Source organism: Ambystoma mexicanum, chromosome 1q (assembly GCF_040938575.1).
Source record: "Ambystoma mexicanum isolate Mex_15411 chromosome 1q, UKY_AmexF1_1, whole genome shotgun sequence".
NCBI classification, from domain to species: Eukaryota; Metazoa; Chordata; class Amphibia; order Caudata; family Ambystomatidae; genus Ambystoma; species Ambystoma mexicanum.
This window is the reverse complement of record NC_090922.1, coordinates 461134138-461206226: the sequence shown is the minus strand read 5'-3', so window position 1 is coordinate 461206226 and position 72089 is coordinate 461134138. Positions and strand designations below refer to the sequence as shown.

General features: G+C 47.5%; 1 pseudogene; it reads left to right on the top strand.

Moving 5' to 3' along the window:
- Positions 1 to 34300: 34300 nt before the first annotated feature.
- LOC138521479 (chemerin-like receptor 1) lies at positions 34301 to 61271 on the top strand (annotated as a pseudogene).
- Positions 61272 to 72089: the final 10818 nt, after the last annotated feature.

Genomic DNA, 72089 nt, shown 5'->3' with positions numbered 1-72089 from the left:
GAATACTGAACCATGCAAGAAAATCTTGCAAATGACAGCTAAAGCAAAGGTCCCCAGCAGCGTCCCAGTTGACTAAACTTTCATGGAACCTAGATTATTCTCCATCTTCAATCAAAAAGAAAAAGTTAAAGCGCAAAATGTATTATTTAAAGTAGTTTCCGAGAAAAAAACGAAAAATGTTTCAAAGATCCAACGTATGGTAATTTTTGCGAAACATCAAAGCATTCAATGACATAGCTCTGACAATCAACAAATGTGCAAAAAAAATGATGACCTGCACAAACACAAATTTAACAGAGGCACCAAAAGAATCCTCATCTCCTGATTTGTTGGACTTATCCACATACGAGATAGGTGAAGAGGAAGAAGATGACGAAAGTGAGATCTGTGATCTTGAAACATATGACGAGAAGGAGCCATCAAATTCTCCTAGAAACAAGAATCAGAGTCCATCATCGCTTGAAAAGCCTGAAGAAAGAGGCAGTAGAGTTGTCCTATTAGAAATTCAAGACCAAAACATTACACCAGCAAAGCTTGCGGATGAGATCTCAACTAAGTTCCTTACCTTAGATTAAAGAAGAGCACAGATCGAAGCAGCTAAGTATTGCTAAAACGCAAAACTCGAATGCAAACATAAGGCAGAAAGTTTTTAAAAAACAAAAGGACCAGGATTGACAAACAATAATTAAAAGTGTAGCCCCATCTGGTAAGATAACATTTGACTTACCTATCCGAAAGAGCAAAAAGATGGTCTATTGAACAGCCAACAAAGGAGAACGGCAACAGAATTCAAATCTGAAAACAGCCACTAATTATTTGCTATGACTAGAGAGAATTGCAAAAGAGAAAGATGGATTAATACTAAACAGAAAGAATCTCCTCATGCTCCATACCTCAGCTGAGAACAGTGACATCAAACAACATTAAAACCATAGAATTTGGGGATGAACAGATAAATGATTGTATAATTCTCCACATTCCTTTCAAATTTGTTCGAGACTCGATACTAAATACTGGTCCCTTTCTAAACTTGCTGGGATTTGATATAATTGAATTCAGCGAGAAAAAACAGCAGGAAACACCTATGCGAAGTGAATCCCTCATTACACACAAACTGCCGAAAGCCAAAGATGAGGGTACATCATCAGTAAAAAATACATTAGATCCAAAGCCAGAAAGATCAAATGGCAGCCAAGACAACATGAGACGGACCATCGATAATGAAAAGATAAGTATTACAATCTTAAAAACAGCTCGGTCCAATCATATCAGCAAGGATGACACGAACAATTACCAAAATTGGAGCTGGATAGCAAAAACACTAAATGGCATGAATGAAAGTTAATGCCAAAAGTGTCAAAAAGCAAAATAATTCTACATCGCCTCATGGAACACAAGAGGCCACAAACATTTATTTGGAGACTCAATAACTGACTTAGAAGGAATAGACATACTATGCCTTCAGGAAACATGGCTGATGTATAATCCAATTGCCACAGAATTTGAGATTGCCATTAACCCGCAATTAAGGGAACGAAAGGACGGCCAATGGCAGGTCTCTTAATACTTGTAAAATGGGAGAGTGGAGCTCGCATTCTCCATGAAATAAATGTGTCACCATACTTACAAATGGCTTTGATCTCACTGCCAAGCGAACTAAAAAAAAATAGGAAAAATCCTTGTGTTGTTAAATATATATTGGCAGCATGAGGCTATGGGACAAGAAAAATTCATCAAGCAAATATCGCAAACAATTGCTGACATCCATAGCTATATGGAAGATGTGAAGATATTGATTTGCGGTGATTTAAACATAAACTGCCAACAGATAAAAAAGACCACCATCGGGCAAGGAAATCAGACGAGAAGCGGATTTAGCGTCGCAGAAATTTGGCTCAATGAAATGGAAGTGTGGAATCGAAAAATGCTGAATGGAAACATCCTGGGAGACATTCCAGCACACTCTACCTGGCAGAGAAATCAACAAAAGTCAACTATTGACTATCAGGGTAATTCATAGAATTTTCGCAGAAAAGTGTCGCAAGCGGCTGGCGCAGAGTGTCCGCGTGCGATTGACTGCGCCAGGCACGTGCGCTAAAACCGATTTCCAAGCACAGCGTATTCATGGATTTTAGGCTTCCAAACCAGCCGTGGTGCAGAGAATCGCAGCGACCCTGCAGCAGCGCCAGTAACGCCCCCAAGAACGCCCTCGCGCAAGGAAAAGCCATCAAAATCGCTAAATCATCGCAAAGGGCTGCGCTAACCCTGGACCAGTTCACCGGGCTGGCAAAGAGCAAACGCCAAGCGGGGAACGTGTATTGCAGGGGTGCGCGGGAAGTTCCACACGCGACTGGCCCCGTGCAAGCAGGGTACGTGTATTTCAGGGGTGCGCGGGAAGTTCCACACGCGATTTCAGCAGGGTACGTGTATTTCAGGGGTGCGCGGGATGTTCCACACGCGATTACTGCAGGGTACGTGCATTTCAGGGGTGCGCGGGAAGTTCCACACGCGAATGGGCCAGTGCGAGCAGGGTACGTGTATTACATGGGTGCGCGGGAAGTTCCACACGCGATTCCATCAGGGTACGTGTATTTCAGGGGTGCGCGGGAAGTTACACACGCGAATGGGCCAGTGCGAGCAGGGTACGTGTATTTCAGGGGTGCGCGGGAAGTTCCACACGCGATTACAGCAGGGTACGTGTATTTCAGGGGTGCGCGGGAAGTTCCACACGTGATTTCTGCAGGGTACGTGCATTTCAGGGGTGCGCGGGAAGTTCCACACGCGAATGGGCCAGTGCGAGCAGGGTACGTGTATTACATGGGTGCGCGGGAAGTTCCACACGCGATTCCATCAGGGTACGTGTATTTCAGGGGTGCGCGGGAAGTTACACACGCGAATGGGCCAGTGCGAGCAGGGTACGTGTATTTCAGGGGTGCGTGGGAAGTTGCACACGCGATTTCAGCAGGGAATGTGTATTTCAGGGGTTCTGGGGAGTACTACACGTGAATTGGCCGTGTGGGTCCTCCCAGGTGTACGCTCCACAACCTCCACGGCCCCTGCAGGCAGCCCACACCACGGGGGACTACCCTGCACCCCTGCTCATGTCCCGCAGGCAGCCCATCCACCATGGGCATGCCCCCCAGCCAACCCACATGTCACCTTGCACTACTGATCAACAATGCATGTCTCCCACCACCCCCACCCCCCCAGCACTGTGGGGCACCTGCCAGCAGGCCCCCACCCATGTCTCTCACCACCCCCACCCCCCAGCCACCAGGGGCAGCCTCCACCAGGCCCCCACTCATGTCTCCCACCACCCCCACCCCCCAGCAGTGCAGGGGCATCCTCCACCAGGCCCCCACTCATGTCTCCCACCACCCCCACCCCCCTGCCACCAGGGGCAGCCTCCACCAGGCCCCCACTCATGTCTCCCACCACCCCCACCCCCCTGCCACCATGGGCAGCCTCCACCAGGCCCCCACTCATGTCTCCCTGCACCCCCACCCCCGAGGAGTGCAGGGGCAGCCTCCACCAGGCCCCCACCCATGTCTTACACCACCCCCACCCCCCAGCCACCATGGCCACCCTCCACCAGGCCCCCACTCATGTCTCCCACCACCCCCACCCCCCAGCAGTGCAGGGGCATCCTCCACCAGGCCCCCACCCATGTCTCCCACCACCCCCACCCCCCAGCCACCAGGGGCAGCCTCCACCAGGCCCCCACTCATGTCTCCCACCACCCCCACCCCCCTGCCACCATGGGCAGCCCCCACCAGGCCCCCACTCATGTCTCCCTGCACCCCCACCCCCGAGGAGTGCAGGGGCAGCCTCCACCAGGCCCCCACCCATGTCTTCCACCACCCCCACCCCCCAGCCACCATGGCCACCCTCCACCAGGCCCCCACTCATGTCTTCCACCACCCCCACCCCCCAGCAGTGCAGGGGCAGCCTCCACCAGGCCCCCACCATGTCTCCCACCACCCCCACCCCCAGCCACCAGGGGCAGCCTCCAGCAGGCCCCCACTCATGTCTCCCACCACCCCCACCCCCCTGCCACCATGGCCACCCTCCACCAGGCCCCCACTCATGTCTCCCACCACCCCCACCCCCCAGCAGTGCAGGGGCAGCCTCCACCAGGCCCCCACTCATGTCTCCCTGCACCCCCACCCCCGAGGAGTGCAGGGGCAGCCTCCACCAGGCCCCCACCCATGTCTTCCACCACCCCCACCCCCCAGCCACCAGGGGCAGCCTCCAGCAGGCCCCCACTCATGTCTCACACCACCCCCACCCCCCTGCCACCATGGCCACCCTCCACCAGGCCCCCACTCATGTCTCCCACCACCCCCACTCTCCAGCAGTGCAGGGGCAGCCTCCACCAGGCCCCCACTCATGTCTCCCTGCACCCCCACCCCCGAGGAGTGCAGGGGCAGCCTCCACCAGGCCCCCACCCATGTCTTCCACCACCCCCACCCCCCAGCCACCATGGCCACCCTCCACCAGGCCCCCACTCATGTCTCCCACCACCCCCACCCCCCAGCAGTGCAGGGGCAGCCTCCACCAGGCCCCCACTCATGTCTCCCACCACCCCCACCCCCCAGCAGTGCAGGGGCAGCCTCCACCAGGCCCCCACTCATGTCTCCCACCACCCCCACCCCCCAGCAGTGCAGGGGCATCCTCCACCAGGCCCCCACCCATGTCTCCCACCACCCCCACCCCCCAGCCACCAGGGGAAGCCTCCACCAGGCCCCCACTCATGTCTCCCACCACCCCCACCCCCCTGCCACCATGGGCAGCCCCCACCAGGCCCCCACTCATGTCTCCCTGCACCCCCACCCCTGAGGAGTGCAGGGGCAGCCTCCACCAGGCCCCCACCCATGTCTTCCACCACCCCCACCCACCAGCCACCATGGCAACCCTCCACCAGGCCCCCACTCAAGTCTCCCACCACCCCCACCCCCCAGCAGTGCAGGGGCAGCCTCCACCAGGCCCCCACTCATGTCTCCCACCACCCAAACCCCCCAGCCACCAGGGGCAGCCTCCAGCAGGCCCCCACTCATGTCTCCCACCACCCCCACCCCCCTGCCACCATGGCCACCCTCCACCAGGCCCCCACTCATGTCTCCCACCACCCCCACCCCCCAGCAGTGCAGGGGCAGCCTCCACCAGGCCCCCACTCATGTCTCCCCGCACCCCCACCCCCGAGGAGTGCAGGGGCAGCCTCCACCAGGCCCCCACCCATGTCTTCCACCACCCCCACCCCCCAGCCACCATGGCCACCCTCCACCAGGCCCCCACTCACGTCTCCCACCACCCCCACCCCCCAGCAGTGCAGGGGCAGCCTCCACCAGGCCCCCACTCATGTCTCCCACCACCCCCACCCCCCAGCAGTGCAGGGGCATCCTCCACCAGGCCCCCACCCATGTCTCCCACCACCCCCACCCCCCAGCAGTGCAGGGGCAGCCTCCACCAGGCCCCCACTCATGTCTCCCACCACCCCCACCTCCCAGCAGTGCAGGGGCAGCCTCCACCAGGCCCCCACTCATGTCTCCCACCACCCCCACCCCCCAGCAGTGCAGGGGCATCCTCCACCAGGCCCCCACCCATGTCTCCCACCACCCCCACCCCCCAGCAGTGCAGGGGCAGCCTCCACCAGGCCCCCACTCATGTCTCCCACCACCCCCAGCCCCCTGCCACCATGGGCAGCCTCCACCAGGCCCCCACTCATGTCTCCCACCACCCCCACCCCCCAGCAGTGCAGGGGCAGCCTCCACCAGGCCCCCACTCATGTCTCCCACCACCCCCACCCCCCAGCAGTGCAGGGGCAGCCTCCACCAGGCCCCCACTCATGTCTCCCACCCCCCAGCAGTGCAGGGGCAGCCTCCACCAGGCCCCCACTCATGTCTCCCACCACCCCCACCCCCCTGCCACCATGGGCAGCCCCCACCAGGCCCCCACTCATGTCTCCCACCACCCCCACCCCCGAGGAGTGCAGGGGCAGCCTCCACCAGGCCCCCACCCATGTCTTCCACCACCCCCACCCCCCAGCCACCATGGCCACCCTCCACCAGGCCCCCACTCATGTCTCCCACCACCCCCACCCCCCAGCAGTGCAGGGGCAGCCTCCACCAGGCCCCCACTCATGTCTCCCACCACCCCCACCCCCCTGCCACCATGGGCAGCCCCCACCAGGCCCCCACTCATGTCTCCCACCACCCCCACCCCCCAGCAGTGCAGGGGCATCCTCCACCAGGCCCGCACCCATGTCTCCCACCACCCCCACCCCCCAGCAGTGCAGGGGCAGCCTCCACCAGGCCCCCACCATGTCTCCCACCACCCCACCCCCCAGCAGTGCAGGGGCACCCTCCACCAGGCCCCCACTCATGTCTCCCACCACCCCCACCCCCCAGCAGTGCAGGGGCAGCCTCCACCAGGCCCCCACTCATGTCTCCCACCACCCCCACCCCCCAGCAGTGCAGGGGCATCCTCCACCAGGCCCCCACCCATGTCTCCCTCCACCCCCACCCCCCAGCAGTGCAGGGGCATCCTCCACCAGGCCCCCACCCATGTCTCCCACCACCCCCACCCCCCAGCAGTGCAGGGGCACCCTCCACCAGGTCCTCACAATCCCCAATCATGTGCGTAATGGTCAGCCTCCACAGCCAAAAAGCCCTACCAAGTAACCCATTCACCCACATGGAAATGGAAATTACATGTTACACCCCCAATGTTCATGAAGCTAATGAACCCATGTCCGTCACACACAATGGTTGCAATTGAATGGGAAAACACCCAACATGACATGCATGAAACCAATGAGATGATACCACACAGTGAAGTATGGAAACAAAATTGTATTGAAAAAAATAAAGAATGCTAAAGAAAGGAAACAAGCTACAATGTGAATGAGAAAAAATAAGCTTGCTGTCCGTATAAAAACCAAAAAATGCTAATCAGAATCCAAAAAAATGTTGTCCAAAGTCAAATGTAAAAAAATCTCCATGCAACAAAGAACTACGTAAAAAACTACCAAGGGTCCATGAGCCCAACTGAACAAAGGAAACCTACTAAAAAACCTACCTAAAAATCAACTATATACAAAAAGTGGAGCAGTGTCCGTCGACTCCAAATCATAATAAGAAACAAAGGAAACCTAAAACTAAAGAACTATATACAAAGGCGGCGGGCAAGTCCAGCGGCTCACTCCGTGGTGTCCCGGGCCAGGGCATCATCGAACTGCTGTTCGATGTCCCGGAGGCGGTCCAGTTCCATGGCCCCGAGGGTCCGCAGGGACGACGCCGTGTCCTCCTCCAACCCCCTGCGGATTGCCTCGAGGCACTCGGCCCGCCTCAGGGCCCTCCGCGTGGAGTTCTCCGCCCTGACCATTGTGAGCGGCGCCTCTTCCGCCCGCCGCCGCTCCGCACCTATGGCGTGGCCCAACCGCTGCCACACAGAAGACACTCTCTGTCCTGGGTCCCCCTGCCCTCCGGCCGATGCCTGCCCCTCCGATGTCGAAAGCCCCGAGCCTTCATGTCACCCACCATGTTGCTGCTGCTGCTGCTCTGCCTCTGCCCGTGCACTGCCTCCTGCTGCCTGCACATCCTCCGCCGGCTGGGGTGCAGTTGTTGATGTGGCCACCCCTGCTGGACCTCCGACTCCCGACTGTGAAAGGGATGCCTCCTCCACCAGCCTGGCCGCACCGTCAGAGGCTGCTCCACAGGGCACCCAGGTGACTGATGGGTGGGAAGATGGCACAGAGGACGACTGGCGCGTAGGGGGTCCAGTTGAGGAGGGGGTCGGAGCAAGCCCCATCAGAGGGCGGAATCCGGCCTGGGTGACCTGTCCCTGCAGGCTGACGTGGTCAACGAGCCATTCGAGATGACGTGCAGTCTCTCCATGAAAAGACTGCAGGTCACCTCGCATGGCCCGTTGACGCAACGCCACACCAGCCAGGACAGGCTCAACCCGGACCTGGATGGCCACGTCCGCAGGCAGAGGAAGGCCAGTTGACGTCAGCTCATCCCCTGCCTGAAAACGGGTCTGGACGTAGGCATCCCTGCTGGTGCAAGATGATGCAGGGATAGGATCGGGGACAGGAATGCACACAGGCACCTCCGCGGCGGCCTGTGCTGCCTCCTGTCCCTGGTCCTGCACTGCACCACTAGCACCAGTGGGATCCCCACCTCCAGACCCCGTCTCTGGTGCTTGCACGGCCTCCTCCTCCACCAAACCCTCCACCAACCTGGATGACTCCCTGCCATCTTCCACTGTTGGGCCCTGTGGGGTCCCAGCTGCCCCTTCTGCTGCCGAGGAGTCCAACTGCAACCTCCGCCTCTGGACCTCCCCCCGGCAGCTGCGGCCTGGGAGGCGGCACCGGACTCCTCACTCCCCGACGAGATGACAACACGGGAGGGGAGCCGGGCCTTGCGTCTCCGGCTGGTGGTCGGATCCCCGCCGCTGTGCTCCACAGCACCTTCTCCGCCCTCTTCATCAGTTGACGCTGCAGACAGGGAGAAACAAAACACAGGCATCAGGGCACTGTACAATGGACACATACACACATGACAGTTGCACATGAGTGGCATTGGCAAACCTCAGACATGTCATCACAATCCCCAACACACATGTCATAGCAACTCGCACACATGAGCCATACCACAGCCATATCGCAACTGCCACCACCATCCATACACATACAACAGCATCAGCAGCCAAAGGGGAGCCAGACATCACATGCAACACAGGAAGTGCACCACACATGTACACACACCACCACACTTGCATGCATGTCTACACCTCTGCCAAGTGTCGCACTGTTCAGACGGGCATCCATGTCACATCTGCCAATCAGGCTTCCACATACCGCTATCACATGCATCCATGTTGCATCACTGTTGCACCCTTGTCAAATACACACACATGCACATGTACACAGTGCTCGTACATGCAGCCGAAAACAACATACATGCCTGACATGACGGACATGTCTACTTACATACACATTCATCCAAACATGTGTGCACGCACAACTGCATTTGCCATGCAAGCCTACACACACAAGCACCATCCATGTCTCACACATTACAGCCCTCGCATGTGTCAGCCCCACGGCCCTGTACACCCCCACCCATACTCGACCCCATACAAACAGATGTGCAACCTGCACAATACCGAATAATCACCACACGCACTGCTCACAATCAGGATGCATGTACACTCACCGCTCGACTCCAGACGGGTCTGCTTCTCTAGGACCTGGACGTGGACCGACAAGTGGCCCCGGCGCCCCTTGGCATCCGCTGCCTTCAAGAGGCGCCGGGCCTTGTTCAGGGTCCTGGACCTGAAGTCCTCCCAGCGCTTCCTGACATGTTGTAAGTCCCGGACTGCCACCCCCTCCGCGTTGATGGCAGTCACGATGTCAGTCCAGATCCGTGTCCGTCCTTCCTTGTCGGCGCGGGAACTTCCGAAGAGGGCATCATACTGCCCCAGGACTTGCTCCACCAGGACACCAACTTCGGTGGCACTGAAGCTGGTGCCCCTCTGCCTCTCTGGCCGGGGGTTGTCAGTGGTCACAGATGGTGTTTGCCCCGACATGACAACCCCAGAGGCAGGAGTGGGTGGGCAACTGGGTCCTGGGGCTGGGCTGTGGAGCGATGGAATTCCAGTCGGGAGTCTTAGGTTCCAGCAGGGGTGGTCACAGCAACAGCACCCCTGGCTGATGTGCAGGCAGCAAATGGCAGTGCACGTGGGAAGCAGGCAGTCAGGAAGCAGCAGATGGCAGGTGGGAGCGTGCTCGGGGCTCTGGGGGGCAGTAGTTCGGCCTTCTGGGCAGGAGCGTGGTCTTCCGTGTGCTTACGCGTGGCCAGCTTGGTACGGAGTGATTTGGCACGTGAAAATCCTGCACGTCAGCGTGAAAATCGAGGAAAGGCCCTTAGCGCGTAAGCGCGTCAGCACGCATACGTGATTCTATTGGACCAAAGGCCCTCAGCGCGTAAGCGCGTCTGTGACGTGACCCGCACGGGTGTTTCCCACACAGCACGTGATGACAGATCACACGTGGAAAGACTGCACATCCGAGTGTCATCGCGTGTAATTGGACAGCACGTCAGAGTCTCATCGCGTGTGATTGGTGGAAATGGCCCTACACGCAGAAGTGACAAAGCGTGTAATTGTTGGAAATGGCCCTACACGCATAAGTGACAAAGCGTGTAATTGGTGGAAATGGCCCTAGCGCGTACACGCCGCGTAAGTGACGCTGGACGTGTGGGCCTGTATAAAAGGTACGCGTAGAACACCATTTCCTTGTACGTGCTTTCCGTGGAGAGCGAGTGGGTGAATTCTGTACTTCTTGTCGTTTCACAGGCGATTTACTTCACGGCGTTTCAAGTTCGTATTCCCTGTTACCTCTGACAGCTTTTTATCTTTTTTCTCTTTTACTGGTTTACCTGGGCCTGTTCCCTCAAACAGTGTTCCCTTCTACTGTTGTCCTGTCCCCTCAGACAGCGTACAAATCTTCTTTTGGCGGGGGTGTTGCCAACCAAACGCGCTCCTTTTTCACGCTCTTTTACCTGGCAGACGGTGAGTCACGCACGTATCGAACATCTGTGCTTGCCCCGTGTGTAGCCTACCCCTTCAGAGGTCATTCTAGGCTGCGTGTGACATGCATACGTTCATTCTTGTGTTACTGGGTGCCACAGCGTAGTGCAGGTTTTTCTTTCTGCACACGTGGTCTAGGAGGGGTTGCGTGCACGTCATCTCCCTTTTTTGGGGCTCCTGTGCGTAGCGTGACCCGTCATCTTTCCCCAGGGGTTACAATCAGCCTTGCAAGAGCACTAGGGTACAATTACCATCTGGTACCCAACCCCTTTGACCCCCAATTGCCCAGGACAATATTTTACAGCCACTCCCATACGCACATTAACATCAGTGCCATGGCTGGGAGGCGAGGATTCCGTAAGGGTGGCAAAGGTGGAAGAGCCACAAGTGGTGGCCGTGGTGGATCCGGTAGGGGACGTGGTCGTTACTTGCAGGGTGAGCCTGTCCCCCCATGTGTGGAGGACCAGTCAAGGGCACCCATAATCCCCCCCCCCTCCCGTTGAGGCTGATGTGGCTGATACCATCCATGCTCAGCCCTTGTTGGACCAGCCCATTGTGGCACCAGACCTGGCTGACTCCATGGCTGACTTCCAGGTCAGCAGGCCTATGACACGTGCGCTGGTGCACGTTGATGTCACCATGCCACGTGCATCTGCGGCAGCAAGGTCATCTGCTGCACCAAGTAGGCAGGGCGGAGAGGCTGCAGGGGCAGCTGCGGCTCCATCCACCCCAGCCCTCACACACCCAGCCCAGACAGTGTCGGTCATGTCCATGCTGCTGACATCCCCCCTGACACCATCACACTAGAGCCAATGCCTGCACCAACTCCCATGCTGAGTGTGCAATCCCACACTCCTGATACAGAGTCCACCAGGGCTCCTGCCCCTAGTGTCCAGAGCAGCTCAGGACACTCAGGATCACCACCACCTTCCAAGCGGAAGAGGAAGAGTGCTCGTCCGGCACAGGCTGATGCCCCAGACACAGCTACACAGTCCGGCCCGTCCAGGAAGCCCAGCTTCACGGATGACGAACTGAATGCACTTGTCGAGTATGTGTCCGCACATGACAACGAGATGGTCATTGTTGCAGGATCCAAGACCACACCTTCACAACGCCAGGCACACTGGCAGACCGTTGCGGACATCGTAAGTGCCCTTGGAATCGTGAGGCGCACAGCCAATGATTGCTATAAGCGCTGGAATGACCTAAAGCGCAGGGCAAAGAGTAAGCTGGCCTCAAGTCATGCCGCAACTCTAGTGACTGGAGGTGGGTCTCCAGTAGTAGACATGGAACTCACTCCACATGAGTCAGTCGCTGGGACCTACGTCACGGAGGAACAGATCCAAGGCGTGGGAGATTTGGCTGATTACGAGGCATTGTCCGGTGAGTGCACATGCATGTGTGTGTCATCCATGTGCATGGTGTGTGTGAGGGCTTCTGTTTGTGTGCCAGGTGAGAGTGTGTGCGCCTGAGTCGTATGGGTCAGCCATGTGCTTCATGCAATACATCCTGCGCAGCTGCATTTGGCCATAGCAGTATCCCTTCTGCCAACAGTAGACATCTAGCCCAACTGCACGCCAGTTGCCCTTGAAGTGTCACCTTGCCACAACATTGTTGCTTAGTTTTTCACTGTTCATTTAGTCAGATTGTTTGCATTCCACCACTTTTACTAGGCATGTCTCAGTCCTCTAGTCACATGTCTGACATGGCTATGGTAAAGTGGAGTGACTTTGTTACCTGGATATCATTTGTTCAAACATGTCCCTGTGCAATTGGACCATTTCGGACTGGCAGCTCCAGGTGAAGAATCTGACCTGTTTGAATTAGAAAAGCTATTACATGCGGGAACTGGACTGAATGAATAGGTGCTGCCCTCCTCTCCATCTTCACTCAATAGCAATGGTACATGCCATCTGTGTGATGGCATGTGTGTTTCACCTGGCAATCACAGGCCAATGTGTGATGCCACTGCCAGGCAGCATGCAGAAAATGTGTTCATCTTCCATCTTGGTGTCATCAGTGTGTGCCATTTGCCTGCCCTTCATACGCAGTGAGGGTGCATGCATGGGAGGGTTTTAGTCATGTGGGACATGTGTCAATCAAGTACTGGTTCTCTTGCTTCTCAGCCCTCATTGTGTGCCATGGTGCTAATGCCTGTTTCCATGTGTTTGCTTTTATGTCTTTGCAGGGGAAGATGCACCTGATACTGCTGGGGTTGTGGAGATGGTGCAGACCCAGGAGGGGTCCGAGGGCCGACCAACCACCAGTGAGGAACGTGGTGTGGTGGTGGGTGAGAACCCACAAGTGCTGCAGGTCATGCTCTCAAGAGGTGTCTCTGGCTGCACCTCCCCCGAGCTGTACTCAGGTGTTGATTCGGATGAGACCTACGTTCCGTCGCAGGTGAGTGTTCCAGGGAGGGATTCTGTTCTGTCCCACCCACCTGCACCAGGGTCAGAACCCTCCATGGGGATGTCAGTGTTGGCAGCTATGCCTTTGGTGGTTACGGATGCAGGGTCACACTCCGCGACATCTGATCCTGTTCCTGGGCCAGCAGATCAGAGGGGGAATGCAGTCCTGCAGCCTCAGGCAGTGCCGGCACAGCAAGGCGCAGTTCGCCTTGCCCCAGACAGGGGTGGTGCCCGCCGACGTGGTGGCCGTACGCCACCTGGCAATACCGCGTGGGAGCAATCCATTTACGGTATGGCAACCCAACAGGCAGCATCATCCGAGATGATGGCTCAGGCCATGGATAGGGTGGCCACTTCCATTGTCCCCCCTGAAAGGCTGATGGAGCGACTAGAGCAGGCAACCGACTCCATCTGCCAGTCACACAGGGAGGACATGTTGGGGTCCAACAGGGACAGGCGGGCGGCACTGGCGACTCTGCAGGAGGCCATCTCCATTGAGTCCCAGGGCCACAGGGAAGTCCTGAGGCAGGAGCTCCTTCACCTCAGGACGACTCTTGTTGAGCTTGAGGCTTCAACACACCAAAGGACAGAACAGCAGCTGGAGCGTCTCACCCGTACGCTCTCAGCTGAGATGCAGGCAACGAGGGCGGAGGTCCGGGCATCCCGTGAGTTGTTGCATGGGGACCTCCGCACACTCATCCTCCAGAACCAGACCTACCACACCCGCATGCTTGCAGCCATGGAGGAGCAGACTAGGGCCTTGCGTGGGCTGCCTCCCATAGTGCAACCACCTCCGGATGCAGCTGCACAGGGTGATAATAGCGACAGCAGTGATACTCCCACAATAGGGTAGCCGTGTGGGCCATGAGCCCATGGAGGTGTTTTATTTTCCCAGGATCCACGCAGGTGGGTTCTGGTGTGCATCCTGTCCTCGGACCTCCTGGGTGGCCTCCCCAACCCCCCCCGGGCCCATCAATGGCCATTTTTTATTTTTTTTTTATTTTTATTTTTATTTTTATTTTTTTTATTCCCATTTTTTTTGGGACGATATGTTGGCTTCCGTGGTTCCTGTGGGCATACGCTGCATTGTGGCTGGGCACATGCAGGCTTGTAATGTATTTGGTTCAGATGCTTGGGTTTGAGTCACACACACCCCTCCTGCTTCCCGTTTCCATGGGCTTGCAAAGGGTGAGCCCAAGTGACAGTGAATTACACAGTGACGTTGGACTCCCATGAGCTGTGTGGGCAGTCTGTAGTCAATACTGTGTATACATTCCTAGTGCATATTGCTGTTGTGTTGTACACTGCATGTTGCATTGATGTGTAACTCATCTTCTGTGTCTACCTCCGAATTTGCAGGTCCCTTCCTCATGTCTACACAAGGACCTCTAGTCTGGAGATGGTGTCCATGTTGACAGCAGTGCACCTACAACTCTACATGGCGCCAACACTGCACAGTTGGTAGTGGTGGGAGTGCAGGCATTTCCAGGTGGTGAGACTACTAATATTTAACATTTTTGATAACATGTTAATGGTAGTACGTGCTCAAGTTTGTTGTTGGTCCGGCATTACTGTGAGCATTTCAGGTGTTGCAAGTTTCTAATAGGGACACTGTACATTGTCACACTAGTGTCATGTTGTGGGGATTACTTTGTTTACCTGCAAATAGCATGACATGCCACGGTGTGTCGTGTGGCGGGGCTGGGGTCGGGTTGGCTGACATGGCACTGTCCTCTTGTTGCATTTTGCAAGTGGGTATTCATTTTAGCTGCTTGAATGTGTAACTTCACAAAACTGCATTGGTGGTGTCTGTGTGGGTAGGGATGCACACATTGTGACACTTCCAGGTGAACAATCTCAGGCTGATATGGTTTTCACGGTTCATTCTCCAGACATTCAGGATCAGTGTCAGGTTGAGTCATCATTGATTGTCAGATGGAATGTGCCAGGGCAGTGTGCACTCCACAGGGGTGTGATTTCTATGTGAAGTAATTAGCCACTTGCTGTGTACGGGCTGCCTCCCACCCGTGCCCTTTCCCCTCCCATGCGCAGCGGCTGTGCATGTGGTTGGGGATGTGGGGCCACCACCATGTCCACGGCCAGGCCCCGGCGTGTTGCAACGTTGTGCAGGACACATGCTGCCACTATGATCCTGCACACTACTGGGGGAGCGTACAACAGCTGGCCGCCAGAACTGTCAAGGGAGCGAAAGCGTGACTTTAGCACTCCGAATGTGCGCTCCACTATGCCCCGGGTTGTAATGTGGGCTGTGTTATATCTTACCTCGGGTGGCATGGTGGGGTTCCGAATTGGCGTCATCATGTGGGGGCTGAGAGGGTAGGCACTGTCCCCTGTGGAGGTGGTGATTGGTATCATTGGTGGGGTTGTGACCTTGCTCAGTATCTGACATGCATGCATGTGCAGTGGCATTCATACTCACCAAGCAGCCATGTATCGCCATGCCGCCCAGCTTCTAGGTCCCGGCTTAGGGTGGACATTCGGTAAATGAAGCTGTCGTGGGTTGACCCGGGATAGTTGGCATATACTGAGGTGATGATTCCCTTGGCATTACATACTACCTGCACGTTGATGGAATGCCAGTGCTTGCGGTTCCTATAGATGTGCTCTGGTGCCCTGGGGGGACGTAGAGCCACATGGGTGCAGTCGATGGCACCTAGCACTTTGGGGAATCGTGCCACACCGTAAAAATCCAGGGCGGCAGCATGCCTTTCTGCAAGTGTTCTGGGCAGTTATATGTGCCTGCGGACTGATGGCCGTGCAGTGATGATGTTCAAGACCTGGTGTAGGCAGCGTGACTGGGTGGCCTGTGATACACCACCCACAATGGCACTTGTCCGCTGAAATGATCCAGTGGCTAAGAAGTGCAGTACATTGAGGACCTTCTCCAGGGGGCTGAGTGCTTGGGAGCACAGGGTGGGTGATGTGAGGTCATCCTCCCACTCACTCACCAGGTCCAGTATAATGTGTGGTGGAAACCTGTACCTCCCATGCACCTGGTCATCAGGCATCCTGAAAAGGCTGGTTCTGGGTGTGAATATTCTGGCCCTGACTATCCTCCTCCTCCTCCTTTGGTAGCCCACGCCCACTGCTGCTAGGAACGGTATGTTCATCCTGGGTCTGAGCTTGTTATTTTTTTAGCGCGCAAATTTATGCGTTGCGCGTGTTGTAGGCGAGCGTGTGACCCGCGCACCCCTGAAATCCAGTACCCAGTCCAATAGCGTGTGGAAATTCCCGCGCACCCCGGGATACAGGTGCGCTGACGTACTTGCGTGTGTAAGTGTCCGCGCACCCCTGATATACACGTACATAGGCCAATCGCGTGTACGCGCACTTTTGTCCAATTACACGCGATGACACTCTGACGTGCTGCCAATTACATGCGATGACACTCTGACGTGCAGTCTTTCCACGTGTGCTCTGTCATCACGTGCTGTGTGGGAAACACCCGTGCGGGTCACGTCACAGACGCGTTTACGCGCTGAGGGCCTTTGGTCCAATAGAATCGCGTATGCGTGCTGACGCGTTTACGCGCTGAGGGCCGTTGGTCCAATAGAATCGCGTATGCGTGCTGACGCGCTTACGCGCTAAGGGCCTTTCCTCGATTTTCACGCTGACGTGCAGGATTTTCACGTGCCAAATCACTCCGTACCAAGCTGGCCACGCGTAAGCACACGGAAGACCACACTCCTGCCCAGAAGGCCGAACTACTGCCCCCCAGAGCCCCGAGCACGCTCCCACCTGCCATCTGCTGCTGGCTGACTGCCTGCTGCCCACGTGCACTGCCATTTGCTGCCTGCACATCAGCCAGGGGTGCTGTTGCTGTGACCACCCCTGCTGGAACCGAAGACTCCCGACTGGAATTCCATCGCTCCACAGCCCAGCCCCAGGACCCAGTTGCCCACCCACTCCTGCCTCTGGGGTTGTCATGTCAGGGCAAACACCATCTGTGACCACTGACAACCCCCGGCCAGAGAGGCAGAGGGGCACCAGCTTCAGTGCCACCGAAGTTGGTGTCCTTGTGGAGCAGGTCCTGGGGCAGTATGATGCCCTCTTCGGAAGTTCCCGCGCGACAAGGAAGGACGGACTCGGATCTGGACTGACATCGTGACTGCCATCAACGCGGAGGGCGTGGCAGTCCGGGACTTACAACATGTCAGGAAGCGCTGGGAGGACTTCAGGTCCAGGACCCTGAACAAGGCCCGGCGCCTCTTGAAGGCAGCGGATGCCAAGGGGCGCCGGGGCCACTTGTCGGAAGAACAGATGGGGGTCCTGGAACGCATATCCCCAGCGCTCCACGTCCAGGTCCTAGAGAAGCAGACCCGTCTGGAGTCGAGCGGTGAGTGTACATGCATCCTGATTGTGAGCAGTGCGTGTGGTGATTATTCGGTATTGTGCAGGTTGCACATCTGTTTGTATGGGGTCGAGTATGGGTGGGGGTGTACAGGGCCGTGGGGCTGACACATGCGAGGGCTGTAATGTGTGAGACATGGATGGTGCTTGTGTGTGTAGGCTTGCATAGCAAATGCAGTTGTGCATGCACACATGTTTGGATGAATGTGTATGTAAGTAGACATGTCTGTCATGTCAGGCATGTATGTTGTTTTCGGCTGCATGTACGAGCACTGTGTACATGTGCATGTGTGTGTATTTGACAAGGGTGCAACAGTGATGCAACATGGATGCATGTGACAGCGGTATGTGGAAGCCTGATTGGCAGATGTGACATGGATGCCCGTCTGAACAGTGCGACACTTTGCAGAGGTGTAGACATGCATGCAAGTGTGGTGGTGTGTGTACATGTGTGGTGCACTTCCTGTGTTGCATGTGATGTCTGGCTCCCCTTTGGCTGCTGATGCTGTTGTATGTGTAGGGATGGTGGTGGCAGTTGCGATATGGCTGTGGTATGGCTCATGTGTGCGAGTTGCAATGACATGTGTGTTGGGGATTGTGATGACATGTCTGAGGTTTGCCAATGCCACTCATGTGCAACTGTCATGTGTGTATGTGTCCATTGTACAGTGCCCTGATGCCTGTGTTTTGTTTCTCCCTGTCTGCAGCGTCAACTGATGAAGAGGGCGGAGAAGGTGCTGTGGAGCACAGCGGCGGGGATCCGACCGCCAGCCAGAGACGCAAGGCCCGGCTCCCCTCCCGTGTTGTCATCTCGTCGGGGAGTGAGGTGTCCGGTGCCGCGTCCCAGGCCGCAGCTGCCGGGGGGAGGTCCAAGAGGCGGAGGTTGCAGTTGGACTCCTCGGCAGCAGAAGGGGCAGCTGGGACCCCACAGGGCCCAACAGGGGAAGATGGCACGGAGTCATCCAGGTTGGTGGGGGGTTTGGTGGAGGAGGAGGCCGTGCAAGCACCAGAGACGGGGTCTGGAGGTGGGGATCCCACTGGTGCTAGTGGTGCAGTGCAGGACCAGGGACAAGAGGCAGCGCAGGCCGCCGCGGAGGTGCCTGTGTGCAATCATGTCCCCGATCCTGTCCCTGCATCATCTTGCACCAGCAGGGATGCCTACGTCCAGACCCGTTTTCAGGCAGGGGATGAGCTGACATCAACTGGCCTTCCTCTGCCTGCGGACGTGGCCATCCAGGTCCGGGTTGAGCCTGTCCTGGCTGGTGTGGCGTTGCGTCAACGGGCCATGCGAGGTGACCTGCAGTCTTTTCATGGAGAGACTGCACGTCATCTCGAATGGCTCGTTGACCACGTCAGCCTGCTGGGACAGGTCACCCAGGCCGGATTCCTCCGTCTGATGGGGCTTGCTCCGACCCCCTCCTCAACTGGACCCCCTATGCGCCAGTCGTCCTCTGTGCCATCTTCCCACCCATCAGTCACCTGGGTGCCCTGTGGAGCTGCCTCTGACTGTGCGGCCAGGCTGGTGGAGGAGGCATCCCTGCCACAGTGGGGAGTCGGAGGTCCAGCAGGGGTGGCCACATCAACAACTGCACCCCAGCCGGCGGAGGATGTGCAGGCAGCAGGAGGCAGTGCACGGGCAGAGGCAGAGCAGCAGCAGCAGCATTGTGGGAGGCATGAAGGCTCGGGGCCTTCCACATCGGAGGGGCAGGCATCGGCCGGAGGGCAGGAGGACCCAGGACAGAGAGTGTCTTCCGTGTGGCAGCGGTTGGGCCACGCCATAGGTGCGGAGCGACGGCGGGCAGAAGAGGCGCGGCTCACAATGGTCAGGGCGGAGAACTCCATGCGGAGGGCCCTGAGGCGGGCCGAGTGCCTCGAGGCAATCCGCAGGGGGTTGGAGGAGGACACAGCATCGACCCTCCGGACCCTCGGGGCCACGGAACTGGACCGCCTCCGGGACATCAAACAGGAGTTCGATGATGCCCTGACCCGGGACACCACGGAGTGAGCCGCTGGACTTGCCCGCCGCCTTTGTATATAGTTCTTTAGTTTTAGGTTTCCTTTGTTTCTTATTATGATTTGGAGTCGACGGACACTGCTCCACTTTTTGTATATAGTTGATTTTTAGTTAGGTTTTTTAGTAGGTTTCCTTTGTTCAGTTGGGCTCATGGACCCTTGTTATTTTTTTACATAGTTCTTTATTGCATGGAGATTTTTTTACATTTGACTTTGGACGACATTTTTTTGGATTCTGATTTGCAGTTATTTTTTTTAAATACGGACATGCAGCTTATTTTTTCTCATTCCCATTGTAGTTTGTTTCCTTTCTTTAGCATTCTTTATTTTTTTCAAATACAACTTTGTTTTCATACTTCACTGTGTGGTATCATCTCATTGGTTTCATGCATGTCATGTTGGGTGTTTTCCCATTCAATTGCAACCATTGTGTGTGACGGACATGGGTTCATTAGCTTCATGAACATTGGGGGTGTAACATGTAATTTCCATTTCCATGTGGGTGAATGGGTTACTTGGTAGGGCTTTTTGGCTGTGGAGGCTGACCATTACGCACATGATTGGGGATTGTGAGGACCTGGTGGAGGGTGCCCCTGCACTGCTGGGGGGTGGGGGTGGTGGGAGACATGAGTGGGGGCCTGGTGGAGGGTGCCCATGGTGGAAGGGGGGTGGGGTGGTGGGAGACATGAGTGGGGGCCTGGTGGAGGCTGCCCATGGTGGCAGGGGGTGGGGGTGGTGGGAGACATGAGTGGGGGCCTGCTGGAGGCTGCCCATGGTGGCAGGGGGGTGGGGTGGTGGGAGACATGAGTGGGGGCCTGGTGGAGGCTGCCCATGGTGGCAGGGGGGTGGGGGTGGTGGGAGACATGAGTGGGGGCCTGGTGGAGGCTGCCCATGGTGGCAGGGGGGTGGGGGTGGTGGGAGACATGAGTGGGGGCCTGGTGGAGGGTGCCCCTGCACTGCTGGGGGGTGGGGTGGTGGGAGACATGAGTGGGGGCCTGGTGGAGGCTGCCCCTGCACTGCTGGGGGGTGGGGGTGGTGGGAGACATGAGTGGGGGCCTGGTGGAGGCTGCCCATGGTGGCAGGGGGGTGGGGTGGTGGGAGACATGAGCGGGGGCCTGGTGGAGGGTGCCCCTGCACTGCTGGGGTGTGGGGGTGGTGGGAGACATGAGTGGGGGCCTGGTGGAGGCTGCCCCTGCACTGCTGGGGAGTGGGGGTGGTGGGAGACATGAGTGGGGGCCTGGTGGAGGCTGCCCATGGTGGCAGGGGGGTGGGGTGGTGGGAGACATGAGTGGGGGCCTGGTGGAGGCTGCCCATGGTGGCAGGGGGGTGGGGTGGTGGGAGACATGAGTGGGGGCCTGGTGGAGGGTGCCCCTTCACTGCTGGGGGGTGGGGGTGGTGGGAGACATGAGTGGGGGCCTGGTGGAGGCTGCCCATGGTGGCAGGGGGGTGTGGTGGTGGGAGACATGAGTGGGGGCCTGGTGGAGGCTGCCCATGGTGGCAGGGGGGTGGGGGTGGTGGGAGACATGGGTGGGGGCCTGGTGGAGGCTGCCCATGGTGGCAGGGGCGTGGGGGTGGTGGGAGACATGAGTGGGGGCCTGGTGGAGGGTGCCCCTCCACTGCTGGGGGGTGGGGTGGTGGGAGACATGGTGGGGGCCTGGTGGAGGCTGCCCCTGCACTGCTGGGGGGTGGGGGTGGTGGGAGACATGAGTGGGGGCCTGGTGGAGGGTGCCCCTGGTGGCAGGGGGGTGGGGGTGGTGGGAGACATGAGTGGGGGCCTGGTGGAGGGTGCCCCTGGTGGCTGGGGTGTGGGGGTGGTGGGAGACATGAGTGGGGGCCTGGTGGAGGCTGCCCATGGTGGCAGGGGGGTGGGGGTGGTGGGAGACATGAGTGGGGGCCTGGTGGAGGCTGCCCATGGTGGCAGGGGGGTGGGGTGGTGGGAGACATGAGTGGGGGCCTGGTGGAGGCTGCCATTGGTGGCAGGGGGGTGGGGTGGTGGGAGACATGAGTGGGGGCCTGGTGGAGGGTGCCCCTGCACTGCTGGGGGGTGGGGGCGGTGGGAGACATGAGTGGGGGCCTGGTGGAGGCTGCCCCTGCACTGCTGGGGGGTGGGGGTGGTGGGAGACATGAGTGGGGGCCTGGTGGAGGCTGCCCATGGTGGCAGGGGGGTGCGGTGGTGAAAGACATGAGTGGGGGCCTGGTGGAGGCTGCCCATGGTGGCAAGGGGGTGGGGGTGGTGGGAGACATGAGTGGGGGCCTGGTGGAGGGTGCCCCTGCACTGCTGGGGGCTGGGGGTGGTGGGAGACATGAGTGGGGGCCTGGTGGAGGCTGCCCATGGTGGCAGGGGGGTGGGGTGGTGGGAGACATGAGTGGGGGCCTGGTGGAGGGTGCCCCTGCACTGCTGGGGGGTGGGGGTGGTGGGAGACATGAGTGGGGGCCTGGTGGAGGCTGCCCATGGTGGCAGGGGGGTGGGGTGGTGGGAGACATGAGTGGGGGCCTGGTGGAGGCTGCCCATGGTGGCAAGGGGGTGGGGGTGGTGGGAGACATGGGTGGGGGCCTGGTGGAGGCTGCCCATGGTGGCAGGGGGGTGGGGGTGGTGGGAGACATGAGTGGGGGCCTGGTGGAGGGTGCCCCTGCACTGCTGGGGGGTGGGGTGGTGGGAGACATGAGTGGGGGCCTGGTGGAGGCTGCCCCTGCACTGCTGGGGGGTGGGGGTGGTGGGAGACATGAGTTGGACATGAGTGGGGGCCTGCTGGCAGGTGCCCCACAGTGCTGGGGGGTGGGGGTGGTGGGAGACATGCATTGTTGATCAGTAGTGCAAGGTGACATGTGGGTTGGCTGGGGGGCATGCCCATGGTGGATGGGCTGCCTGCGGGACATGAGCAGGGGTGCAGGGTAGTCCCCCGTGGTGTGGGCTGCCTGCAGGGTCCGTGGAGGTTGTGGAGCGTACACCTGGGAGGACCCACACGGCCAATTCACGTGTGGTACTCCCCAGAACCCCTGAAATACACATACCCTGCTGAAATCGCGCGTGGAACTTCCCGCGCACCCCTGAAATACACGTACCCTGCTCGCACTGGCCCAATCGCGTGTGGAACTTCCCGCGCACCCCTGAAATACACGTACCCTGATGAAATCGCATGTGGAACTTCCCGCGCACCCCTGAAATAGACGTACCCTGCTGAAATCCCGTGTGGAACTTCCTGCGCACCCCTGAAATACACGTACCCTGCTCGCACTGGGCCAATCGCGTGTGGAACTTCCCGCGCACCCCTGAAATAGACGTACCCTGCTGAAATCGCGTGTGGAAATTCCCGCGCACCCCTGAAATACACGTACCCTGCTCACACTGGGCCAATCACGTGTGGAACTTCCCGCGCACCCCTGAAATAGACGTACCCTGATGAAATCGCGTGTGGAACTTCCCGCGCACCCCTGAAATAGACGTACCCTGCTGAAATCGCGTGTGGAACTTCCCGCGCACCCCTGAAATACACGTACCCTGCTCGCACTGGCCCAATCGCGTGTGGAACTTCCCGCGCACCCCTGAAATAGACATACCCTGCTGAAATGGCGTGTGGAAATTCCCGCGCATCCCTGAAATACACGTACCCTGCTCGCACTGGGCAAATCGCGTGTGGAACTTCCCGCGCACCCCTGAAATAGACGTACCCTGCTGAAATCGCGTATGGAAATTCCCGCGCACCCCTGAAATACACGTACCCTGCTCGCACTGGGCCAATCGCGTGTGGAACTTCCCGCGCACCCCTGAAATACACGTACCCTGATGAAATCGTGTGTGGAACTTCCCGCGCACCCCTGAAATAGACGTACCCTGCTGAAATCGCGTGTGGAACTTCCCGCGCACCCCTGAAATACACGTACCCTGCTCGCACTGGCCCAATCGCGTGTGGAACTTCCCGTGCACCCCTGAAATAGACGTACCCTGCTGAAATCGCGTGTGGAAATTCCCGCGCACCCCTGAAATACACGTACCCTGCTCGCACTGGGCCAATCGCGTGTGGAACTTTCCCGCGCACCCATGAAATACACGTACCCGGATGAAATCGCGTGTGGAACTTCCCGCGCACCCCTGAAATAGACGTACCCTGCTGAAGTCGCATGTGGAACTTCCCGCGCACCCCTGATATACACGTACCCTGCTCGCACTGGGCCAATCGCGTGTGGAACTTCCCGCGCACCCCTGAAATAGACGTACCCTGCTGAAATCGCGTGTGGAAATTCCCGCGCACCCCTGAAATACACGTACTTGCTCGCACTGGCCCAATCGCGTGTGGAACTTCCCGCGCACCCCTGAAATACACGTACCCTGATGAAATCGCGTGTGGAACTTCCCGCGCACCCCTGAAATAGACGTACCCTGCTGAAATCGCGTGTGGAACTTCCCGCGCACCCCTGAAATACACGTACCCTGATGTAATCGCGTGTGGAACTTCCCGCGCACCCCTGAAATCCACGTACCCGGCCAAATCGCGTGTGAGACTTCCCGCGCACCCCGGTATACACAAACACGTATTTTTGGTCAGCGGGTGTCCGTGTTTGTGGGTACCCCTTTGCACATCATTTGTCCTGGAGGGCCACAGTATAGGACATTCATCATGGCAGTATATAGGTGCTATTTGTTGGCGCACCTTTTGGCGCACATTTCTTACAGCCGCAGAGACGCTACCGCCTGCTTTCTTGTGGCGGTCGTGTTTGTGCCTGTGCGCTGGTTTGAGCGTGCGCTTTTTTGCCCCATTCTATTCCATGAATACTGTTGTAGGCGAGCGTGTGGGCGTTCCGCGCACTTGTGCCCTGTACTTCCCCCGTGACGCCCACGTTTTGGCAAGTTGTTCCCCATTCCGAGTGTTACGCCCGTGTTACGCCTACTTTTGTTGCGTGCGCCGCGCTATGTGCGATTTTCGCTGTGGCCTGTGCGATTTTCGCTGTGACCTGGCGCACGCAGTTAGATGGCCTGTGCGCCAACGAGCGCCGCGCACATTTTTTTCGCACATCCGCTGGTTTTCTCGCGCACGGCCTTCCATGAATCGATGTGCGCTGCTTTTCGTGCGATTTTCGCACTTGCACTGCGATTTTCGCTATTCCACTGCGATTCGCATGTTTTTGCCCACTTGCGCCGCGCTAATTATTCCATGAATCGGCCTGTATATGTTTGAAATGGAACGAGTGAGCTGTCAGGTTGAAATGTTACAGGTAATTGAGATGAGACACAGTGATCATCACATGCTGAAAATACAGTTTGACATGCAACTGTATAACAAACGAAGCCCAAATGATGAAAGGCAACTGGTAGTTGAACCTGGCCGCAACCGATTGTGGCTGGATAGCCCAAAAATAAGATCCTTATTGAACTCCTTTGTGAACAAGCAAGATGAGGAGTGAATTGAATACACAACCCTTCTGGAAGCATATCTTGAAACAAATGTAAAGAATACCAAATCTGACTTTAAAACAAAACATGCGTGGGATGATAGGATATCAAAAAAGAAAATAGAATTAAATAAGGTAATAAGAAAATGCAAAAAATATGCAAATGAAGATCGTGTAACAACGATAAAACATGCCAAACAAAGGTATAAAAATTGGTTAATAAGTCACAGAGCGATAATGCTGCAACAAGATGCTGAACTGATGATGAAAACATTAGCCAAAAGAAACATAAGTGAATTTTGGAGTTATCTGAACGATATGACATCTCTACAAGGTGCCCTTATAAACAACATGGTATCTGAGAAAACATGGGTTGAACACTGCACAAAACTGTTCATTACCTCAAACATGAAAGCTAATCAGCAACCAGTGTTGGAGAGTGAGTGGGCAATTAAAATCGAAAAAGACGACATACTAAGAAACATCATGAGACTTAGCTCTTCCAGAGCGCCTGGGCCAGACGGGCTCACCAACTACCAGTTAAAACAACAACCAGACCTATGGGTGAAATTTTGCCATGTTTTGTTTCAGTCCATCTTGAGAAACCGGAAGATCCCAACGTCTTTGAAGAGTGCAATCGTAGTCCCTATTTACAAAAAAGGCAACAGAACTGAACCTAAGAACTATCGACCGATTGCACTCCTTGATGTTGTGGGCAACATTTTTGCCACTCAGCTAAACATACATCTATTAAACTGGATACAAGAGTCTGGTCGATTCGATCCACGCCAGGCTGGTTTTTTTAAAGGAGTAGGAGGCAGCCTAAATTTGACAATCATAAACCTACTTAAAATGGAAGCCATTAGACAGAACGCAAAAATCTAGATAGCCTTTGTCGACTCTCCAATGCATTTGACACCATAGATCGTGAACTGCTATGGAGAAAAATTAAGAGATGGAAGTGCCCAGAACAACTGCTACAGCCAATCCAAGATTTCCACACAGAAATGGAAATCAAGATCAGATTGGATAAATTTGGCACCCGCAGCAAGTCAATAGCGACCAATCATGGCGTAAAACAGGGATGCCCATTAGCAGCAACCCTGTTCCGCTTATTTTTATCTGATATTGAAGATTCACTTGGAGCTGTCAACTCATATCCACCCAAAATCAACGGGAATGCAGTTAATTGGCTGCTTTATGCAGATGACATTGCTGTACTAGATTTAACACCCATTGGATTGACACGGAAGCTAGCAGCATTGGAGAATTATGTGAAGAAAAACAAATTAAGAATCAATCCAGCAAAATCTGAAGTCTTAATCTTACACGATCTGACAAGAGCCAAGAGAGCTAATAAAAATAACGACCCGACATGGAGATTGAACAACGAAGCGCTGACTTGTGGAACAAAAGTCAAGTACCTTGGTATGTGGCTTAATAGTAACATAAATGACGCCCCCGGGGTCAAAAATGTAAAAAATAAATGTAAACAGCTAGCCTGCCAAGGTGCTATTATAATAAAAAAATATGGAACATTTTCCTTGCTAGCAGCATTGACCCACTATAATCAGAAACACTAATCTACGGTGCAGAGAGCGCACTAGGGGTGCCGGCTAGTTTATGGCCTCAACTGGAAAATCAATATTGGAGACGTGTCTTACAATTACAAAAAGGTATACCATCTGCCTGCTTACGATATGAACTGAATTTGGTGTCAATAAATGCAAGCGTCCTATGGAATATGCTCTCAGTATGTCGTAAGACTATAATCGACCAACGGACACCGCAGTTTGAGATATTGGCTGACCTTGAAAGCGGAATCCCAACCTTAACACTTGTTAGATGGGTGAATGAATGTGAAAATCACCTGAAAGAACTATCAACAGATCGTGAGACACTGAAAACTAACCCAAATCAGGTGAAAAAGAAATTATGGGAGCGAGATTGGAGTGCAAAGGTAGATGAAAGAAATTGCTACAAATTAATGCAAGATGCAGCAATAGAAGGGAAAAATCAGAACAAGCTCCCTCAATACCTGACAAAATCTCCAAATGCAAACTTCCAAAACACCTTTATGAAATTCGGCTTAACTTATTCGACACAAGAGTAAGCCTAAACTTAAGACATAAAAAAGAAGTGGTGAACCTTTCATGTTTTCCGTTTTTGCGGAAATCACCCTGAAACCTTAAAACATCTAACATTATACTGTGTGAGCTTGAGATTACTGAGAACCGTACATCTGGCTCAAGTGGTAACTCTCTACCCAACACTATCTGGAGAAGAGCTGTGGACAAAACTCGCCAACCCAAGAGAAAAAGAAACTTACGTTCTGATAAACTTTTCATGCAAACTGAACACAACTCTAAAAGAACAAAATGAATTAGAGAATGAAAACTGAACAAAGTAAAAATGGTGGCAATAGGGTGAAAAGACTCAGGAAGACTGAATCATGTTCCAGATGTTTCTTCGTGTTGAGTTTTACCTTACTTCCTCTATTCTTGTATTCCCTGGTTTGAGATGCATTTTTTTAATTTTGACGGTTCTGTGAGGACGTCCTAATTTGGGTTGGTTTGGATTGTACTTTGAAGGATTTGATCTTTTAAAAAGTTTGCTATAAACTAAATGAAATAAAAAAATATAAAAAAATAAAAAAAATAAGGAGGAGGTGCAACTGGGTCAGTACTTTGATGTTCACTTCTTCGCTCATTTAATATCTTATTTATCAGTTCATCTGTTGTATGCAAATCTTGTGAAGGGTATATTTTCTGTATGACTAATTGGAAGGCCCTATACAGGTTCCTAATGGCTTTTGTCTGCTGCTGCTGAGTATGCTTTAGTGCTTTCTCTATGTTTGTTTCTCCTTACTTTTCAAATGGAGATTAGCTTCCTTTCTCCAGTCTCTTACAACGTTGACACTGCAGGTCTGGCCTTTTTTCGTAACAATACTGATTCTAAATGTTCTATACGCGATAATTCAAAGCTCCCATTATTAGGCCACTGAAGGTCTGGTACATGTCTTGTCTGCCTTTGCCAAACTGCAGTGAACACTATTGCCCCTATTCCATACGTTATGTACATCTCATTTGCTGGCGACCCTTCGGGTGGCGCAACCTGGCCAGTTTCCAAAGATTGTCTACCACAGTGAAAAAAATCTCACTAAACAGGAAGACAATTTCCCAAGCATGGTTAACTCTTACCCTTTACCTACCCTGGGCATTTGAACTTGCAAGTGCAACTCTCAACCAATATCAGGATGTTTAAGAATCGGGGCACGACTCACCTGATCAACCAATTTGTCACTCAGGCCGCAATTTGCCGGTATACAGACGCAACCAGAATCATCGCGACCGCATGTCTGGTTCAATTTGCTGTGTTTCCAGGAACCTCGCCTTGATGCTCTCTGGGTGCTGCTCGTCGATCAGGGATCGGCTGTGTACAGATCTGCAGAGGAGTCTCTCATCACTTCTGCAGGGGTGCCCCGAACACCTTCCGATCTCAGGCCGACGGCTTCGTCCTCGACTCATTTTTGCCTTCTACTTCAACGTACGTGATGCAGCATTAATGGGAGCGTCCCTGTTTGGGTGCCATATTTGCTAGGCCTTAAAAAACCATACATGGAAATAAGACACAATAACCATATACCCAATGACACGTCAGTCGCGAGGTTTGTTTTCCAAACAAGTCTAAAAATATTATGTCAGCCTTTTAGCGGCTACTTGCGCCCAGTGGTGTTCGGAGATGGTATTAAGTTGAATTGGCTGCTCTAGATCGAAATACAGATGCCGTTAGGCTGACCAGGGTATGAAATTAGGGAAAACAAAACAATTTCTGTATTTACGAAAAGGCGCCTTTATTTAGTGTTTGCATTATCTTATTCGTTGCAATATCTGTTTTGCAATGAGTCTGTCCAATAGTATATTCTTTTTTTGTGATAGGTTCCTCGACATGTGTTTCCCCGTCTATATGTCTGACGGTTCTTCAGGAGGTTCCTTTATTTTGACCTTAAAGTGTTCGATTGTTATTTATTGTAGTTAATTTCTTGTATAAGGTTTCTATTATTTGTCACAATTCCACTTAAATATTGTGCGTTGTTAGGTTCCTGTTGTTTGTCACAGTTCCACTCTTGTATAAGGTTCTGTTATTTGTGACAGTTTCACTTGAATATTGTCCTTTTGTTAGGTCTGTTATTTGTCACAGTTCCACTTTCCTTTGTTAGGTTCTGTTATTTGTCACAGTTCATTTATCACAGTTCCACTTGAATATTGTCCTTTGTTGGGTCTGTTATTTATCTCAGTCCCACTTTCCTTTGTTAGGTTCTGTTATTTATCACAGTTCATTTGTTGTATAGGGTTCTGTTATAGATCAATTTAAGTATTGTGCGTTGTTAGGTCCTGTTATTTATCACAGTTACATTTTTGGTTTTATTTACGGTCACAGTTTTGTTTGCGTTATTGGATTCATTTCTGGTAAGGAAACACACATACAGTTTTGTTACAGTTGTTGTTCTTAAGATAGCTCTTTCTTTTATTCTTACTAATGACTTTTAAATTTTAGTCCCCAAATTGTAACTTCATATGCATTACTTTTTTTTAAAAGATGGAAAGAGCGTGCAAATAACTCTGTACTTTGTTTAGCATTTTGACACAATAATATAACTCGGCTGTATGTTCATCTTTGAACCATAATTATTACTACGAACTCTTGGATGTATCCAATACGAAAAAATGTATAAAATACCTTTGTTTTTCTGCTTGTATGCAACACAAAAAAATTGTACTTGACTCTCAATCGTGATCACCTAATTTAAGCCTTTGTTACCTAAACGTAAACAACGTAGCGTATTAGATCAATCTTACGGTCTTAAGCCGACTCTTTATAATGCTTAAGTTCTGAGGTTGCTCGTGCAATTCAATTTGAATGGCTTACTTAGCACAATTTCACACACTTTTTTTACCTTCTAAGTCACTTTACTGTGATCGTAGTTGTTCCCGCTATGCGCCGGTCTGTTTGGATGTTCCTTGTTGCAGTACGAAGGGCCGGTCACGTGATTTTGTGTTTGAGCATCAGACATTGTTTTATTTCTTTAAGTTAAGAAACTGTCCTCCATTTTGGATAGGGATTGTATTTTTATGTTGCTAAACTGACGCAATTTCTTATATTCTTTATTTTTTTATTTTTTTATTTGCTTACTACTGTGTATTGGTAAATAATATCTGTATTAACTTCTATTTTCTTAATTGTTGCTTTACTATGTGTTTTATGATAGGCTTTTTTTGGTCTTATTTTAAAAAAAACTAAATTTACAATTTTTGTTTATATTTCTTATTGGATCTTTGCAGGATGTGGTTTTCTTTTCCAATATTGCTAACATGACCTCAGAACTTAAGCATTATAAAGATTTGGTTTAAGACCGTAAGATTGAACCTAATACGCTACGTTGTTTACATTTAGGTAACAAAGGCTTAAATTAGGCGGTCACGATTGAGGCGGTCACGATTGAGAGTCAAGTACCATTTTTTCGTGTTGCATAGAAGAAGAAAAAACAAAGGTATTTTATACATTTTTTCAAATTAGATACATCCAAGAATTTGTAATAATAATTATGGTTCAAAGATGAACATATAGCCGAGTTATATTATTGTGTCAAAATGCTAAACAAAGTACAGAGTTATTTGCACGCTCTTTCTATCTTTGAAAAAAAGTAATGCATATGAAGTTACAATTTGGGGAGTAAAATTTAAAAGTCATTAGTAACAATAAAAGAAAGAGCTATCTTAAGAACAACAACTATAACAAAACTGTATGTGGGTTTCCTTTCCAAAAACGAATCCAATAACGCAAACAAAATTGTGACCGTAAATAAAACCAAAAATGGAACTGTGATAAATAACAGGATCTAAAAACGCACAATACTTAAGTGGATCTATAACAGAACCCTATAGAACAAATGAACTGTGATAAATAACAGAACCTTACAAAGGAAAGTGGAACTGAGTTAAATAACAGAACCCAACAAAGGACAATATTCAAGTGGAACTGTGATAAATGAACTGTGACAAATAACAGAACCTAACAAAGGAAAGTGGAACTGTGACAAATAACAGAACCTAACAAAAGGACAATATTCAAGTGAAACTGTGACAAATAACAGAATCTTATACAAGAGTGGATCTGTGACAAACAACAGGAACCTAACAACGCACAATATTTAAGTGGAATTGTGACAAATAATAGAAACCTTATACAAGAAATGAACTACAATAAATAACAATCAAACACTTTAATTTCAAAATAAAGGAACCTCCTGAAGAACCGTCAGACATATAGACAGGGAAACACATGTCGAGGAACCTAACACAAAAAAGAATATACTATTGGACAGAATCATTGCAAAACAAATATTACAACAAATAAGATAATGCAAACACTAAATAAAGGCGCCTTTTCGTAAATACAGAAATTGTTTTGTTTTCACTCGTTTTCCAAACAAGTCTGGTTTTATTCAGAGTATCTCAGTCAGCCGACTGGGTCTCAACGCCTCACGACATGTGTTCACAGACACTGTGAGATGCGAGAGAGAGCAAACAGTGCTCAAGCAGCAATATATGTACATCATGTATCATCCTTTGTTAAAGCTAATCAACCCGTCCTCATACATGTCATGCAGGCTAGGGTTCAGTGATTGAAAATTATGACACGTTATGACAAGTCTTCATTCAGTGTAAACCTTAGTTATTCTAGCAAAGGCTGCAGAGACAGTTTTCTGTTATGAAGAACATGGAGCTCTGGCTCGGTAAGGATATCTTGTTCTTAGAAGAGAAACATTCCATACTACGTTATCTGTTTTCTACGGCTCATGAGCTAAGGGTCAGACAGTTCTGAAGAAGATAATACCATCCCCCAGCAAGGAGCACTGCTAGAAGAATATAATTCATGTTTAACTGCCTTTTACAACAGTGCTTGCAAGACAAACTGGCACCTGGACTACTGATTAGGCACAGCTTCTGCACGGCTTCAAGGACTTAGTGAGAGGGAAAACAATTTATTTCTGCACAGTTCTGCATTCCTGTCTGTGTTAGCATTTCAGAGTTCAAGCCGTGGCCTTGCACCGTGTGTGGATCTAAAGCATAGAATACATTTGCAAAGCGTTACAAAAAAGAAAATGGCTGGCGTTTCACAAAATTGACTCCCTATGGTTGCATTCAGGTTTCTCGGATTGCGATGTTTGTCACATGATGCGATTCGCTTCTGGCCAACATATTATACGTATCATTCAGCTATGGGATTACTTTTTCAGTATTACATTACAGGATTCTGTTTTAGTAAAAAGGACATTTCGTCCTCATCTATCCATCCTTCGTTCAGAGCATGGGTCATTAGTCTTTGAATTTCTTCCAAAATCATTGGAGTGCGATTGATGGTGAGACATTTATAGAACTTCCTGTCATCTAATTGTTTTTTTACCTCTGATTCATAAAGGGACCGTGCCCACAGGACAATGCCCCCTCCTTTGTCTGCTGGTTTAATTAAAAAAGCAGTATTTGCTTCCAGATTTTTAAGCGCCTCTCTTTCTGCTTTAGAAAGGTTATCCCTATCGTGGTTTTTAGTGTTGAACAAATAATTCACTTCTCGTAGAAATGTATTTTCAAACGCAATGATTCAGGTGAAACCATCGAGTACAGAGGGGTAAAGTATGAAGGTGGATTGAGTCCCGACGTGTTTTTATTTTGGGTTAATTTTTGTTGTGAGTCACTGAAAAAGTATTTCAGTCTTAAAATGTGGAAAAAATTCTGCATTTCGACTCCAGTTTGAAATCGGTCTGCTTTAGTCGCAGGTACAAAAGTGAGACCCTTGCTTAGCAGGTCGATTTCAATTGATGTCAGAACGTGGTCGCTTAAATTGAAAAGAGGGATTACCAGGTTTGAGGCAGAGGTTGCAATTGGGGCGTGTCCGCATTCCGAGATTGCCTGGTTGTCGCATCTTGCCTCGTCTTCCCCTTCCCTGAAAAAATTGACCCCTTTGGGAAACCCACATCTGTTGTTAACAGCGGGACCAGCACTTGAATCTGAATCACTACGATTCGACGAATTGGAGAATGTCACACATTTTTTGTTATTAAATGTTCTGGTGTTATTCATTCCTCCATACTTCCCTTGATTCGCATTGGCTTGATGATAGAAGCCGGGGACAAGATAGGGGTATGTTGTTTCCTCCTTACAATTCTGGATGTCTCTTTTCAATTTCCAGACTTTTTTGTCGATTGTGAATGTTCTAATTTTGCCATTTCTTCACTGATCTTTTCTAATAGCATCTTAATGTATTTTCTTTTCAAGGGTGAGTAACTCCTAAGCTCCCAGGAGTGGAAGTGCAAGAGAAGGACTTGACAATGTAGCAATAAACCTACATGTGAATACGTGTGTGAAATAGCCAAACTGCGGCTAAACTGCCTTCAGGCAAAATGGCTGCTGATATTGCTGATCTCAATATGTTCACCAAATCCTATTGCGGTACGGATTTCTATTTGAATGTCTTGGCTTTGCAGGTAGCACATACTGCACTGCCTACAATGGCAACGTGACCTACTCTTAGATAATAAGTCCTACATTTTCAATGTATCCCTCCCCCTTTACATGTATGGTATGAGAAAATCCTATTCAAACACGTTGGTCTCTCACATTTATGATGCTTTTATACAGCCATTAATGATGCACTCCTCACACTTATAAGAGTTAATGACGGGTTTATCATTACTCAATGTGTGGCACGTAGTTTATAGACCAAAGAAGGAACACTGAGTTGACCTGCTGGCTCTCGAACTGTGATTGCTTTTTCCACACAGAACTGTGCGATACACCACTGGCTAAAATCTCTTTGCATCAGTGGTAGACGTGCACCAAAAATGTAGTAGAACTGTGAATTCAGCGATTGACAGAGTAGGGAGGAAGTGAGCGGCCTGCAGCACATTTTTCAAGGGTTGGCGTCATGCTGGTTGACAGCCAATTGAGTTGAAACCGATTTCACTTAAGGTTTGACTGATATCCAGTGGTAAAATGGAGAAGTGTGCGTTACCATCACAAAGAACAGTTCTGGAATGGTAAAAATGGTTGCAAAAAGTAGTGTAGATGTTAACTGTAAAAATTAAAAGTAGTGGAACACCCTCCCGAACGTTCCCGCTCACTTCGACCACTGCTTTACAGGTGCAAAACATATTTTGCACAAAGTCAAATGCGTTCTTTCGCCAATATGTCACTCTATTTTCCTTCTATTAAATTATTATTCTTTGCAGGATATGTGCGTTTGGTGTATTTTTCTCACCATGGGACACTTCCTCTCAGTATTATAAGATTCACGCTGAAACGCGTGATCATTTATGGGCACGTGAAACATCAGATATCCCGTAGTATCTCAGTGGGAAATCAAATGAACAACGGCTCCAGCTGCAATGGATAAGAACGACCAATGGCTCCACAAAGTGCAACTGCCCACCCACTCTCAGTCAGCAACACAACGATTCTGCAGACAAACACGTGACAGGAGTGACACCAAACAAACAACAAAGGAACTACTATAGAAGAGACTGGAAGCTCTGAGGTACAGTAAAACAAATCTCACCTTTTAATAGTATGTCGAGTATGAGGACAGCATTCAGACTTGCATGTGACATAGACATGTTTAATGTTGGCTATTAAGAGACAGTGTTAGGGCCATAACTATTGTCATGGAAAGTGAACATTAGAGACAGTTGAAATGCCAGGAGGGATTTACCCACCCATTGACTGTTCTTTACCATGGGAGCAGCATGTGTGTCATTGCATCTGTCCCTTGCACTGAAGTTCAATTAAAGCCTCCATTGACCAACCCAACAGTTTAGGTGCGTGTATAGGCATTAGGTAGACATTGGCAATTCACTGCCATAATATGCCTATGTACTAGCACAATGTGCCTCTTATGCCCATGTAGAACCATTATGGTAGAGCTTGGTAAATGGGGATCATATGCCCACACAAAAGCACAAACTATTGGCTTTTCTGGTGCTTGCTTATGTCTTAGCCCCTTAACAGAGAAGAGCGGAAGCACCTCTGAACCTGCTTCAAGGTCATGAGCAGGGCAAAGTCTGGAGTATTAGGAGCTCGTGCTGAAATACTTGTAAGACCCCCCTCACCACACCTGAGGCTCATCCACAGACACTGCACTTCAACCCTCCAGACACATTATTACATTGGTCCAGTGTAAGACGATGTTTTTAATCCAATACTTAAGCGAAATAAGAGACATGCAGTGGCAACCATATATTTAAACGTGATTTCATTCTCGTTATCTCATTCATATGTGAATTGTTTGCAGTAAGGGCACTTTCTAGATTTTGCTGCTGCAAGAAAGAAAACCTTCATTCTCAAGTTCGAAGGACAGCAATGTCAATTCAGTCATTCAAGAATGTGACTATGCTTATTGGTTTTAATGTACTTAAATTCTTCTCAACATTAGCAGCAATTGTTAATTTTAGTAAAATATTCATTCAAACACCCATGTATGTACGGTTGCTAATATAGGGGTTCATTTTCGAGTCCCCGGACCGTAAATGGAAGTTCTGAAGACAGACGTCTTAACGTCTCCATTCACGCTCTTAGGGGGGTTTCTTTGTTTTTTAAGGCCAGAGGGTGTGGGACCAAACGGGAGTTACATTTCCTCCTCCCGTTTGCCCTCGGCCTTCAAAAACACCTTGGTTTCACAGCAGCGTGAGACGTTCATGTTGGTGTGAAACGGGTGATTTCCCAGGGGAATCGTCTGTGCAAAAAGCAGGCGGATTCCACTGGAAATCATTGCAAACGCTGCCTGCCGTGAGTGCATGTAGGCAGCGTTTACTCTATTTTCACGGAGGATTGTAAATAGAGAATTGCAAAGTTGTTTCTGCCGTGTCTTTACACTTCTCATTTGCACTCCGCAGTGCAAATGAAGAACATTTCCCAGAGGGGTCTTATTTGCACAAAGGTACATGATCGCCTCAGGGCGATTGTTTTTCCACAAAATGAGCCCCATAGTGTTTAACACAACCCAGAAACCATTCTCCTTAGTACAGGGAACAAATGGAAAATGGAAAGGGATGTTGAAGAAAGGGAAAATTTAAGGATGGGAGAAAAAGAGGAAGTAATGTTTCATTGGCGGAGCCAAAAGCACTAGGCAAATAGTAGATAAGTAGTTAGGTTAGGAGATTAAGCAGTCATGTTGGCTTGTGATGTTAACACTTGGCAAATCATTCCCTTCAAACATGCTCATTCCCCCACCCTAACTACCATCACACTCACAACTAACAACACACTACACCAAATGCAACAAAAAGAAGCACCAGAATGGACCTCCGTGGCATGCATGAACTGATCTGTGTCACCACGCAAACACACCCATGCTTAACGCAAAGACACTAACCCAGTGACAACTCCACGCATCCATAACGATCAATGTGCCGTTACACACACTGACGAGGTACACAATTGTAAACACCTTGGAGTATACACAGACACCTAGATGGTTACCAGCATACAGTGCCTGTCGCCTTTTGCACAGCAGCATTCAATATGTCATTGCCACCTTCTACTAACCAAAGAAACCAAATCTTCTGCTGGTCCCTAAGTGCCAGGAGACCACGAATATGCCAGTGTGAGGGGCATGCACTGATGTGAGTAGGTGGCCATATGTTGGCAGTATCAGCCTGTGAGTATTTGAGCATATCTTGCCAATTTATCGTAACGTGCAACCATAACAGTGAGCACATCTCGTGGGTAGCTAGGCATAGGATGTGAATACCCAGTAACAGAGGAAGCATTTTGACGCCCCATAATCCAAACAGGTTTGCATTCAGCAACTTTACCCCAGCTAGCAAAGCAGTCCAGGATTTGACAAAATGGTTGGTCGTGTGCACTCAGAAGCGGTTGTCTTCCTTTTTTAGGGAGTTGAAAGCAAATGTCTTCTTGTATTGCACAGCTAACTATTTGTTTGTGAGTGTGTGGTATTTGAACTGTCATGTGCGTCAGGCTGCCATACTCATTTGCAAAACTCCCCCTTCTTCCTTGATCATTTTTCAGCCGAATTCACCAGTTATATTGTCCACCGTGGGCAAATCTCCCACGTGTCCAGGCCTGACAAGCTGGACCTTTCCCTCTGTCATCTGACCTGGTACAAGAATAACCCCAATCCAGATCATGGCCTTCTCTTATTACTGGGTGGTTTCTGCACATATTCAACACTTTGGGTCTCAACTGGTTTTTAGAAGCAAATTGTCAATCATTCTACCAGTTATATACACAACTCATAGAAACACCACCTTCCTTAAATGCTGACATATAGCCCCCAGGATACCCACATGCACTCACACCATCACAAATGTATCTTTTTACGGGCTACCTCACCTCTCCTGATATCTGCTGAAAATGTTACCTGCTTTCGCTTCCTGCTTTCTTATCCCCACTCCTCTTCTCTCAATAGACTAAGGTCCAGTCATCCATGGCAGCTACAAAGTATGCAACTTCCCAGAGAAACCAGGTGCTCTGAAACCACTATGGTGGTCATTTGGCGCAGTATTGTATGACATTTCATGCTAATGGAATGCATGTTCATTGCATAAATTGTGTTGTGCAATGCTTTTCAGGTCTGTAATGTGAATCTCATTGAGCAACAGGTGTAAGTTAATAATCAATAGAAATAGTATTCCTCCTTTTGTGCAGTCCTGTTATACAAACGCCACAGAAACTGAATTGAAGCAAGCATTGTTTCATCTTTAAAATGTATCATTTCACAGAAATTGTCCTTAAATACAGTTCCCAGTTTAGAAAAATGATGTGATAAATGCATTTAATCTATAAGAAATAAAGAACTGGATTGCAAATGATGTAGATGGTGTACATGTTAAATGAACATTCATTACAGATTGCTAAACACAAAGGCAGTTCTTATCATTAAGGGTTGGCCATTTGTCAGAACAAGGCCCACCATAAATCAATATAATCAATTAGCTCAGCAGAATAGAAAGAGATAGTGTATTTAGTGAACAATATTGGCAAACACAGGAAAATTAACTACCTAAAAATTCAGTTCATTGCTTTCTCCACAGTTGTATGACTGTGGCCAGGTCATGAGGAATGCATCTGGTTTTTCAGGCCAAAATACATCACAAGCATTCATTTCCAGCCAATTCTCCAACTTTTAAATAAAAATGACCTTCTGTGTGTATCTGTTTTCATGGCTTGGAGCCTAATCCACCCTTTCAAGTTATTAATTAACCTTAAGTATTACCTCCAATGAGCATAAATAAAGAAAAATGAAATTGCAATGTCCACAAAATATGATCAGCTTTTTACTCATAACTTAACAAAGCTTTGTTTGTTCTAGACAAAACAGATTTGGAAATGGTGGAGAACTCTGCATGATATAAAAATAAACATGATACTTTCACCCCTTTGGATTATTAATACGTTTACATATTTTATATTACTTGCCATTGGGCTGTGCATCATGTCCATAGATGCAAGATTCTCTTGTGGTTTAAGAAAATCCTCTAAATAAAGGGGTAGGTTCATTACAGAAATTATGTAGTAAAAATGGATTTGGGTCCAAGGTGACTCACAATCCCAGAAGGGAAGCTGTCAAACCTCCCAATATCACATGACAAAATGCATCGGACCGATCCAAATCGATGGGGTAGACTTGGGAGTGTCAATATGAGAGGAGAAATAATGTAAGACCCCCTGCAAGGAGAAATTGTTGCATCAAATGATGCTCCAAGGGTGAAATGTTTCAGCTATTTAAGCCATACAGGCAGAAAATAGAGGGAGCACTGGCATTCTTGGCAAGCCTGCAGACTGGGGGGCCCTGTCTATTTGGATAAGTGCTGATATGGGATTACATCTTGGAAATATTTGGATAATCCCTTTAAAAAGGCCCTTTTTCCTGAGAGGCCCAGATTCAGAAACTGTGCCCAAAGCAGAGTCAGGTTTCCTGAGCAGGATTTTGAAAGCAGAGGACAGACTGGAGGCATAACTGACTGGGCAACTCTGTCTAAACCTGCCCTGGGCCTATAAAAGACAGTGGCCCTCATTACGAGTTTGGCGGTAACCATGCCACTATTGCCGCCGAAATCGCATCAGGGTCCGGGTCCTCGGAATGAGGACTTACCGGGCCATTCCGAGTTCGGAAGGCCTGGTAATTCCTCCCTCCAAGGACCCGGACACGGTCCTTCCCCATTCCCATTTTAGCCCCCACAGGGCTGAATGGGAATGGGAGAGGGAGCAAACAACGGGCCATTACGAGATGGCCCGTTGTTTGCTCCCTCTTCCCCTCGCGGGAAACTCGTAATGCAGCGGTACGGAGTGAACGGCGCCGGCACCTTTTACGGCGCCGTTCACTCCGTACCGCCAGGGTCGTAATGAGGCCCGGTAAGTGAGTATAACAAGCCATGTCAAATTAGAGATAAGTCTCTAGATCTAATTAAACAAATGACAGAACTTGAAACTCACCTTGGCTAATAGTTTATTAGTTAGGCCACTAAATGGGGACTGGGCTATAAGGGAAACCTTGGGAAAGTGTATTCAAAAATAGAATGACATAGAATGTTGAGTGTGCAAAGCATATACATTGTTCTCTGACAGTAGTCAAAGAAGCCAATTCCAGAGTTTTTACAGAAATATTTTAAGACTTGATCTGTGAAATGGTGTACAACATATTTAGAGTTTGTTAGGGATTAAAGTTCTTGACCTGAGGAAATCCTAGTACATAAAAAGCTACACCACAAGTGAAGGTATATCATTACAGTGAAGTGGGAAGGGGATTTGTTTTATTTCAAAGAAAATCATGTCACTTTAAATTACCATTGTCATTTTATCTAATACTGTTCACAAAAGATGAAACTCTGCATTAAGCTGACTTCTTATGTCAAGTAGAATTAGATGATTAATTTCTATCAGAAATATTTTCCTGCTTGCCTCAAATTTTAAATGAACCTAGATTGTGTGGTCTCCAAAAAATTAAAGCTTCCCTTCTAAACCTAAACCTTTAAAGAAAGTAGTCCAACATTACACTCTGTGGTTTGCATACATACCCAAACTAGGAACCACCCATGCATTCTCTCCAGAGAAGGCTTCTTTTGGGAATAAGCAAGTAATATTTGGACCCAATCTATACGATTTTTTTTCTAGTGCCTACACTTGTCAGTGACACTAGAGAAAATTAAATTAAATGCAGTTATGATGCTTTAATCTCATCCCAATACTTGTCGATGGGGGTGGACAAAAAGCTGCACCATATAGTGTCAATTGCTGAGTTATTTGAAAATACAGAAGCCGACATGTAGTGATAATTTGAATATTGTTTGCATGCTCCTGTACAAGACTAGCTATTCAAATGTGATTTTATACAGATGGATGTTTGGTCATAGTACATGTCAATAATAGTGAGACCAAAGTCGGCAGGTCATTTTCCTTATCTGTAGGCGTGGTCTGTAATTATTTGAAAATAATATTGTGGGTGATTTCAACAGCATAAGGTTAAGGGATCACCTTTGCTTTTGATGTGATATTTTATATGAAACAGAATAGTAAGACCAAAAGAGGCTAGTTCTTGTACTAGCATTTTTGAGTGGGTTTGTTGTGGAAGAGGTTGTTCGATGAGGGGGGTCATTTCTGTATAACGAAAATTCAAAGCTTAGATATATTATATAGATCAAATCACCATTACAGTATAAAAGCTTCACAAATAAGCAATATGCCCCCGCCGCGAGAGTCATATAGCATTTAGTATCCCGGCCCGCATTATGTGCGTGACCGGGGCACTAAAAGCATTTTTTTCTGTCCCGAAACGCCGCAAAACAAAAAAAAAAAAAACGACCAAGAAAATTGCCGCCATGCAAAGGGAAAACGTAGTCCGTTTTCCCTTTCCATGGCGGCCATCGGAAGCGGACGCGCTGGGAACACTAGTGTTCCCAGCGCGTCGCTCCCGAAAAAGAAGCAGAAGGTAAGTGGGGTTGGGAGGAAGGGGATGAAAGAAAAAAAAAAAAAAAAAGTTCCTGCATCCTCGGCGGGGGACGATGGAATGGCCCCGCTCCGAGTCTCCACACTGCTGGAGGCTGCTATCGTTCCCCCACCGGGGATGCAGGAGCAATTAGGTAAGTGGGGTGGGGAGGGCAGGGAGGAGGGAGGGAAGGGAAGAAAAAAGAAAAAAAAAATAAGCTTACCTGAGTCCCCGGCGGGGGACGAAAGCAGCCTCCCAGTTGTGGGGAGGCTCGCAGCAGGGAGGGCCCCGCTTTGAGCCTCCTCATTGGCTGAGGGGCTGCCACGTCCCCCGGCGAGGACAAAGGTGGCAGGAATCCCGACCGAGAATCAAAGGATTCTCGGCCGGGTAAGGACCCGGCGAGAGCCAATCAGAATGCGTGTTGCATTCTGCTTGACTCTCGCCGGGTACTAAAATAAAAAAAACATACAGAGATAATTGTCAGCATATATAAGTCACATTGTAAGCTGAATTATGGATGACTGTTAGGGAGAATTTTCAAGAATGTTCTAATTTCCCTTACCTTTTGAGACCCCCAGCAACTTTGCTGGATTTCTAGGATTAATTTTTTTTTTTACCTGGGAAGAGTGAGAGCCTTTTTTCCCCTCTCTTCCATGTATTTTGTGTGTATTTTAATTTTGTGTTCTTTGGTTATGGAGTTTTAAAATAATTCCAGTGGCATCATCTTTTTCTTTGTGTCAAACAGCACCTTCAGCGAAGTGGCACAGGGGTGTCTTTCAGACTCCCCAAGGTTTAAAGGCCTTCTCTGGAACTGACTACCATCTTCCAGAGCCTGGAAAGTTAAATTGGCTTTACTAGTCTTTTTAAATGTACTGCCCCAGCACACACTTTCTTCTTATAGAGTGCTGGAGGGGTTGCTTAGCTTCCCCTGAGTCAAAACATTCATGTATGTTACATTTTCCTACTTTAAATGGCTGGTGGCAGTGGTTTAGATCAACTACTGTGGTTTTTCCCGACCACTAACAGCGGTAGCTAAAAATCGGGTTAGCCATGTTTTTCAAAATGGCGCCCCAGACCTGTCTGTAAAAACAGACTCTAGTCATCTTCTTTCACCATTTCTTTTAGGAAAAGTCCTTCTTGTGTTTGTCTCTGCGCGCCAAACTAGGTTTGGTCCCTTTGTTCGTTGGCCTTTGGCGGGGTTCAGCGCTGAAGCCCTTCTCTGGCGCCTGAGTGTCTGGGGTGGACAGTATGTGAGGTAGGGGCCCGAAACTCCCTGTGCCTTAGTCTCCTAGGAGACCTGAATGCACTCTGGCATGATCGGCTGGCTGACTGTCCGGCAAGGACAGCCACCCTGCTGTGTGAGTGACAGCCAGGCTGGAATGAATGGGGGAAAACTGTTTGAAAGCAGGCCACTGGAACAAAAGAACCGAAGACGAGCTGAAAGAAGAGGACTGCTGCAACTCCTGGACAACCGGTGAAGCCCTGCTGCAGGTCCGAATTACCTGAAACTCCAATTGACAGAGGAGCCCTTCAAGGTTAACTTCTTCCCTTGAATTTGGTGGGAACAACCGACTCGTAAGCCACCTGTACACCGTCCACATCTCGTCGAATTTTCATCAGAGTGCTGTTGAAAACCGCATAGCCAGAGGGAAGGAAATCAGCTTGTGGACTTTAAGGAACTCACACCTTAAACCAATGTCATGCTACAGCTTTTGGCCTCATCCCTGGGCAGTGCAGGAACCTCCCAACGTCCTCCTTCTTGACCCCACGACTGAAGCCCAGGAACAGCAGGATCTGCTCGAACTGCCAGGGACAACTGCCTCAGCTACAGCTTTCTTCATTGACAAGGTACTGTGCAAACGCAGTCCTGAACTATTTTTCGCCATCGAGAAAGTGCGTGAAACTTTCCTCAACTTTTAAGGCTTGTCCTTCCCTAAACATTCGTCAAGCTTTTCGCCTAGCCAAATTCTTCTAAATTCTGTGGCAAAGACATAACCGTTTTCTACCAGAACTGTGCTATCCTATACAAAGACTCTGAACCATTGACTTTGGCCCAAGCCTATGAGAAGAATTGCTGGTTGTATTTAACTGAAACCCTTTGCCCTGCCTAGGAATGTATTTGGGCTGTCTATTCATATAACCTTGGGCCTCATTACGACCCAGGCGGTAAGTTACCGCCTGGGTCGTACCTTTACCACCATGGCGTAAACTATGTTTACGCCATGGTGGTTGGCGGATTTACCGCCCCATTCCAAGGTTGGCGGGGCGGTAAGTCCCCAATCCCCATTTACCCTTCCCCATTCCTATTTTTGCCCCATAGGGCATAATGGGAGTGGGGAAGGCGTTAATTACGCCACCGCTAAAAGCAGGTGTTAAAACCTCCATGGCGCTAAGGGACCTCGGAATCAGGCGGTAAACCCCTTACCGCCTGAGTCGTAATGAGGCCCCTTGTCTTTTTATCCCTTTAATGAGTATCTGAAGTGCCATTTTGCTCCCACTTCACAGGAGCTAAACTTGTTCATATACTTACCGGTTGGATTTTTGTGGTGTATTAGTGTGTGATAATGAGCTGCGTATGCTAGTGTAATGTTTTCTAACTGACTGGGTAAAGAAATGTATATTCTTTTACCAAGAAACCTTGAGTAAGTGTTTGTTTGAATCACTGTATTAGTTGGTCTTTTGTGTAACTTGTTCTACTGCTCACTTCAACTCTTGAGATAAGTCTGGCTGCTCAGCCATCGCTACCACTTTACAGTGTTGTACAGGCTTGTACCAAAGGTGAAATTGTGCTTACACTTGTAGTCCTAATTGCCTGTAGTGTTCCCAAAGGGTACTGCAGGTGATTCTGCTTAACAATGACACACTGCATGCTTTCCTTTTACTTTGCTCATACCAGCATCATCCCTTCCAGCTCTTTCTATAGGTATTATGCTGTCCTTAACTTTTAAAATGCAAATTCACATCTTAGTCACTGTTTCACAACAAAACCACCAACACGGTGTGCATTATATACAGAAAACTGTTAACTTTGAGCAGAATAAGATAAATATAAAGCTCTATTCTGTCCCACCAAACAGAAACTCTAAACGTGGAAATATTGGAGCTGGAACATGTCATTTTAGTTCTGTAGAGGAGTCATGTTTTTTCAAATAGCTGCTCAGATGTGCTTAATGTAAGAGAGACACAGAAAAGGAATGGGTGAGTTTCCATCAGACATCCAGTCAGTCACATTCTCAATCACTAGTGCATGATATACTAAGTTGATTGGTTGCAGTTTAATCCTGGGCTCTTTAACTGATGCATTCCAGAACTTATATTCTGACCCATTAAAATTGATATTGCTATTCATACATGAAACTATGGTCAGGCAGACTTACTGAGGAGATAATATTTCCAGGTGGAGGGTAAGACCTCCAAACAAAGAACTCCACCGAAAAATAGAAAACTGTTCACATATTTACCCCTTTGATTCACCAATGCCATACCTATAATAACCACTTGACCACCCTATGTCTCTCTCCCAAAACCCACCCATTCTCTGTCGGTGTTGCTTACTGAGTACTTTATCTTAATACTATCATAGGCCAGTATATTGTGGTTTCTGCAGTAAAAGGTACTGTTCCGGGGGAACAGCGACAGGTTATGCTCCAGACTCAGTACCGAAAGGTAAAGGCCTACAGCCATACCTGGCAAATACAGGGAGGAGGAGGAGTTCGTACAGGACAGGGCCTAAAGACCTTGACTTATGGTGACTGTCAACAGGGAACACTAGCACATATTATATTTTTAGGTCCTATCAAATGCACAAAGCCGATAGGGCATGGCCTCAGAAAATGCCTTATGGGTATTGGGGTGTGTGGTTATTGCCAGGGGTCATGTCCCAAAAATTAAAGTGGGCGGACTCATCAACAAATGCAATGGGATGCGACGACGCCAGAAATTACCATATCCCGGTGAAATATGCACATTTCATTAAATTGGCTTTCCATAACCACCCACATTGGACTGGACGAATGGCATTTGTCTTTCATAAAATCAACACACCCACAAAACTAAGAGAGGGTCTTTTCTTCTAAAAGTCTTTTTGAAAACTTTAAAAGGTTTGCATGGTTTAACTCCAAGAACCAATACAAATGTTTTCCCTGGAACCTGCAGTAGCGAAATGGGACATTTCACCTTTAGTTGTTTGCAATTTTTCATCAGGTTACATAGTGCAGTGGTGAAGTGTCTGGCCTGCAAACAAGACGACTGCAGTTCCTTCCCAAGGTCAGCATTAATTCATTAATTCAAAGAGGACAGTCAATGTTTCTCATTTTAGCTGGGGTTGCCAGGGAGGGGGGTGCGGGGGCTGAGGGGGACTGAGTCCACCCTCTGAAAAAAGTTGGTGGACTCCGTCCACCCACGTGTACCCTCGACTTGAGCCCTGATTATTGCACTTAGAGATAGTTGAATTACATGCAATATACACCATATCCAGGGGAATTACTACATTCATGTCATCAAAGATTTTCTTTTGATACTGTGGCCATTGGCATAGCAGTATCCTGCACAGTGCGAGGAGCCCCACTGCCAAATGTCCTAGGAGGGGGAGGGGGCACTCTGACTTAAAAAAGAAATAGCTTCTTTTTGAAGTCCTTTTGACTTTAGAATGAAATCATTTCCGTTAAAGTTCTGTAACGGAAATCATTTTTTTTAATCTGAAACCAGAGTGACTTCTAAAATAAATTATTGTTTTTTGAATGTCTGAGTGCCCTCCTACTCCACAGGGCAAGGAGACCCCCGGCTAGTCTGCTCTGTGCCTGAAAGGAACTAACTTTCCTGCTGCGTGGAACAGGGAGCGTGAGGCCTACCTGCAGCGTAGTTCCTCGGTTCTAAAAAGGTAAGAATAGGGCTGGGTATGCGTGTGTGAAAGTGTATGGTGAATGGGTGCACGTGTAAATAAGTGAGTGAATTGAGTGTATGAGGCACCTTGCCTCATACATAAACCTCATACTTAAGTACTGGTATGAGGAAGAGGGATGTGGAGGTATTACCTGGCTTAGTTACTGGTAAAAAGTAATTAAGCATTGTCCTACTCTCCCTCGTCCCAGTATTCACATATAAGGCAAGGTGCCTCATACATAAGTACTGGGACAAGGAAGAGGGACAAGGAGGTAATGCTGGGCCAAGGAGCAGATTTTGGAGTTTGGGGTGGTAGCGAGAGGGGATCTGTGGGGAGGGTGGGGCAGGGGTTGTATGATAAATAATAATTGGCATCCATGATAAATCAGGTGACAAGACTGGGATTTTGGTGCAGCCAGTCTAGTCATTTCTTTCTGTGGCATTGCTATGTTTTAATGGGCATCTATAATCAAGTAAGTATCATAATTGTTATTATGTGGGTTGACTGGCATTTGGGTGCAGCCAGTCTAACCTTTCCTTATTGTGACGTTATATATTTTTCTGGTCATGTATGATAAAATAAGCATGATAAGTGTTATTACGTGCTTAGACTGTGTATTGGTGCAACCAGTGCATGTATGTGTTTCTGTGGCATAGTATGTTTTATTGGGCATCACCAAGGCTAATGAAAACATGATGAGTGTTATTACGTGTCTAGACTGGCGTACACAGTGCATCCAGTTTAGACATGTTTTCTTATTGTGGCATGGCATTTTTAATAGCCAATCATTAAATTAATTAAATCATTAATGCTCCTGTGCTTGGATGGTGACTTACATGTATTGGATTTTGGGATTGGAGTTACCCTACAAAAACAATTGCAAATGTTCCTGCAGTGTACCCAATTTTTCTCAGAAAATGTGCTGTATAATGCACCTTTTTAACTCATTATTCAAACATGTATCTTTTGGGGGTCAAGGGCAGATCCCCCCCCCCCTTTGGGTGGTTTAGGCACCTCATACTCTCGGTCACTCTGGTATATTTGTGGGAAATGTTTATGCCACTTCAATTACAAAATTCACCAGCCGCCACTGGATGAGTGACTGGTGGGTGAATGGGTATGAATGTGTGCATGCAAGTTTGGGTCCCGTGCAAGGGGCATTGACACATGGATGTCTTTTTACATGTTTACTGGCAATTTTGCGCAAAGTCAACTTGATGAATGTTATTACATGGGGGGCGTTTGGGGTGTAGTGTGTATAGTGAAATGTTTCCTTACTGTAGCATTGCAGGTTTTACTTGCATTGAGGGCAAAGTCCACTTGAAGAGTATCCTTACATGGTGGTGCAGGTGTTGGGCAAGCATTTGTGCAACCAGCAATAACATGCTTCTTCCTGTGTCAGGAGATTTTTACTAACATTAACAGCAAAGCCAACAGGAGAATGTTTGCATATGGGGTACTGGTAGAGCCAGCATGAATGTGTTTTCTTATTGTATCATTATTTTGTATAATATTAATGGCCACATACAGAGTTGGCTCATACATTTGGGTCTATAGCCAGAAAAGTGATGGGTGGAAGATTTTGAATGAATCTGAACCACTGGCATTGTTCCAGGCAACCTTCCACACCACCGATTTTTAGCCCATCTGCACCATTGCAAAAGGGGTCCAGCCATATGCAAATCAGTCAGGTACTGCCACCAATATTAGTGGCACAGCGAGCAAGGTACCCACATCTGGGCATACTCTCGCTCACATAGTGAGACAAATTATAACCGCAAAAGTGATGGGTGGAAAGTTTTGAATGAATCTGCACCACTTGCATTGCTATTGGTAACCTTCCAGAACACTATTTTTTTTAGTCCATCTCTGCCATTGCAAAAGGGGTCCAGCCATATGCAAATCAGTCAGGTCCTGCCACCAATGGTATTAGCCCAGCCCAAACTGCTAGACCAGGTCCCCTCTGCACGGAAACACAAGCAACCCCAGGCATGTTTCAGCCTTGTTGGGCCCCGTCGGTGAGGTGCAGTTTGGTTTCCTATGGTGCAGCGAGCAAGGTATGCACGGCTGGGCATACGCTCTCTCACATAATGGGACAAACTATAACCACAAAAGTGATGGATGGAAGGCTTTGAATACCTCTGAACCACTGGCATTGCTCTGGGTGACCTTCCACACCACTGTTTTTTAGCCTGTCTGTGCCATTGCAAAAGGGGTCCAGCCATATGAAAATCATTCAGGTACTGCTCCCGATGGTAGCAGCCGACCCCGAAATGGTAGGCCAGGTCCCCTCTGCACAGAAACACAAACAACCCCAGACATGTTTCTGTCTTGTTGGGCCACCTCAATAAGGTGCAGCTTGGTTTCCTATGGTGCAGCGAGCAAAGGACCCATGTCTGGGCATACCCTCTCTCACATACCCTCTACCTTGTTTTCTTTGTCACCCAGTGTGGGACGGGTATGCCAAGATGTGGATCCCGTGCCTGCTGGTCCTAGAGACCCAAGCTACTCCTCACTGATGAGTCCCAACAAGGTGGAAACATGTTTGGGGATCCTTGTGATCTTGTGCAGAAGGGATGTGGCCAAGCAGATCGGGCTGTACTGCCCCTTTTGGGGTGGGACCAAGCCTGATTTGCAAATGGTCTTTCCCTTTTTGTAATGGCTTGGCAGGTGAAGAACGATGGCCTGGTGTGTTCCCCACAGCAATGCCTTAGGTTTGGATTAATTCCAAATCTTCCAGCCATCACCTCTTTATTTTTACTTTGACACCCCGTGTGGGACGGGTATGCCCAGCGTGGGTCCCGTGACTGCTGGGCCTAGAGACCTAAGCTACTCCTCACTGATGAGGCCCAACAAGGCCGCACATGCTTGGGGATACTTGTGATCTCATGCAGAAGGGATGTGACCAAGCAGTTCAGACTGGACTTCCCCTCTTGGGGTGGGACGAAGCCTGATTTGCATATGGTCTTTCCCCATTTGTAATGGTTTAGCAGGAAAAGAACAATGTTCTGGAGGGTTACCCAGAGCAATGTATTAGGTTATGATTCATTCCAAACCTTCCAGCTATCACCTGTTTGTTTTTACTTTGTCACCCAGTGTGGGAAGGGTATGCCCAGACCTGGGTCCTGTTCCTGCTGGGCCTAAGACCCAAGCTACTCCTCACTGATGAGGCCCAACAAGGCCGAAACATGTTTGGGGATGTTTGTGATCTTGTGCAGAAGGGATGTGATCAAGCAGTTCGAGCTGGACTGCCTCTTTTGGAGTTGGACTAAGCCTGATTTGCATATGGTCTTTCCCCTTTTGTAATGGATTGGCAGGCGCAGAACAATGGTCTGTAGAGTTGCCCAGAGCAATGCCTTAGCTTAGGATTCATTACAAACCTTCCAGCCATCACCTCTTTGTTTTTACATTGTCACCCTGTGTGGGACGGGTTTGTGTAGACCTGGGTCCCATGCTTGCTGGGCCTACAGACCCAAACTACTCCTCACTGATGAGGCCCAACAAGGCCAAAACATGTTTGGGGAAGCTTGTGATCTCGTGCAGAAGGGATGTGACCAAGCAGTTCAGGCTGGACTGCCCCTTTTGGGGTGGGACCAAGCCTGATTTGCATATGGTCTTTGCCCTTTTGTAATGGCTTGGCAGGCGAAGCACGATGGTCTGGAGGGTTGTTCAAGCAATGCCTTAGGTTAGGATTCATTAAAAACCTCCCAGCTATCACCTCTCTGTTTTTACTTTGTCACCCCATGTGGGACGGTATGCCCAGATGTGGGTCCCGTGCCTGCTGGTCCTAGAGACCCAAGCTACTCCTCACTGATGAGGCCCAACAAGGTCAAAACATGTTTGGGGATGCTTGTGATCTCGTGCAGAAGGGATGTGACCAAGCAGTTCAGGCTGGACTGCACCTTTTGGGGTGGGACCAAGCCTGATTTGCATACGGTCTTTGCCCTTTTGTAATGGCTCGGCAAGTGAAGAACGATGGTCTGTAGTGTTCCCCACAGCACTGCCTTAGGTTTGGATTAATCCCAAACCTTCCAGCCATCACCTCTTTGTTTTAACTTTGTCACCCCATGTGGGACGGGTATGCCCAGCCGTGGGTCCTGTGCCTGCTGGTCCTAGAGACCCAAGCTACTCCTCACTGATGAGGCCCAACAAGGCTGAAAAATATTTGGGATGCTTGTGATCTCGGGCAGAAGGGATGTGACCATGCAATTCAGGCTGGACTGCCCCATTTGGGGTGGGACCAAGCCTGATTTGCATACGGTCTTTGCCCTTTTGTAATGGCTCGGCAAGTGAAGAACAATGGTCTGGAGTGTTCCCCACAGCAATGCCTTAGGTTTGGATTAATTCCAGACCTTCCAGACATAACCTCTTTGTTTTTAATGTTGTCACCCCGTGCGGGACGGGTATGCCCAGCCCTGGGTCCCGTGACTGCTGGGCCTAGAGACCCAAGCTACTCCTCACTGATGAGGCCCAACAAGGCCGAAACAAGTCTGGGGATGCTTGTGATCTCGTGCAGAAGGGATGTGACCAAGCAGTTCAGGCTGGACTGCCCTTTTTGGTGTGGGACCAAGCCTGATTTGCATAGGGTCTTTGTCCTTTTGTAATGGCTTGGCAGGTGAAGCACGATGGTCTGGCGGGTTGTTCAGAGCAATGTCTTAGGTTAGGATTAATTAAAAACCGCCCAGCCATCACCTCTCTGTTTTTACTTTGTCACCCCATGTGGGACGGGTATGCCCAGATGTGGATCCCGTGCCTGCTGGCCCTAGAGACCCAAGCTACGCCTCACTGATGAGGCCCAACAAGGCCAAAACATGTTTGGGGATGCTTGTGATCTCATGCAGAAGGGATGTGACAAAGCAGTTCAGGCTGGACTGCACCTTTTGGGTGGGACCAAGCCTGATTTGCATATGGTCTTTGCCCTTTTGTAATGGCTTGGCAGATGAAGAACAATGTTCTGGAGTGTTCCCCACAGCAATGCCTTAGGTTTAGATTCATTCCAAACCTTCCAGCCATCACCTCTTTGTTTTAATGTTGTCACCCCGTGTGGGACGGGTATGCCAAGCCCTGGGTCCTGGTACTGCTGGGCCTAGAGACCCAAGCTACTCCTCACTGATGATGCCCAACAAGGCTGAAACATGTTTGGGGATGCTTGTGATCTCGTGCAGAAGGGATGTGACCAAGCAGTTCAGGCTGGGCTGCACCTTTTGGGGTGAGACCCAGCCTGATTTGCATATGGTGTTTCCTCTTTTGTAATGGCTTGCCAGGCAAAGAAGGATGGTCTGGAGGGTTGCCCAGAGCAATGCCTTAGGTTAGGATTCATTCCATACCTTCCAGCTATCACCTCTTTGTTTTTACTTTAGTACATTTGTATGCCCGGAGCCAGGCACAACCCCCTTGTTTCTACACTAGGTAAAAGCATGATAATTGTGCGGATTGCTCATGCACAGCTGTCCAGGCCGGCCGGCCCAGTGTGTGGCGCGACCCACACTATATTGCTGAGCTTTGGGGGAGAGGGCCTCAGAATGGCTTGCAGGGGTGGCCCCACAATTTGTGCTATGCCACTGACTGTAACTTGGAATATGACCAGTTATTTTGTAGGGAGCCTTAGAGAAGGAGCCAGATTACAGATGGTTGGAGTTTTAGGACAGCGAGAGAGGTCGCACTGCTTGGGACCTGGAGCGGCGATCGGCATTCGTGATAGCACGATATTCCCCTGTTAAGGGTATCTAGGAAGAGTAAGGAATTGGATCCTAGGAATAAAATTGTGTGATCCAAGAGTCCACCACCAGGATATTCAATTAATCCGCCCGAGTGCAATAGAAAAACTGAAGAAGTGTGAGTGATTAAAACAAGACACAGAGGTGTGCAACCATTTTTGTCCATAAAACTTGAAATCCTGAACCCAGATGAAAGCGTTTGGCAACAAGATGGCCGGAGAAGATAGCTGCGAATAACCATTATCATAAAGCCATCCATCCAGTGTCTGGCCCAGATGAAAGATAGAGGGGAGTGAAATAGAAGATGACTTACCAATGACAAATAGAGGACAAGCATGGTTTATGCATAGCAAACTCTTTATGTACATACCCCTAAACAATTTCCTAGTCAACTGTTTAAAGCAACAAGGAAAGCAACATGTTGGGTGTGTTGTGAGTGTTGAATGTTTGGATGACTGAGTGACATTACAAGGAAGATTAGAAGGCATGAGGACTATTTCTTTCTCCTGTCAATATAGACAGGCATATGTAATAGATCCAGAATGAAAACTTGATTATAGCTATAGATTGAACAATTGTTAATGAATTGATATACTAGATAACAGATTGTGTATGTGATGAGCTTGTCTAGGTGAATAAGGTGTTTTAAAATATTGTTAAAAATATGAAAAATAATGAATTTATTTTAGTGATGTGTTTTTATAAATTAAAATAAATTGATTTTTTTAATATAAAAAGTTAGTGGTGGTATGTTGTAATACAAAAGCAAATAACATACATGACTGGACTAACATGGATGGGGATGGAAAAGCAAGGGACCCTTTAAGCAAAGTTGATGTATTTTTTTTTTAGTTTAAAGAGGGCTGTGTAAAGTGGTCCAGGTAAGATTCCTTCAAGTCTCCTTAAGGTTTGTGAGCAGTTCTTTTGTAGGCCAGCACCAGAGTCAAAACCCATGCCCGACCAAGCACCAAGCCAAGGTGGTGCACACTCTATGTGCCATGTGTAAAGTGCCACTGGAAGAGACCACCCCTTGACAAAACAGGAAGTCACATTATAATTATTCTTGTATAATGCGCTTTATACCAACAAGTAGTCTCTGAGCTCGGGATCGAAACCTGTTTTGCGCTGTGTTGTCTTGCTTCCAAGACAAATGCTTTGTCCCAGAGCTATCCTTCCTCCCCGAGGACATAGCATTGTTGCTCTGTACACTAAGAAACATATGGTTACGAAATCACTGTTATATGATTTACATTTTATACAAGAATGGATCACCTCTCCAATCAAATCAATGCAACCGCCTCAGCCACGACCTATATGCGTAAGCTAATTAGGGCTAGCAGACCCTTCCTATCCTCCAACAGCTGCCTCACTCTTGCCAGAGCCCTCATCCAGTCCAAACTGGACTACTGCAATAGCCTGTACCTAGGAGCCAACCAATCCATAATCAACAAACTCCAGGTTCTCCAAAATAACGCGCTACGAGCAGCACTCAACATCCTTAGACGAGAGCACATTTCCACAACCAGGAAAGCATGTAAATGGCTCTCCATTCAGCAAAAAATTGACCTCAAAACCATTTGCCTCACCTACAAGTCCTTAAACCACCTAGCCCCACCGTACCTCACCAACAAATTTACTTTAACATCCTCCACCAGAACTACCAGATCATCCAACTCCTTATGCCTATCAGTGTCCAAATTCGCCCGAAAAAGAGCAGGAGGCGCTAGTTTCACAGTGCTTGCCTCCCAACTTTGACACACCATACCTCTCAACATTAAAACTATCGAGTCCTTTTCGATCTTTAGGAAACATGTTATTGGCTGGTTACTGAACAAAGAATAGCACATACCTCACCTTCTAAGATCTTCAACTCACCAAGACCGCAACCATGCCCACTCTATATGTAATTGTTGTACCATGTAATTTATGTAATTGTTGTACTATGTAATGTATATCTTAATGCTGTAACCGCTTCCTTAAGCGCCCATTTACCTACGGGTCTGGAGCGCCATACAAATAAAATAAACAAACAAACAAACAAACTATATGTAGCGTTAAGATCAGTGTGTGTAGGCCCATATTACCAAATTACAGTGAATGTAAGCATTTGCATTTATCTTGGCTTGCCTGCTGTTATGGTCATCTCAAGGTTCTGGACAGGGCAATACAAGCTGCTCCTGCTTGGTGTTTGTGTGCTGTGGTCATCCTGCTCCCAGTCCTGTGCCACAGGATTCAGAAACCTGGCATAGAAGAAAATGGCAATGCGTGGTCAGGATGCACAATTACACTTAAATTAATGCAACGTGCACCTAACAAAAAAAGAGACAAAGCAGCATGCAGCAAAAGCGACAGCACATCTTGACTACCTGTAATTCCCTTGAATTTGGCAAGGGATTTTGAGAAAACAATGCTGTTAAGAACATATTAAGGTCACATTTATAGAGGGATATAATCAATCAAATTCTAAAGCAAAAGTTCATACACACACTGAAAGGGAATACATACATGGTGCAGCATCAGCAGACCGAGAGGCTGACACCACAGCATACTCCTATATGCCGGTGAACTTATATGATATTAACTATACATATCTGAGCTATATGGTCAGTGACATATATATTTTGGTAATGTGTTGGCTATGGGGTTAGTCTTCTTATTAACATAACACGTATTATTAGAGTGCTTAGAAGAAGCAGGGATGTGTAATGCCACACTAGTAAACCTGACCTTTGTAGTGATGTATTTCTTGTGAAAGGACTCGTGAGGTTGGTGGGTAGATATCCCCATAAATTATTCTTTTTAACTGCACAATTGTTTCTACAGCATATTGTGTCACAATTGGATAGCTCAGGGAGCTTAGAACATATGACTTTTCTTCGGTTCCTCCAGCAGAATGTGCTGTAAAATGTGTTGTTTCAACCTGCGGATGGGTACAGCTCCCTGGCATGACTCAGTGTGTGAATCTCTGCCCGTAGCCAAAATCAAAAGCTGCCACCAATTAATATATGCACAGTAAGTGAACATATCTTAAAGGGAAATATACACATTTAGTTCAATTGACCATTCCCTTTTAGACGAAAAAACGCACAAGACAAATTAGTATTTGCCTTTCAACAAAAGTAATCAACACTAGAAAAAATTACCTGAGAGAGGAGAATGTCCAATAACTATGCTGGCAAAGTAAAAAGGTGCCCATCATTTAAACTCAGCAATTTATAAAGAAATATTCCAAGGAAAACAAAATCCCAACAGGAGACGTGTGCCTGATGACACTTGGCCTCTTGACCCCCACATGTGGCTTTCAACAATACTGTGTTTTATAAAGATAATTTGAAAAGTGCACAAACCATAGTAAAGTACTCACACAAATATATAAACCCCTACAGAAATATGCTATGCAAAACATTGACAATTCTGGAATTATTCCCCCATTTTGAATGGAAGACTACAAATACCAGAATGCAATTCAGCAGAAGGCAAACAATTGATCTGTGGAGTTTGAAATGTACTTTCAAGACTTAAACACTCATAACATAACATAGTGTGGGAAAAGATAAAAATGTTACCTGTTTGTGTTTCAATGTTTTTCAAATGCATGCTATGTTCATACAATACAGATAGTCTCACAGAAACATACATGTGCGCTTGCACATATTATATTACAGATCTTGTGCACACACTTGCTCAGTCACACACAATACAAAAAACATTTTACACAGTACTCAAAACTGTGATACACAATACATCAAGACAGGCCATGCACACAATTTTTTTAATTTGAAGTTACCATGGCTTGCTATGCAGCAGTGCTGGTGCTGCTCATCAGATCTCGAGGTTCCAGCTGCTTCCTTGGTGTTGGTATGCTCTGGCAGACCTGCTCCCCTGCCCCAACTAGTCAGCTGCAAGCTGGGTTGGTGAAAGGACTTCACACACCCTTCATGTATTGACCAATTCACTTGATTAGCTCAATGAGCTGGAAAGGGAAACATTTTGAGAAATTATCCAGTTTAATGACGGCCATTTTGTATTGCCTTAGTGGTGGTAAATGGTGCCCTTTGTGATGAGTGTAAAAGATGGCACCTCCTGTGGCAGGTGCACCCTTGCTGGCAGCTTTGGTGGCCAGCTGTCTGCTTGCAAGGCACCTTGGCCCTGGTGGACTTGCGAGCGGTCTGCGTTGGCAGGCTATGGCGATGCTGCGAGACTTGCATCCACTCTACTAATGATGTGCAATGGTATGTGCTGTAGCAGAGAGCATCGGCTGATGAAGACAGAGCTCCATACGGCTCGACAGAGAACTTTCACACAGTGGCAGCGTGCGTCACGCGCCCGACGCCAGGCCCAGGCAGGAAATAGTTTGTTGTTGTGAGCACAGGGTAGGGGCCGCAAAGAGCAGGGCAGAGGTCAAAGCAGTGACAGCAGTGTTCGGAGCTGGGACCCCTTACAGCCCACAAATGACGTCCCTGAGCAGTACTTTCCTATTATGAGACAAAACTACACATTTGGGTTTTCAAGGACTCAAACTGGGGGTAGTCGTTCATTTCAAAGGTGTATTTATGTGATGACAATGCTGTCTCATTCAGTATGTGGGTTCCTGGTTTAAAGCTTGATTTGCATATCCAAATACAATCAGACACTTAACTGGAGTCACTAACACCACATCTATAAATTAACCTAGTGTAGTGGCATGTACCTGCCTAGGCACTAATCAGTGCTACATTTGTGTTCAAGTATTTGCAAAGCATAGTTTATGCATGTTTTTATGTATTCGCATAGCATATTAAATGAATAGGTACATGTTATCAACTTCTGGAAACCAAGCAATTGTGTGCAGAAGGCTGAAACTCAGTGAGGGTGTGTTTGTTAATGTTACACAAAAGACCTTGCAGTGTTGCATCCTCTTTGTAGACAGAATCCATGAAAACATAACTCCATCAGTGATACACTGTACTTACCCATGGTAACCAGGAGCTTCCATGAAAGACTCGAAACCTTTTGGCATAGTCATCTACAAGTCTTTTTCAATATTTGAACACACAAAGGAGTGCCTCCAACCACCACTGCTTCAAATATACTTACAGCTAAAACACTTCACTGACAAAAATGTTTAGTAAACATAACCTGCTAAACCATAGGAGACGAGCACTGTTTGTTAAGGAGCTCTGAATGAAGAAATGCTGACGTGCACAATACCGCCGTACAATTAATATACATAGGTAACTATGTGTAGAAAACGGTAAGCCTGAAATGGCTTATCCTGACAGACTCTTTAACAATACCTGGAGATTAATACACAGGGAATTCTTGCGGGAAAACTGCATCTGTGCCAATAAAGCACCAGCAGCTATACCGGTTTAAGTCTGAGAGCCATTAGATACCACAATGTATCAGTATTCATTTTCTGCATGGAAAACTGCCATCTCGTGGGTGTTGTCGAGAGGACCAGGCTTACAATGGCACTGCATCCCAAAACCTGCTGAAGGAAGTGCAAAGCGGCATCAGAAGTGATATGCACTATTAATGCTGATGTCCAAGGCAGTGGTATTCGAATCAAACCTTTTAATACTGACCAGCATCTCTTCCCACCCTCCCCCTACAGCACGTTTTAGTTAAAATAGTGTGTACAGGCAACCCACAAGCTATAACTGCTTATTTTCTAAATTATTAGCAAACACTAAAATCCATTTTTAAAGAGCCTTGTGCCCACCTGGATACCATTTCAGACCTTTGGAATGGGACAGATGGCACACATGTCGATCACCTCCGCAGACCATGTGTGATGCACACGTGTAGTGATATTTCGTCAAATGTAGCACCATCACAATGATTGTACAGCTGTAGGGTTATCAGTGAATCACAAAATACCCTGCTGGTGTTGACATCAACCTCTAACCCCAATCGCCCATGGGGCGCTGCTGAGAGACGTCACAGAGAGAGGTCAACCCCACCTGACACGTCCATTACAAACACCAGGTGTAATGTTAGCAGTTGGATGCAATTGATCATGCAGCGATTTACAAGATGAGCATATCTCTGGGCACTCAGCCCCACTGACTTTAAAAATAAGCCATAATGCTCTGATGTAGGCATCAAGGGGCTCATTAGAGAAACCTTGCAACATCACAAGCCTTATTACAGAAACCTTGCAACAGCACAAGCCTTATTACAGAAACCGTGTATTGGAGCAAGTGCAATTTGCACTAGGGCAACAATTGCCCCAACAAATGTTGCCCTATTGGCAATTTCACTTTCACCAGTGCAAAGTCTCTGTAATAGCACCCCATGATCATACTCTTTTTTTTAATGCTTTTTTTTGTACGAAGCCAAAAGACTGGGGCCTCATTCACAAATTGTTGTTCAATCGGATTTCCCATTGAAAAACACGTTCTGAATCAGGCGATTGGACTAGGGCAGACATTGCCCTGGTGCAAAAATGCATTGAAACTATAGTTATTCTGCCCATGGGCAATGTTTACCCTCGAACTAATGGCACTCACACCTGTGCAAGCTTTCTGTAGTGCTACCCTATATAGTTGAAACGCGGCAATGTTTTGCTGTGGTGCTCATATGTGAACAATTGCTCTTGCTTCAGTGAAACGAGCCCCCAAATGGTTTCATTCACAATAACACCTTCGTTCTGCTGTCTTTGTTATTCACACTTGGGGCCGAGTTACTCAACAAATCGCATTTGCAATTGCATTATCACTAGTGCAGAAAACATGTGTACTAGTGCTAATGCAATTCCATATGTGCAAACTGTATTTGCACCCTGTGATTGCTGTGATTATCTGTCCCATGAATGCAAGTGAGATTGAGCAGCAGTTTTGACACACCATAGACTTGGACCCTGCATCGCCCCCTTTGTATAGCAGAATATTACTCCTGCAATTCCACAACACAAAGGCAGCTATTAGAACGCCAAGCATCGACCCCTAATTTCTGTTACTGCACTTGCACGCTCCAAATTGTCTGACAACCTAGTAGGACATTATTTTTAATCTTCCTCCCTGTTCATCCCAACCTTCACCTCCCATCCCCCCTCACCTGCTCTCTGTTACTGTACTTGCACGATCCGAATGCCTCAAGACCTAATAGGATTGTTTTTTTTGTTTTTTTTCTCCTTGTAACTCCCCCATGCTTGTCCTGATGCGCCTTGAAACACCATTTGGCTGTACAGGCACACTATAAATACCCAATAAATAAATAAAAATTCAAACACTTGGCTAGCAAAGCAGATGATTGCACTTGCTGCTGATGTGTTAAACTATCCAAAACAAGTTTCTTTATTAGCTTTCACAGAAAACTGTGGGTTCCACTCAAAGAGCTCATTTTAAATAGTGTGTTTTTTTCATCACAAATTGAAAAAGAAGCCGTTTGGCCACATTTGGGGTAGGTGAGTCATTTCATCACAAAAGGTTTCTCAAAGGTCGAAGCCTCCAGCTTCACTTTTCTTTATCAGTGTTTGGTCTATCAGACAGCCGATCGGCTCAGCCTGGCAGACCTAGGGCCTCATTCCGAGATTGGTGGTAGTCATGGCGCTATTTGCGCCATGACTGCCACCAATAATGGGTCCGGCACCGGTGTAGTTCAATGGGGACTTACCGGTGTAGTCGGACCCTGGCGGGACCGGTAAATCCCCATTGAACATGCCATTCCCCATTCCCATTTGAACCCCCATAGGGCTCAATGGGAATGGGTAGGGCGCTAATAACGGGCTCGCGACTTGCAAGCCCGTTATTAGCTCCCTGATCCCTAAGCGAGACCCGTAAGGGATGTGTGGACTGGCCACAGGTTCCTTACGGTCCCCACCAAGAGACCTTGTAATAAGGCGGTAAGGGATTACCGGCACCGTCTCCATACCAGTGCCTGGTATCCCTTACCGCCCACCTTGCAATGAGGCCCCTATAATCCATTACATCGCCACAAAACAAAGTACCCATGTCAGTGGGCAACATTTCTGCAAAGATCAAAAACACATCATGTAATGTTCACATATCCTGCTTCTCAAGACCCTAGGCCACTTGCCTTTACATTATCAATGGATCGTGCAGGATGATATTTCAATGGGCATCATTCCGATTTTGGAGGTAACCACGCCGCTATTTGCAGCATGGCTGCCTCCAAACTCGTTCTGATTCCGCCCTGGTGAATGGAGTAATTACCGGTCTATTCCAAGGTTGGAGGGACCGGTAATTCCCCATTCACCAGGGCCCTTCCCCATTCCCATTTGAGCCCCTATAGGGCTCAATGGGAATGGGGAAGGCGCTAATAACGGTATCGTAAATTACGGTACTGTTATTATCACTAAAGTCCCTTTGCGGGTCCCGTCCTTAACGGCTGCTAAAAGCAGGCGTTAAGGAAAGACCCACAAAGGGAACTCGTAGTAGGGCGGTAAGGGTTTAATGGCAGCGGTCTCGTTACCGGTGATCGTTAACCCTTACCGTCCTACTTGTAATGAGGCCCAATGTTATCATTGCAATTCTGTTTCAATGTCACCATTCTTTCATAAACCAAGTATGAAAACAAGGTTGGCTACTACCTTGCATATAGTTAGCTTTCAAGTAGAGGATAATGTGGAACGAGTAATATCATGCAATATTTATCTTTGTTTACTCTAGCATTAAACAAATGTAGGTACAGAGCTTTTCACGTGAAAAAAACAACAAAATAGCGAACATCGATTGATATAGAACTGGGCAGCTATTTATTTCTCTGTATTATAGCATATATTTTTGAAAAGTGGTCATTGTTATTTTTTTCTAATTTCAGGAAATACTCCTATCATCGTGGAGAACGCCACTGACATTTTGGATTACTTCTTGACAAACTCAATGATTTTTGGGTCAGGTGAATCCATCACTGAAGAGTATTATCAGTCCCCACATTTGTTCACCTACTTGATGTTCTTCTCACTGGTGTCCCACTCCATCACTTTTCTTCTGGGGGTCGCAGGCAATGGTCTCGTGATTTGGATAGGCACTTTCAAGATGTCCAAGACGGTCAACATCATCTGGTTCCTAAACTTGGCCCTTGCCGACTTTATCTTTGACCTCTTCCTCCCCTTTCACATCGTGTCCCTGGCAAAGAATGAGCACTGGCCCTTTGGGAGTGTCTTCTGCAAAATAAGCAACATGGTGCTATCACTCAACATGTTGGCGAGCATTTCCTTCCTCATGATCATCAGTATGGACCGCTGTGTTTCTGCACTGAGTCCAGTTTGGTCCAGAAACCAAAGAACGCCCAGGCTCGCCTACAAAGTGGCATTTGCTGCATGGGTGGTGGCCATCATTTTCAGTTCTCCATATCCAGCATTTTATGACATTACACCCGCGCCAGTGTCTGAATACAACACATACTGCTTCCTGAGCTATGCAGTTCCCTAAGAGTCTTTTTCCAATGAGGCATTTCACACCATGAACAAACGCCATATGATCATGGCCATTACAAGATTTGTGTCTATGTCCTTGGTCCCATTTGCCATCATCATCTCATGCTATGACGACATTGCTCTGAAGATTAAGAATAGAAGGCACAGAAGTACATGCAGCAGACCCTTCAAGATCATCATCGCCATTGTTGTCCTCTTCTTCATAAGCTGGTTCCCTTTCCATGCTGTGCCTTTTTTGGAATATGTTTACATCTTGGCTGATCACATTTCAAATAGTAGCACTCTAGCCACCTCTCTGGCCTATTCCAATAGCTGCCTCAACCCCATCCTGTATGTCTTCATGGGCAAACAATTCAAAGATATTTTCAGAAGATCGATCTTATCAGTCTTCAGAATGGCATTCAATGAGGATCCAACCATAGAAGCACTGGACAGCATGAGCCTGTCCAAATCTTGCGATGTGGACTCTCACCTCTGTTGACCCCAAAGATTATCCTGCATGTTCATTGGCACCATCAATAGTTTGTAACATGGCCAATGTAGGATTCTTCTTTATATATGTGTAATCATGATAAATACCATTATTCTGGATCTCTGAATGGCTCTGATTACTTCTTCATGCATGCATCATAAGATAGAAATGCTGATCAATTAGGGAGGAGTCTCACTCTTGTTGATTGAGAGTCAATGAGGTCTTTTTTTAATAACTCTTATTCACTAATGCACTTTTAGCTATACAATTGTTTTATATGATAACTTACTTATTCAGTTTAAGAAAATCAGGCAATATAACTAACATAATAATAGAAAATCTTCTGGACCTCATTAAAAGTATGGTAGTGAGGTAAAAACGGGCTGACGTGCCAGTAATGTAGTTACAGCAACTGTACTACTGCATTAGTGCACCATGGCTCTACAGGCTTGGAGTTAAAGTGGAGGATATACCTTCAGCATTTTGCTGATGGAAAATCATGTACCCCCAAATCTCTGGGAATAAACTAGGGAGTATTACTGCTCTGGGTTAGCCATTGAAAATCCCCATGGAGTCCTATTACTCCAAAAATGGGGATTTCTCTACCATGCCATTACTCTTAATCCTGTGGTAAATGCCACGGGACTCAGTGTCCATAATGTTAACTGGGGTTTGCAGTATTTCTGCAGATCTACCACAGAATTGCAGCCAAATCTTTGATGAGGCCCTCCGCCTGTTCATAGGTTAATTACGCCATCATTAAACAAACAATACTCAAGCCAACATTTTTTTCATCATTTATTACCATTTCTGTCACCTGGGAAACCACTATTTTTCAAGTCTACGAACAAATGTGTACGACTGCAACGCACCGGTTTGCTCATGTGTAAGCACATGCATGTGCAAACACCATTAGCATCAGCGCAAATACATCTTTTTCTGTACTCGAGTTAATGGCATTTTCAGATGTGTAAACTGCAATTACGAAATTGTTTATAGCACTGCCCCTTATAAAACATATATATATATATATATATATTACAGGGCTTGCGGGCGTGGCCCTGTAGTTATGGTTAAGTTGCTCAATCCACAGGAAGAGCACTTTTTGGGTGGCTTATTACTTCACCCACCCCCGGATGAATCCTCACGCTGCTTTGAAAACAAAGAATATGGCCGTCAGAACGATCCTGAAAAGTTTGGTGAGGTTTTGTCAAGGGAGGCAAAGTTATGGGGATCCCAAAATGTGTGGTTTTTCCCATAGAAGCAATGGAAAAAAATGTTGCTCACGTCTACAGCTCAAACTGCTGGATGGATTCTCACAAAATATGCAACAGGAACAGTGGCTTCGGTCCAAAAGTGTGCTTTTGTTAATTTGTTGTAAATCCATCCAGTAGCTTTTTTTTAAAGGACCAAAAAGTATGCCCAAAAACATGTATGATATCTGGGTTTGGTCCGCAAACTGACTTCCCTCTTCGGTCAGCAGATAGGGACCTGATTGGCCCAGGGGTGGGCGTGATGTTCGCGGACATGGGATGCACTCACTGATTGGGTGGTGAAGAGCATCACATTTTTGGGGAACGCCCGCCATGTTGGATTCATCGTTGTCCACGATCATTGAAGTAAAAGCATTAAAAAACACAACTTTGCACTTAAGTAAGGGGAGATGAGGATGAGATGGGATATGGCCTTAAAAAACCAAAAAAAAACCAATGTCTTCCCTGATGTCTGCGAATAGTCCGGGGCAGTCCTCTGATGTTTACCAACATATTAGATGTTCGGGGGGCATCTATGCTTATTTGTGTATTACAGTTGGTAAAAAGCAGTTTTTGGATGGCTTGTAGTTTTGGTGCCAGTCAATGAAATTACATGACAGTTTGGAATTTCATTCTAGACCTGACTCTGAGTGGTTCTGCAAAGTGTGGTGCTGTTTTGTCAAGAGGGAACACAATTAGAGGGGGGCTTATAAATGTGGTGCCATTTGACAAATCTGCACATCAGTTTGCAAAACGATTTTAGAGCTGGATATGAATGTATTTGCAATGTTTAGTGGGGGCTCAACATAAGAGGGGCGTCCTAACATTTTAGATGGCTTATAACTTTAAAATGTCTTGAAACACGTTTTGGGTCATTTGGTGGTGGAAAGACAGGCTATTTTTGTAGATTGAAAAAGGCCAGGCAGGTGCCATAGCTGTCCCTGGGGTAGTTCCGGGGCAGTGTTCTAAACGGACTGCTTGGGAAAAATATTTAGGGTTATTTGATGGATGAAAGAGGGTGTAGAAATGGTAGGGAAGTGGAATTAAGGTAATGTAGAGCTGTTTTTATAGGTGAAAAAAGGGTTTGGCTGGTCAGCAGTCAATTTTGATGTCTGCAGACATAATTTCGATTGCAGGGGGTGGGGATGAGTTTCATTAGTTGATTGTGTATGATATGTACATGTTATGCAGTTAATTGTGTTGTGGTCAGTGGCTAGTTTCTGGGGGTCCTGGCCACAGGCCATACCCCCTAGAATATGTGCACCGGGTACAATGACTACAGTAGTAGCATGTGTATTGTAATTATAGGTAATGTAGTAAGAGTAAGGCCAGAATGATCATCGTAGCACTATGTGTAAGGTAATTGTCCGTAATGTAGTGGGAGTATAAAGTGTTTGTAATATGAGGTATTATAAAATTGAGTCACTGGGAAAAAACATCCGTACTGGATAAAATATATATAAATATATATAATATATATATATATATATATATATATTACAAATAGTAGCAGGTAAACAGTTGTGAGGCACTTCTGTAAGTGCACTACACGTTTAAACATATATGCGTATTGTTACATACTGGTGTGCAATAACACATGCATTGGTCTTTGCCACTCGCCTTACCTTTATGTATCCCCCGTCTAGTATCAATGGCTGTTGGCAGCTGTGATGGTGTGCCCATAAGTGGGAGGGTGGATGGAGATGGTGAAGGTGTGGTACACCATGTGCACCAGAAAGGTATCTTATGCACTGTGACTATTCTGCAAATGGACAACACAGTGCTGGTGTGTGCAAACATTTTCTGTATTGTTTACAAGGCTTTCGGGGGCTAAGGACCACGCTACTTGCAAGTTTATCTTCTTATGCATTTTTGTTTTTCAGATGTTTACTCCTGCACCTCAAACTCTTTGAGGGTTAGGCACTTCTATAGGTAGAGAGCGGGGAGTGGTTGATTTCTCTACTTGGGTGGTGAATTCCTCTGGAAAATATTCCCTGCCTCTCTGAAACTAGAACAGGAATACCCCAGGGTCTGCAAGTAATTGAAGACTTTCCTTTATGCTTCTGCTTTCTCTGTGTCTCTCCCCTGCTGAAGTTTTCATTCTGCTGCCTTACCTGGTTACCTGGCCGCCTAGTAAACATTATGGGGACTAGGTTGTCTTATCACTAGTAGCTCCATGCACTGTGTCAGGGCCTACCACTCACTATGGACTATCTGCAAGCACATGCCTATTTGCGCTTACTTATAACTTGACACCCCAGCGTCACTTACTGGAGGTTCGTTATTGTACTCCCCCCTTGCATCTCCTTGCCACTTCTGCTCTCCTTTTGTGTTACACTTGCATGATATGAATGACAGAAGGCATAGTAAGATCAGTTATTCTGTTTCCTTGTGTTGTTCCCTTGTCAAGTTGTGCCTGGGAACACCTGTGTAGAGGTGTATAACAAATTACTTATTATATGAAATTATTGTTGTTTTGTTCCCTGGCCCACAACTGTTTTTTGGTCTTGTGCCAATGTGTACATGTTGTTTTTTTGGTTTTAGGGGCTTCAGAAATAACGAAGAAATAAATGAATAAAGTAAATGAAGTTTGGACACACAGGAAAGTTATACTATGCTAAGTGGCTGCAGGATGCAATAGGCAAAGCGTGCATGTGCCACATTGTTAGCCAACATTGAAGTAACGAGCAAAGGAATTTGTATTGCCAATATGCATTATGAATATGCAACTTTGCACACTTACATCTTACTGCATAGGACATTAAGAGGTGTGTGCATGAATGCAGAAATGGATATGATTGTAGGAATAGATGTATACAGAATTCAGTAAGCTTGTATTGCACTGTTTGTGTTTTTAAACTTTTACGTGATGACTGCATTTGTATTTTTGTCAGTGTTATTCTTTGAAGTTCCCGCAATTATGCTGGACAACATGTGTGGCCTTGGTGGTTGCTATAAGGATGAAAGTGAAGATCCTTGTATTATCGATAATGCTGTCCAGCCCGTGAAAACACACTACCTGCAGCGCTATCTGACAAACTACTTTTCCTCACTATACATTCGATGTTGCTGCTACAACTGTGTGCTAGGGTAATGCTTTTTTTACCTCAGAGTGGGGGGGGGTACATTAATATTGATGTATAGGAAAATACGTGCCTGTGTGCACCGTGGATAAGGTTATTTTTGAATGAAAATGTAAATACATATTGTAAATGTATTGTAAACAGGCGCATTGATACTGGTAAAATGGAAGTAAATATTGTGATATGTGGTTCACTTTAAACATATGGTTCATTTGTACTGCACTGTTTGCCAGTAATAGTGTTAATCGTTGTGGCATGTGTTCCAAGAAATGAAACGGAATCGGGCACGATGTGAATGATACATGAAGGGAGGCATAGTTATGTGTCCTTCAAAACAGTGGACTAAGAATGTGTGGAGTAAAGTGTGTTGACAATCCGCAAAGAAATGATAAGATTCACTGTATTAAAAGCAGACTTTGGAAAATAAAGTTTCTATTTCAGAAAACTGTGCTCTGAAGCGGTTGGGCCTCTACAACATTGGAAGAATGGATTCGCAAAACGCAATGTAAGCAACATTTTAAGTGAAATCTATTGAAGTGTGGAAAGTGTACTGTCTGCCATGTGATAAACGCTGTCACAGATGTATTTTCAATTTGCCGCAAAGAGTAGACCTTGTACATGGTACGTAAAACTTTAAATTATAGGCAAAATAAGAATGTATTTGTATATTTAATTGTAGTGTTTACTGAATTATGATTTTCTATTGTCCATTTTACACAGATATATATGCTCCTGCTCTGTGCATGTCATGGGTTCAGTCTTCTGACCGATGGCTTCTTCAACATGGTTTGGACAAATATTATCAACAATGGATATGTTACAACGATTGTGTGGGATGATCGCCAGACAACACTTTGTCCTTTTGTGGTTGCAGTAACAAGAAGCAACATGGTCTTATATAGGTTCTAGAAAAGTGCAGATGTTAAAGTGTTGCATTTACTTCAATTTTAAAGAAGTAATTTCACAATGCGTAATGGAGCTCCATGTGCACATATTATTCATCGCTTATGGAAAATAATTTTTGGTGGAGAACGCAAAGACTTGAACTGATAGATTGATGATCCGATTTGGCGGTAAAAGATTGCAGTAGACAGTTTCAGTGAAAATGTGAACGTTGCAAAGTTCGGTAGCTATGAACTGTGTTCGAAATAGTTAATAAAGTTTTCATGGACTTAAGTGAATGTTTTCATTGTTGTGTCAATATGAAAAGTATTTCTTTCGGTGCTCACTATTGCTGTTCTCTTCAAAATAAAATGTTTCTATCATTTCTGTTAAAAAAGACTAATGTTTTGAATTTGTTGTGGATGTTTGTGTTTAAGTTCCTTGTTCTGTGTAACATAACTTTATGACTTTGATGATGACCGTGTGTGTTTGGCTACGTTGCCAACTAACGTCATTGAACTAGGTGGAGCTAAATCTGAGCATATAGTGACGTTAGCATTAGGGGCGGGCGAAAGTAATCAGTGCCGCGTGGCCCTTTGAAGTGCGGCCGATACAATTTTATTGAGTATATATTCGTCAATGAACATGTAAGTAGATGGTTTCTATAAGATTCCTTTTTTAGTTCTATTTTGTAACTGTGAGAGGTGGTTCCCAAATGTACCTTTTTTTTGTGCAGGAAAGGTCAAATGTAAGGTTGGGCGGGAAATGAGGGAATAGGCACCAAGCAGTAATATGGAGGGGTAGGTGGACAGGAAATGATGTTGCATGTGTATTATATCTAAGGTAGGACAGTGGTTTTCATGCTCTTTGATTACAACTTCAAAAGCACCTCAAAAATGCTCCCCCATGCAGAGTGGTGTGTTGCAGTATATACAGCAGACTGTTGTCTTTGAAATATATGGATCAACAGCCTCTTTTATTGCTTGAAAGGTAGGTGGTGGGATTTTGTGCCCCATAAAAGTAGGCTATGTGGTTTTGGTACTGGTCGCACAATATGAGATGGACGAAGATAGCCTAGTATTTTCTATGAGAGGAACAGCCTTTCTGACAGTGTTGCAGTGAGTGATGGGTGTGGGGGTGCATGGATGTGGTCCCGTAGGAGTACTGTCCAGGTAGAGCGTGTGACTAAGTATAACGCTGCACTCAGTGCATTTCACTTTCGTATCTTTAGCCCTTGGTACACTCCCAACAGTGGTAAAGAACTGCTGCACCCATGATTCTGTCTTGGTGCTAGAGGCAGGCACTACCTCTACTTTCTCTTCTTGGTACTCTTTATTATCTTTGGAAGTGCTGTGGTTTTTTTGTGTTCATCCTGCAGTTGGTAGTGTTGATGGTGGCTCTTGGGGAGGAGGGATGGCAGTAAATTATGTCATTTTTAAGATAATAGCGGTTTTGTTAATATTCTTCCATGTATGTGTTGTGTGCTAGATTGTTAGTGGAAAATGAGTAAGAATAGGTGTACCTTTTCAGCTTGAAAGTTCCTAGGTCAGTAGAAAATGCAGTTCTGAACTGTCCGCTAAGCACAGACATGATTGCGAAGTGCGGACACCTTCACAAACACGTTATCATGCCGCACATGCATAGTCACGTGACACTGTCCCTGGAAGGTCCGCAATGACATCAAATGTTTGCAAACGTCAACAGTTGCGAAAAGTGTATAGAAGTGTATAGAAGTGTTAGAAATGATGCTAAAAGGAGGGAAATGGCGGAGTTGTAAGGTGAAACTTTGTAAATTGGACAAAAATGTTGCTATATTGGGGTAAGTATCATATTAGTAAGTTGTAGGAAATTAGCATGCACTGCTAAAAACCCATGACATTCACTGAAAAAAACTTTGTTAAAGGGACGTTATGGTTAAGTTGCACTAATAAAAACCTATGAAATTCAATGAAAAAAACTTGGTTAAAGGACGATATGATTACAAGTAAAACCGAAACCCCCCAGAAATTCACCAGTTATGGTAAGCTAAGCAACCATGACTTGCGCCACCACCGTGCACTGCTAAGACTAACAACCAGGACATCAAACATGACATCACCCATGTCATTGATGACATCACATATGATATTAATTTCGATGAAAGGTCACTACAAGAGGTTGTGTTTATAATGTTGGTAACAAGAGGTCAGGGGTGATCAGGAGACCTATCATGAACTACTTAATCTATTAAAGAATGTACTCATCTAAGCAAAACATTATATTGGAGTGTTGTTATTATTCAGGAATCTAATCATACATACACATAGGCAATGACTGCAGCATGCACCATAGAAGTACAATATTTATAATCTTGGAATTTTGGACAGTAAAATAATAAATGCTACCTTATCACAGTTTTGAGTAATGTTAAACATTTAATAACTAGCTAACAATTCAAGACTTACTACACACTTGAGCTAGTACAAACAATGCATATGAAGACGCACAATAGACACACACAGGGAAACTAAAGTTAGGAAGAAAGAAACAACTGCACCAAAAAATGAAAATAACATCAGAGTTAATAATCATGTGCACATATAAATTGTATGTTTGAGTCCTGCTTATTGCCCCATGTATGTGCAGTATGAGCTCAGATTAAACTCTAAGGAAAGTACTTTAAGAACATTTGTCAGTAAAAACAAATAACTAGCCTAATCATGTCAGTAAACAAAAACAAGTGGGCCAGATATGTGATGTCATCAGTGATGTCACCAATGCCATTTGTGATATCATCTTTTATGTCTTGGGTGTCTTAGCAGTGCAAGGTGGTGGTGCAATATATGGTTGCTTAGTTCACCATACTGGCAAATTTCTGGGGGTTTTCAATTTTAGTTGTAACCATAACGTACCTTTAAAAAAGTATAGCAAAGTTTTTTCATTGAATATTAATAAACCAAAAAACAAAGTTTTTGACCTACTCCAATTCTTTTTCCTATAGAGAAAAAGTCAAAATGTTATCCAACCAAAGTGCAAAAACCACTAGACAGAATTGGACCAAATAAGAAACAACTTGTGCATGAAGCATTAATTATAGGTAGGATAGGTTTGGAGCTAGTCCGTCCAGTAGCTTTTAAAATTCCTGATGGGGCAGGGGGGCCCCTTCTCCCAAAAATACAGCTATATCTTCCATGGCACTTTGCAGCTAAGAGTATTTTCAGAAATGAAAAGTCACCCGTTTATTTTGCTTAGTGCAAGCGATGGTTGTGAAAATACCAGGGGAATGTGAAAACGAACATTTTTCAAAAAGGTATTATCTGTCATGTATGATGTAATTATTGATGTTACCAGTGATATCATAAGTGATGTCATCATTTTGTGCATACGCCGCGCAACAGGGGGCGCATAGTTAAGGTGGACTTGCTGGAAATACTATTGCTGAATTTTAGGGGTTTTCTTGCATTAAACCTGATCACCTTATCTGTCTCTTAAACAAGGATTTCCTTGTAGTTATGGTTAAGTTTCTCAACCCATACAAAGGGCACTTTATGGGCAGCTTGTAACTTTACCGCCTGGAAAAATCCTCTCCTAACTTTGCAAAAATATTATATCGCCCCCTCGGAATGATTTTGCGAAGTTTGGTGCGGTTATTTTGGGGAGTTATAGAAGTAGGCCCAAATTTTGCGGAAAACCTCATAGACACAATGGCGCAATGGAAAACATTTTTTGCTCACACCTACAGCCCAAACTGCAGGACAGATTTGACCAAATTTGCAGCAGGAGTGGCAGATTAGTCCTGGAAGTCTTCTTTTGTAAATCTTGTGTAAATCCGTACAGTAGTTTTAAAACAAATGGCCAAAAAGTAGATAAAAATAAATTAGGGATATTTGAGTCGGGTCCATGGACTCACCTCCCTATTTGGGCCATAGGGGGGTTGGTGTGATGTTATCATCGAATGCGCCTGTTGATTGGTTAATGAAAAGCGTGAGCTGCATCATATTTTTTTAAACAGTCACCACTTGGTACTCGGAAACATCGGGGGGTGAGTAGAGGCCCATTTTACAAATTGTATAGGCTGATTTGTGTCTCCTGAGGCCTTTTATCCCAATCCACTCCCCCTCCTTGCCCTGTTCTCCCTCCCACAGACCTCGTTCCTTCCCCACTTCCTGGTCCTTGCAGTCCGCCCCTATCCCAGTTTGCCCCTATCCCGACCACCATTCCCTGATTGGCCCTTTGGCCTTGTGTGCTGGGTCTACCGACCCGTGAATCCTCCAAGGCCCACTTGGTACTCGGAAACATCGGGTGAGTAGAGGCCCATTTTACAAATTGTATAGGCTGATTTGTGTCTCCTGAGGCTTTTTATCCTGATCCATTCCACCTCATTGCCGCATTCTCCCTCCCGCAGCCCTTGTTCCCTCCCTGCTTCCTGGTCCTTGCAGCCTGCCCCTATCCTGCCCACCATGCCCTGATTGGCCATTTGGCCTTGTGTGCTGGGTCTACCGACCTGTGAATCCTCCAAGGCCCCACTTGGTACTCAGAAACATCGGGTGAGTAGAGGCCCATTTTGAAAATTGTATAGACTGATTTTTGTCTCCTGAGGTCTTTTATCCCGATCTATTCCCCCTCCGTCAGCCCTCGTTCCCTCCCTCAGCTGAGCTCCAGTGAATGCATAGCCCTCTTCCAGGCATCTGTGTGCCCAATTTTGTGACCTGCATGTGTTTTTGCGACCTCAGGCCCCATCCTAGTCTGTGTCCCTGCTTCCCCTCTCCGTTCCCACTCCCTAATTCCCCTTCCATCCCTCCCTCCTAGAAGACCAATATAGCTCTCCCCACTGGTATTAACTGGCGCTCCAAGGGCAGCCCTCTGCCCGGCTGCCCCATCGGCTAAGGGCCCAGAGGCAAAGGAAGACTCTGAAGAGACAGCTCCTGATCGTATATGCAGGTATCCGCAGGAGGAGCAGGAAGCCAGCACCCACCAAACCGTAAGTGTGGCATGGACAGGAACTGAAGCAATTACTTAATTCCAGACAACCCAGCCACTCAAACCTACAAGCCCTACTGTTGTAATTACCTGCACCTAGACTGTACTCCCAACAACATTGAGTGCACCTGATTAGTTTAAGTGAGCTGAATCTCACACCTATATTGTATGTACAAACCTCACCAACTCAGAAAGTCTCCCTAATAGTGTAACTGTGGTCCAGTTCAACTTGGAAAGCATCTCTACTAACCTCATTGTGTCCAAGTTGAATCTAGAAAGTGTGCCAGTAGCGTACCTGTGGTCTACTTCGATTTAGAAAGTGTGCCTAATAACCAGTCTGTGTCATAATTGAATTTAGGAGTGTCCCTAGAAACGTAACTGTGGTCCAGTTAAATTTAGAGAGTGTACCAAATAAATAACTGTGGTCTAGTTCAATTTAGAGAGTGTATCTAAATAACCGCATTGTGTCTAAGTTGAATTTAGAAAGTGTGCCAATAGCATAACTGTGGTCTAGTTCAATTTAGAGAGTGTATCTAATAACCCCATTGTGTCTAAGTTGAATTTAGAAAGTGTGCCAATAGCATAACTGTGGTCTAGTGCAATTTAGAGAGTGTGTCTAATAAACTCATTGTGTCTAAGTTGAATCTAGAAAGTGTGCCAATAGCGTAACTGTGGTCTAGTTCA